We start from the raw sequence: 71613 nt of genomic DNA on the forward strand, positions 1-71613 counted from the left end.
AACAAAGGTGGTTCTGTTGCAAAAAAGCAGGATTTGGAGATGACCTGCAGGGGGGCTGCATCGTGCCATTTTTTTGCAGGATCCCTATGCAGCAGTGTGCACAGGTGTCAGGGCCAGGGCAGAGCCAGAGCCGCGGGATAATTAGTTTTGGATCCACTTGGCACTCCTTCCCATGAAGTAGAAGTGAGGGGCACATCAGTCAAAAGGGCTGCTGCTGCCCTATAGCTGCCATAGTGGGTATAGAGCATAAGAACATAAGAATAGCTATACTGAGTCAGACCAAAGGTGCATCTAGCCCAGTCTCCTGTCTTTCAACAGGGGCCAGTGCCAGATGCCTCCAGAGGAAGGAGCAGAACAGGGCAAGTGACCCTGGCAGGATCACAGCAGGAAGAATCCCCCCACAGAAATCCCTAGTGTGCAGTTTTGGGGCTTGGCATTTGACTCTTCAAAACTAAAAATTCAGAAGCCACATTTGAAGTGATGGAATCAATTCCTTGGGAGGTCTTGAACCGTGACACCCCCTGGGCTCAGAAACAGCCATAGAAATCCATGCTGTCGCTATGCTAGTGCTGCACCTGAAGGATGACTTGTGCTGTTGGGGAAGCACTTCATTGCCACAGAGGATGATGGCTGATGTAAACCCAACTGTCACTCTTGAGCAACTCAGGGCAGTAGCTGGGAGCTGGGGCCTGGTGGTCACACACTTCCCTGTGACAATGACTCTGCAAGCAGAGGCCACAGTGTTGAAATGCCCTCTGTGTGCAAGACAAATGGTGCCAGATAAGCAGCATGACTGCCTCCTCCCAGAAGCCCACAGCACACCCGCCAAGAGAAGCAAACATCAATATCATGGCTATGCTGTGGTGGCTGCTTCCCAGCCTGTGCAACTGAAGGATAGATAAACGGACAATTTTCTCCCTAACGGGATTCTTGGTATCACAGGGCCCTCTGTTGTCTCTGGTGATGTTGAAGCTTGAGCATCACCAGCAGTGCCTAGCTTTTACTCTGGGCGTATCACCGTCCTGCAAAGCGCTTTCTTTTTCCTTCTAAAAATGCATGGAATGAATTTTGTGCTGAATCAATTGAAGGGCTAACAGGTCTGGCCAGAGCCAATTAAAGTGGAGGCCAGTGCTGTGCAAGTTCCCTTGTCAAAGCTCTGCTGATGCACCTCCATCCTGACCTTGCTGTCTTAGTCTGGGGCTCAACCAATGCACCTGTATGGTGACTGGTAGCACCCCGATTTTCCAGTCATGGGCTTCTCCTCAGCAGAGGGTTGTTAAATATCAAATTCTGCCATGATGGGCAAGACTTGGGAACTAACTGATTTTCATTTATCATGATTAATGCCAGGATTTGAACCTAGGTTCACACAAATGAAAGGCTAATTCCTTACCTATTTGACCTCACTGAAAGCATCATCTTAACTGAGATGTGAGCCCAAGACCTACACTATAATGACAATATAACTGTAGCACTATTTTAACTGAAACAATAGATCTTTCCTATATATGATTTAATTATCATTTTATGTGCTCCACCCGTGCCTAGGACATTGCAATTCACTTCCTGCAGACATTTGTGCCAGTAAAACTCAATTGCCTGAATGTTCATGGAAAGCAAATGCAAAAAGGGGCACAAACACATACAGTGTAACTCATTTAACAAGCCAGACCAAGATATACCAAACACGCTGGGCTTGATTCCCAGAGCTCTAAAACCAGCTCTACTGCTGAACACACCTCCTGAGACAATGGTGGGAATGTGACCATTGTGTTTCACAGGCCATCTACACAGAAGGGAGTGAGTGTGGGCCAGGCCTAAACCTTTTGCTTGCTGCACTCAGTATTAATCAGCGAGCCTTCATACTCAGAATGTGAATTTGATAACATCTTCAGGGACTCACAGTGGAGAAACTTGGTTCATATATGGTTATTCAAGCTACTACGCACAGAAAGGCATCTTTAGTGTGTTAAAAAAAAAAGGCACAGATTGGCATCAGATGCACAATAAACTTCTGCCTTACTAATTAGTAGGAAATCAGCACAATCCTGTTTTAGAAGCATTCCTCTCATTAAAAATATATTTTAACATATTCTGATGTGTCGCCCTCCGTTTGAAGAATGGGTTCCAATCTGAAGCTGTTTTTATAGTCTCCTGGGGCCAAATTCTGCTCTGGGTTACACTGGTGTAAATCCAAAGTAACTCCACTGACATAATTTAGAATAAAACACACCTCTATAGCCCCTTATAATAAGGGCTAGCTTTGCTTGTCTTACAAACATGGAGCAGTGCCCTACTCCTTACATAGCCACATACTGGGACTACCCAAAGAGTAGAGGTTCTGTTCTGTACGTGAATAAGGGTGGCAGAATATAACCATATAATATTGCAGTGATGAGGGCCATGCCAGTGCTAGACAGACAGATAGCTAGATAGATATGGCTTAGTACAAAAATGGAGCATAAGCTTGTTTTCAGAACTTCTAGTGAAAGTAACAGACCTGAGCACACGAACAGAGAATCACTCTCTGCTGTAACAAGGCTGACAGGTTTGGGGAAATAGAAAGAAGATCCATTGCTTCCCCCAGGTTAAAGTAGATCTGAATGAACCAGTTCAGATGAAATAAGACAGACCCACCCTGATCCAAAACTTGCCTGTTGGCTGGTGCTATTTTTCTGTCCCTTTCATAAACCCCAATGTACAGGAAAATTATTACTAATAATAATTGGACTGTATATTTTACAGGATGTTATGGGTCACTCAAGAGCTCTTTTAGACTGAACTTGGAACTCCCTATGAGGGCGGTGACAGTTAGTGGGGTTTTCTTATCTGACACAGTCCATCTGAAAAACAGCTTCAGCCTCTCAGTTTCTTTCGTATTGGTTTTTTTTTTTTCAAAGACAGAAGTTTAAAATAAATGTGACAAACACATAATCGCCCATGAGCAGCAACATCCTCCATTTATTATACCCCAACCACCAACACTTGCCGCTGAAAATAGGGCAGGAAAGCTATGAAAACCCTAACACACTATTTAAAACAAAATTATGCGGCACTAGTGATGGGTTTCTTTTCTGGGTGGTATACGCAAAAGGGAGCAACAACAAGGTGCTCATGAGAGATTCAAACTCCAGCGACCCCAGTTTAGTGAGCTGCATACGTGTCAACCAGTAAGAGTGAATTTTGAAAGTGCTTCTTGCAGAAAGTCCTAGAAACCGTTTCATGCCCCCAGGGTGTGCTTGATCAATCAGACTTGTGGTGAAGATGCAGTGCTTTTAATCTAGTGTCTCATTGGTTGAATGGGCTGTCACTCAATGACTTGCTGCTGAGGTTAGAAACTGGAGTTATGTAGCATTTCGCAGAAGAGTCTCTCCATTATGTATGATTCACTTAACTTCTTATAAATACTCAGCTGCTATTTTTCTGCAGCATCTTTGGGGTTTCAAGTGCCTCTGTTGTGCCATTAATCAACAGCCTGCTGTAGGGTTCATGGTCCATTGACTCTGTTCCCCATTCTGGGAGTCCAGCACTGCCAGTGGCTCTACATTCAAGTGCACAGACTGATTGTGCCCAGCTCCTGCTCAGAGACACAAGGGAAAGGATTCCTTGCACCATCTCTGCCTCTTGTGCAGCCCCCACAGGGCCAGGCACTTATTGCTCTCAGTAAGGGGCCAGGCACATATTGCTCTCAGTAAGGGGCATACAGCAGCTGTAATACTGTGGTAACTACCAATGTTCTAATGGATACTGCTGTACAAAACACCAGGGGTCATGGTTCAGAGATGTGCTCCTCTTGGGTGTGTCTCCACCTGAGAACCTGCTGCTACCCTCCACAGAGCTCCAACCACTCCAGACTGTCCCTGTGCTGAAGTCAGCAAGCAGTAGAACAAAGAAGCAGCAGCTACTTTGTGAGAAGCTCCAGTAGTAACTGACTTTTGTGAGCTTTTAATCAGAAGCCTGTCCAGGATGCAGGGGAAAAAAACCAGGGATTGGGGGAGATGCCACAAGTCGGAAGGAAAGAGCAAGATGATTAAAATATTATAATTATAGCAGTTTGTCAACCATGGACCAAGAAGGATTCTTCAGCTGAGAGGAGAAACCTGAGAGAAAGCACTGGGGTATTACAGTGCAATGGGTGAATTGCAAATCCTGGGACTTTCATCCTGTGTTAGCATGGTTTAAAAAAAGGCAGCGTCTGTGCCACAGCCAGGTTACAGAACTGTGCTGGAACTGCAGTAAGGGCCCGATCCAAAGCGCACAGAAGTCAAGGAAAAGCCCATTCACTCTCACTAGCTGTTTGGATCAGGTCCTAAACTGGCAGCACATAGCTTTAATTTTGCTCACAAACTTGAAGAGTTTTGCCTTTCAAAGCATCTCTTAGAGCTTTATATGCAATGAGCTTCACTGAGCCCTAGTGCAATGCCATTGCCTTTACACTGAAGCTGGATCTAGCCCAGTGGACCAAATTCTACCTCCATTTGTCCAATCCCACTGACATCAGGGAGGTGGCGTGGGAGGGGGGTCAATGAGAACAAACTATGGCCACATGGATGTCATGAGTTAGATCATCTCTAAATGAAAGCAAACCAGTCCCTGGCCCTGGCTTGGGAGAAGACACATAGGAGACATGCCTGCACTTTCTGTGAACAAGCTTGTGCACTAAAAGTAATTTAACTGTGGCAATGCGAGTGGCTGCCCCAGCGGGTGCCTAGGGTCTCGGATGGGATTGTACTCGGGGCAGCTAGCCCTTCCCATGGCTCAGGCTGCCCCAGCTCCACTTCTATTTTAGCATGCTAGCTCTCTCAGAAGGTCGCCTTCAGCTGGAAATTTCACCTTCCAATTCGGTTGCAGACATATCCTTAGTAAAGACCTTTAATATACCCTAGGGAAAGCCGCAGAGCTGTATGCTGCAAACATGTTCTGGAAAGGCTGGCTTGATTAGGAAATGCCGAGTGAAATTTCAAAGCTATTGCATGCATTGGGGTAATATGGTGACACCTGACTAGCTGAAAGGGAAATCAGCTTCACCGTGAAATCCCCATCCTCTTTTGGTAAAGCTGGCCTAATGGCTCAGAGGCAGCGGGGTGTGTTTTAGAGCAGGGTGTCTGGTCTTGAGAGAGTTTTGAGACTCAGACCCATTGCTAATGAACTGTGGCCGCCACAGGTATGTCTATACTGCAATAAAACACGCGTGGCTGGCTCGGGTCAGCTGACACACAGAGCTCAGGCTATACGGGGCTATAAAAATCCAGTGTAAATCTTCAGGCTCAGGTTGTGGGACCCTGCACAGGGAGAGGGTCCCAGAACCCAGACTCCAGCCTGAGCCCGGCCATCTACACTGCAATTTTATAGTTCTCCAACCCAAGTCCCGTGAGCCCCAATCAGCTGAGTTGGGCCAACCCACAGGTGTTTAATTGCAGTGTAGACGTTCCCTATGGAGCTGTTTGCTAGCTGAGGACACTTGGAGCACTATCGTACTCCAGCCATGCCTACAGTAGTGGCCACAGCAAGTGTGTGGTGTAGGAATGACTCTGCCTGCTCTGGGGGGAATTCTCAGAGGGCAGATCTGGGTGCTTTCCAGCCCCTTCGTGCCACCAGCTTAGTGAAAACTGGCTGAATTACCATGTAGAGCCTGGCCCCTTATGTTTCACATGCTAGTCATTTAATTCTTTTTATCCATATTAACCACTATCTTTATTTAGGATGGGTAAGGTCAGACTTGCAGGCTGTGACACCAAGGGAGCATGAAATATACTAGACATGTCAGTATAATGTTTCAAATCTAATAAAAAGATTGGTGAATAGTTTTCTGCATAAAAGGTAAAATATTCCAAAGCTTAAGTGAGTATGTCATTTTCAAAATCGACTTAGGCAAAAAGTTCTCTAACAACTGCAGGCTGAAGGATGAAATCTATTTTGGCCAACATTTTCAAGTCTATATGGCTAAACCCGTATTTAGGCACTAAAATATGTGCCCTGATTCTGAAAATTTCCAATTTCCATGGGAAGTTAGGAGCCTAAATCCCTTTGAGAATCTGGGCCTGAGTATCCAAAACTCCCGTCAAAGACCATGGGAGCTGTAGATGCTTCATGCTTTTTGACATCAGCTTGCTTTTACTTGGGTGTCTGCTGATGGATTTCACAGCCTAACTTTAGGCATCCAGGTTTGAAAATGTTCACAGCTTCATTTTAGAGGTAAAAACCAGAAGAGACCATTATGATCACCTAGTCTGCATAACAGCCATAGAGCATCGGCCTTCATCTTTATACGGTCCAGGGTGTTTGCTGTGTGTGCAAGTTCAAACTCTGCTCTGAACGTTACTTGCTATAACTCCATTTCACACCTTTACTTATAGCAGTTTAATTTGGGGAGCAATGCATGGACATGAAGTTGTGGGTTCTTGATGAAAATGTTTTAGCATATTTACATCTCTGAGATCTTTTATGAAGCTCTGGGTTGATTTTTCTGTTTGTTCAATGGCCTGATTCTGCTCTCATCCTCACAGCTATAAACCAGCACTGACTCCACTAAAGTGTTGGAGTCACACAGGTGTAAAAGTTGTGTGAATCAGATCAGATTCAGGACCATCATGTTTTATCTACAACATTGCAACTTGCGACACAAACAGCATAGGAAACTGGTGAGCACCTATCAGATCTGCCATTGCATTCACTTGAAAAGAGAAGCATGATGAAACTGCACCAGATTGAAAAACTAATTCTAAACAGTTTTCTAAGAGGTGGACCTGGACTGTGGATTAGGCAGCTGAGTTTTGGGATGGATTTCTAGCATCTTCAAAGTCTGGGGTGTTAAGATTTGGAGTTCTGCCTCTGGCTGTCCCTTGGTTTTTCATCCCCGTACTGGTTGTTGTCACAATAAGCGCATGGTTTATTGTACGGACCAAACTCTGTTATTCTGCACTGCTCTTTGTGTTGCATGCCCAGAAAGGGATAAAAATAAAATACGTCCTCTCTCACCTATGAAAAGTCAATAATTTGACCTGAAAGTTAAAGGAATTTACAGAAGTTTCCACTGATTTCAAGGGCTTCTTGGTGTTTGCATGGTCAAGAGGGGGAGGGGGGGGTAGGAAAAAAATATTCAGAACAAATTGTACAAACATTATCTCCCTGATTCCACTCCCTCCAATTTTTTTTTAAAGAAAAAACCACCCAAATCTTTCCATTCCTCTTTATTAGTATATATTTTAAAATGCTAGCGATGAAAGAGGAACTCAGCATGCTAGTCGTATCCCTCATTCTCTTATACGCCCTCAGACACAAGGGTCAGGGCTTGTTCTTAGCTGAGGACCTGGACCCAGATCCTGCAAGCATGAGTGACTTTACACACATGAGTAATCCCATTGAGTTCAAAGTGTGCATGGTTGCCTATGTGCATGTGTTTGCAGGATCAGAGTCTTGGATAACAGTTACAATACAGTGAAACCGGTGGCTGCCTCCCACTGTGTGTTGATAAAGCAACTGAAAGCTGCTGGCTTCGTTTAGGTCCCAGCAGGCAAACACTGCAGAACTCTCCATGTGGTTTGGCTACAGATAGCAATGGGAAACTGGCAAATGGGAAGGGAAGGCAGCTTTTGAGTGGCAACAAAGAGAGAACCGATCCCATGAGAGTGATCAAAAGGCCTTCTGTATACCAAGCCTGGTAACTGATGAGATACAAGCCAGGAGCTAACCAAACATGCAGTGACATTTTTCAAATGAGCACTGACTCAATAGATAGATGCTGCACACAATGCTGTCTGCACTAAGAGTTTTCAAAAAAAATTCCTGGTGTTAGTAACACAGGTTCAGCTTCCGTGATTCTAGCTATGTTGGGAACCTTAGTGTGGCATGCTTTCTGGCAGCTGTGTTCAACATTGCATTGATTAGATTTAATCCCACCAGGGTCTGATGAGAACGACAGCTGGAGCTGACAAACTGGCTCCACTAGGGCTCCCAGTGTTGCTAACACCCAAGGAACTGGCCTGGTGTTCATCATGATGAGAAGGGTTTGTGAAAGTTCTCCAGTGCAGAAAAGGCTAATGTTAAACAAACCATTGACGTTTTCTGTGCTGGTGTGTCTAGAATGCTTAGATCCCATGAAGATGGGCCTTAGAAATTTGATGGGTGAATAGGCAGATGGGCAGACAGACAAACAAAGAGAACAAGCAGTGCAGTCTGCACTATATGCAGTGACTATTAGAAACAAATGTTACTTTTCCATAACTATCCTGTGGAAATCAATGGAGATCTGACAGGTTGTATATTTCAGTCACAAGAGAGATGGTCCAAACTAGAATCTGAAATCCAAAGCCACATGATTCGTTTAGGGACAAGATTCAGTTCTTTGTCTCCAAATCAGTCCAATCTCTTTTGGTTCTGGCTTGGGACCTTCTTTTGGGAGGAGGAGGAGGAAAAGGGGTGTCCATAAGTGGCCAAAGATGTAAAAAATCTCTCAGGAACAGCTGATCTCGTGAGATAATCTCTCTCTTGGGCTGAACTACAGATCTCTGACAGTCTCCTTCATCTACTTCCCTTCCATAGTGTGTTCCCCAGAGCGCCACTCATCTTCCACACCCTGAATGCACATTGCCAGCTTCGTGATGGTGTAGCCAGCAGCAGTGTCAGGATTAAATAAGTGGGCTTCTGGGAAACCCAAACCAATCTGGCTATTTAAACAATTGAAGTGAATTTCCCTTTTTAAAAGCAAGAGGCTGCTGGGCTAACTCCTCAGGGTCCTTTGTAAGCTAGCAGTGAACAGGCTCCCCCCAAGGTGTGGTGAGCTCAAAGACAAGAAATGTGGCCTGGTTACCCGTTCTGCTGAGGCCTGGGGGCCTGTTCTAATCTGCATGGTATTCTCAGTCTGCAAGTGCATCTGGACAGTTTGCACAGACCCCCTCCAGCTTTGCTTTAGCAGCAGTTTGTGAGCTTTGCACCCTGTGAGAGGGACAAAGCCAGGAGCTGCTGCTGCTGCTGCATTTCACAACTCTGACATGTTGTCACTCCCATCCAGACATTTCCTGTTATCTAACCTCAGCCTTATCTTCCCCATTTTCAGCTTCCTCTTGAAGGACGAGAGGCCCCTTCAAAAACGAGCTGCCTTCCTGGGCCGAGCCCTACTGCTCTGCTTCTGCTCTGCTCCCTGGGTTCCCCCAGCAGGCCTGACCCAGCGCCGCACCACATCACTTCTTGCCCTGCGAGAACACAGGTACAGGCATAATTTGCACCCGCCGGCACTTCTGCTCGGCTTTACTCTCTTGTATGCTGTTCAAATGGATGGCAGAGGGGAGAAGGGATGGATTTTCAAGAGGGACATGGGTCTCACTCCTCCAAAGGTCCTGCTACCTCGACTTTGAGGTGGGCACAGCTTGGGAGAACAGGCATTCATTTTGAGAAGGCCACAACAAACCACCTCTGGCCATTCTCCTCTCTAAAGTTTCTTTTGGGGGTCTCTTTTAGGAGACTTTGGGGTGTGGTCCCAGTGCACAACCCAAATTTCTTTCAGCTCTCTGCCTGGGCAGCCCTTCCTAATACCTTCCCCCCCCCTTTCCTTTCCTTTCCTTTCCTTTCTTGGTTTCTGTCCCCTATGTTTACAATCTGATCTAGATAATTTCTTAGCTCAGCTCCCAATAACCAGAATCATATCCAATATTCAGGCCTTCTCTGGGGCAGGTATTTTTTATGAGGCAGTTGATGAGGTCTCTCCCTCCAGGAGAAAAACCATGCTGCTGGTCAGTATATGTTAAGTACATGGGTAAGGGGTCGGCTTCTTCATTAGTCTTTTCTCCTCATGCATTCTGCCAGGGAAGAAAATGCAGCTGATTTTGCCTGGGAGCTCTCTGCACTTGGAACCATAATTAATTGTTGATTATGATGATTTATTAATGACTATGTGTACAGCTCCTACGGCATGCCTGGTGCTTTACAAAGAAATAAACAACATGTTGTTGGCTTTGGGGAGATTTCAAGCCAAATGAGATGTAGAAGAGCCAGGGCAATAACTAGCAATGAATCGGGGGAGGGGATCTGGGAAGAAGGAGGTTCACGCCAGTGGAGATTAAGCAAAGTGAGTGCGCATGCCCCACTTTTCTCAAGTTCTGTGTATGTCAGTTTTAGCTATTAGAGTTTCCCCTCCCTTTTTCTTTTCTCCTTTCTTAGAAGTTATTAAAGCAAACGGTCTGAGAGAGCAGAGTCCAACCGGCGCGCAAAAGAGGCAGGGTAGAGGCCGGTGCTCGAAGGTGAGTTTCAAAGCGGGATTTTCAGGAGGATTCAGAGACATGCTATGCTAACAGTAATTAGTATTGTATCAAGCACTTCTATATTGCTTTGCCTAGAAGCATAAATGATCATGTGTAAATTGCCACACTTTTGATTTGCCGTCTCTCAAGCCATTTCCACAGCTATAAGCGCTCCCCTGATTTGTCAGACCCTGAGGTTATCCATGTATTGATCAGCTATCAAAAGGTCCCCCTTTGCTTATAGCTTCATCCTTTCTGTGTGCTTTCATGTCAGTCACAATGAGAGGGGGCCCCGCTGTATAGTCTGGATCCAGCTTTTGAAGATTCCCAAGTTCAGGGGGTCTCTGTACCTGGATTATTGGTTCAGATCCATCCCTGAATCTTAGTTTAATGCTATGCATTGTACACTGGCTCATAGTCCAATTACCAAATAAATATTATACAGGGTTTTTTATTTTTATAATTCTGCAGGGTGAGAGAAGAACACTTTGATACTGGGTACTTCATAAAAATCATTAACCTCTGGGCCAGATGTTGAGACCCTTACTCAGGCTGAATAACACACTACTCCATGAATTGTCCCATTGAAGTCGATGAGACCACCTGTGGAGTTAGGTGCTCCTCAGGTTGAGAAGGGATATCAGAATTTGGCTCTATTACTTTATATAAAACAGCAACGTAGGTGTGAACGGTGCATTATTCTCATCTATTACATGGCACCCCATATGTGCACAGTGCTGTACAGGGACGGGACACATCCCCACTGCAAAGAGCTTGCAATCTAAGATAAGGTGCAGACAACAGGAGAAGATGTTAACGCCGGGAGGGAGAGAAGGAAATGAAAGGCTTGTGATCGTATAGCTGCTTGGGAGACAAATCCATGTACCTCAGAGGGGTTTAATTATTGTTTATGGGACTCTGGTTTATAAGCCTCTTTGGAGAAGTGGGGGTTTGAGAAGAAGGTGGAGGAAGGGATCCAGATGGGATTGCAGGTGTAGAGAACCATGTGACAGAAGGAGCAAAGGCAGGCGTGGGGAAAGTACAGAGAAGGGACATTTAGACATTGGACCGAGTGAGGATGAGTGGCAGTTCTGGCAGGGAATAAGACAATGTCCATGTCTCCGTCTGTCTAATCTATACAGCTGACATAAGGAAGGACAAATCACCCTGACCAGGGGTGGTTCACTGGGATGACACAACCTGGGGAGAAGGTGCTTGGGAGAACATTTCACTGTTTTTATACATTTCCCAGCAGGGAGTATGGGGTTGTGATCACTTGAGCCCAGGCTCAAAATCAAGAGAGCAGTTTGAGCCCAGTTCCCTGGGGGATTAGAGGGCACATGGGAGGCTGCTCGCCAGCCCTGGTGATAAACTGACCCAGGCAACCCTGACCTTCGGGGTGCTGGTGCTCTGGTTCTGGAGCCATGTGTCACAGCATGAGCCCATCTCTAACTGAAACACTTAGGACTCCCTTGCACCTGGCCCCTGTCCAGGAGGAATTGGTGCGAGGAGCCTCTACTCCCTCATGCACCATTGTGCAGAGGCTGGGCCTGATCCAAAGTCCCCTGACATGAAAGGGAATATTTCCATTGAGTTGAATGGACTTTGGCTTGGGCCTTTTTCTCTGCACACAAGAACTGCTTTCGTTTAGCGCTGTTGGCAGTGCTGGTTCCTCAGAGAGGGTGAGAGTGAGACAAGACCATAACCTTTTCCTCCCCCCCCCCGACACTCCCGCACCAGCCCACAGAGGTGGCCCCCATGTTGCTGCAGTGTGTGCCCGGTTCCAGGTGGCTGCCTCAGTTGTGCTCCCGGAGCCAGTACTCTGCTACAGCTCCACACTGTCCCCTACCACCCGGGGCGGGTTAAAGCCACTACGCAGCCCGTGGCAAGTTAACAGGAGAGTTCCGATTAATTCTAGCGCTGGGTGAGATGATTTTATCTGCAGCAGGGCCCCATGTGCAACCAAAAACCTCACTGTGCTGTGAAAAGGCCAGGAGCCAGCGCACAACGAAAGCTGTCGCGTGGCTTTTGGCAAAGCCCTGCCCTGCTGTTGCTCAGTTTTTCCAAGGAATCGAGGGTTTTATTTCCTGTTGAAAGAACTCTCTTCTACTTGGGTTCAGCACCCGTGGAAGGCAGCTCATAGCATGACCAGCCCTGAGAGTCTCATTAGCAAGTAGAGCATTTGCTGTCCTGCATGATCTAAGCGAGCAGCAATGCCACTTGTCAGCCAGAGAGCAGGAGTTATTGATGTACTGGGCAGGATACTCAGGCTGTTGCTCTGTCTGAAACTTATTAGCTGTCTAATCCAAATCCACGGATGTGCTATGGCAAAATGGACTTGGATACAGCCTGGCATGACTGCTTCACTGTAAACTCTTTCATCTCTAGCTCTGATTTCTTCTGGAGCATGCCTGGTGCTTGTAATGGAATAACTTGAATCATACCCTGCGCGCTTTATTCAGGTGAACTTCCCATTGGCATCAAGCATAATGACGGGTACAGATCTTTAGTAGAATAGAATAGGGATTCAATAGGAGTTTCGATTAAGTGAGAGCCTCAGGATTTGGCCAGTGATATTAGGGTTTTAAGTTTCCAGCTAGAGCAGGGGGAACACTGATGAAGCCTGTTTCTGACCTCACTCCAGTTTCAAACCAGTGTAAGTCTGTTGATTTCAATGGAGTTACTCCTGATTTACACTTGTGTAGGTGAGAGGAGACTCAAGTCTACAGGTCACAGCTGGCAGGGGGTTCTGCAAATGCAGGCCCTTTCATTGGTTTTAGGTCAAATGCATCCTGCTTTGTTATTTTCCTTCCATCACTGATTGCACAACGAATAGGAAGAGAGCCCTGTAAAACTCCCATGAGAGAACACAGCATGTGGCTGATATGCTCACAGCAGGATTTTTAAAGCATTGGCCTTTTGTAGCATTCACAAGGGACTGCATGAAGAATGCTTGTGCTTCTGTTTTTCTGCATACGTAATAGTGATTAACACCAAGCTTTTCCTTGGAGATACCCATTCCCCAACTTGAAACCAGAATTCTTGTCAATACTGGAGTCCATCCAATCAAGATACTATCAATACAGGGAGTGAGTTCCTCTCCTATGTACCGAAAGAATTATCTTCACGCTGTGACACCCCTCTTATCTGTTGCTGACAGCGGCCTTTTAAGCAGCTTTGTTTTTCCCCTGTGAAAGCCACAAAGGGGAGAGGATTCTAAGATAGAATAGCAGAAGCAGTGGTGCTCATTTATTAAAACAGCCTTCTTGAAATTCAGGGCCAAATCCTCATCTGGCATAAATCAGGATAACTGCACTGAAGTCAATAGGGCTATGCTGATTTACACTTTTGATGCAACCTCAACATGAAACTTTACTGGAAAGAGACTTCTTAAAGCAAACTTTAGATGTTTGGACCACTTCAAAGTTGTTTAATGTAGAGTTCATTCTTCTTTCCCCATTTGTACAGAGAGAATGGTGGCAAGGATTGCACAATGTCTAATTAGTAATAATACATAATTTGCATGTAAAGCTGGATCTCCAGATATCACCACTTCCCTGTGAGCAAGGTAACTATTGTTACCCTGATTTTATAGGTGAATAAAATCAAGAAGAACGAGTGACATGCCTAAATATACCCAATGACAGATCTAGGAAGAAGGGCCAAGAACCTGTGGCCTGGTCCCCTGCTATAATCACTCGGATACATCAGCTTTGCAAGATTTAATCTGTGGCCCTGGCTGCATTGCAGTGCTGTGACTAAGTCATTTTAAAATCAGTATAGTGCAACACGGCACTAGATGTAGGCCATTTACGGCTGGTCTACACTTACCTCCGAGATTCGGCAGCAGTCAACCGGAGTTACACGAGCTACGCAAAACACTTGCGTAACTCCTGTCGACTTCTTTGCTTCTCTTCTACGCGCCATCTTCCCTGCACTGTGCTGACGGGAACTGTGTTCCTGTCGACGCAGCGCTACGCCACTTGAGAAGGTGGTCTTAATACATTGATTTCTGGATCGACTGAGCGGGTCTTCACTGACCGCTAAGTCGATCCAGAGAAATTGATCTGACGGCAGCGACTTTGCTGCCGTCAGTGAAGCCGTGACCTTAGATTAGTTAAAATGGTGCCTACACGAGTTTAGCTTAATGCCATAATTTACTGGATTGATTTTAAATTGGTTCAGTTACACGGGCGCAAGTTTACTAATATTGACAAAACCCTGTGTCAGCAATGTAGCCCTTTCAGTTATTTAGGGTGAAATACTCCCTTATGCAGAAGGCAAGCACAAGGACTATACATCACTCAAGTCCCATTTAAACCCTAATTTGAGTGTTTAAGTGGAATTTCAGAGTTGCATAGATCTTATGCTTAATCTGCACGGGGGGGAGGATCTCATCCTTGAAGTGGAAGCTTTTCTTTGCTGTTGGCTCTTACTTGCTCAGAGAAGAATTAGAGATAGCAAACATCAAACCCAAAGCCAAAACTCCGGTTCAATATTGACTAAATTTTTTTTATTTTACCTATAGAAAAAGACCCACCCCTTTGGAGGGAGTGTGTGTGTGTGTGTGTAATAACAGACTGGATACTAAACTCATCATCATATCATCAAATCCCAGAAATTAAAAATTGGAATTTAGACCTATTAGATCACCCACTCTATTTCATTGACCAAGTAACTCAGCTTTATCCTGCTTTCATCTCCTTTAAAGGTTTTCAGTTGAGTTTCTCATTGTGGTATCAAAAATAGCCTGCTTACTTTCTCAGAAACTCAGTGCCACTGGTCATGTGAAACGAAAAGAAGGGGACTCTGACAGCAGCTAAATGTATCATTTTTAAAAATAGGCTGTGCCTAGGCCTATACCACAGAGCATGTGAACAGCACTGAAATGGTGTGACACAGAATACGTTTTTTCCAGGGGTTGTGATAGATTTTCCTATAGATTTCCACTGGATCATAGTTTCAAGAAGCAACCCATATGCTGAGCTGCAATCTTCCCTCAAGCACATACATGAATCTGTCAGCAAAATTTAGCAAAGCTTGGTGCTATGACGTTTTAAAAAGCAAACTATTGATTAGATTGTTTCTAAAACGATTGAGGCAAGGAAACAGCATCTGCATGTTTGTGTGCAGAGGAATGGGGAGGACAAAGGGGAAAGGATTTTGGTGGGGAAGTACATTAGAATATGAGGGGTGGGTTGTGCTGGCATAGATGGGTAGAAAGCGATGTTTGTTCATGGGGCAGGGAGCGGGACCTTCATCACAGAGCAGGAGGTAAAGGGAACAAAAGGGTTAATTTTGACAATGAAAGAGAAAGTTCCTATAGTTCTTGAAGAAATTCATTGTTTCTTTCTGAGATCCCTTGGCTGTGCAGCAATATAAAATTAGAATGCTTATAACATTACCGCCAAACTGTGCAGTCCAGCATAGGAAAATGGAGTGCATGGAATCACTACTGGAGTGATATTTTTGTAAGGCAAGAAGGTTGCTGAACTGCCAAAGTATTTTAGCTGGTTTATTCTGTTGGGGTTTTTTACAACAGTGAACACATTTGACATTGAATTTCGAGCCTGCTTTAGGATCTCATCCTGCTAATATTGGAGTCAATGGCAAACCTCCCTTGATTTCAAAGGGAGCAGAATCATACCTTTCATCTCCCATAGGTCTCAAGGTCCCATTTTCAAATTCAGGTGGCCAGTTCCAAATCTGGGTGCTCAGTGATCTCGGCCATTAAACATCTAGGGTGAAATCCTGGTTCCATTGATGTTAATGGGAATTTTGCCATTGACTTCAGTGAGGCTAGGATTTCATCCCTAACACCTGTTTTAGACACATAGGCCCAGATCCACAAAGGTATTTAGGCTCCTAACTTCCATTATGAACCAGGGCCATAGAGTCCAATTCAGCAACATACTTAAGAATGTGAACCATTGACTACAATAGGATGACCTACATGCTTAAAGTTGGGCAGGTACTTAACCTTGCTGATTTGGGGTCACAGGTAACTGGGTAATCATGGAATGTAAAATTACAGTAGGGGTTCTAATTAAGGAGCCTAAATTGGAAAACCTTGGCCTGTTTATCTAAACTTATAATGACAGAAATGAAAAATACAAATGCTCTATTAGAGCATCTTGCCTGTGACCTCATCCAGTGCAGAAATGCTCCCTAGGGTATATCCTCCAGGCCTTTTTTAAAAGGCCCTTGTGTATGCAGAAAGACATCAGCCTTCCTGACGATACATCCAAACTCCACGTCTGAGTGTGCAGATGGCCCTTGTGTAAATATTTCAAGCCCTGTAGACTAGCAGGGCAAATCTCTTGGTATCGATCACAGCTTGTCATATCCAGCTTCAGTTCACAGATCTATATATCTGATGTTAACTCAGCAGGAGTCAACACCTGCTTATTTGGTTCCTCTCCCCACCAATTAAAGAGAGGGATTTTCCTAACCTGTAGTTGACAGAAACTCAACCTTTCTTTTTTTTCCCATCTAGGATGTCACGTCACTGATGGTTTCACAGGTGGTACGCCTAAGTCCCGCAGTGCTGCACTCCGTGTATTTGACAAGCTGAGTTTGACACTCAGTGTGGTAGAGTGTCAGTTTGTCAAATACCCCAAGTGAGGCATTTGCTTAGCAACACAGAATCAGCGCCAGAGAAGATCGATTTTATTTCGTCTGACTTGGACTGGAGTGTTTTGTTTAATATTTTTCCTCCACTGAAAATACAAAGAGCTAGCTAATAACTGCATACTGTGCTTTGCCTCTTTCCTTAGTGCCCCAAATTCAGAAGCATCTGTTTGAACACTCATTTTTAATGGTGTGTTTCCACAGAAATAGGGCCAAATTCTTTGCTGGCACAATTCCACTGAGTTACACAAGCAGAAAAATTATTTCTTCAGTCTGTAGCCAAAGACAATGCTAGTATCTGAAGTGATGATGGCAACTAGTAGGTGATAAGTTAAGTTGCATGACAGTAGTTTAGTATATTCATCTAAGCTAAAGATTAAGGCAGCTGTGATCCCACTGATAACAGCATTGCCAAGAACAGAGGATTTCTTCATCAGACATGTTGAAATATTTTTGTATAATCATAGAAGATGGAGAGGAAATAGCCTTATAGGGCCATTATTTCATTTCCCTTCTTCTCCACCAGTCAATATAAGATTATTCCCAAGAGTGAATTTTCCTGTAGTTTGTTTAGTCCAATTTTAAATGACTCAAGTGATGGAGCTTTCATCACTTTTCTTGAAAGTCCTGGTAAAGTAAATCTCATGTTTAGGAGAAATCTCCTTCTCTTCTGCCAATTACTCGCAGTAAGATCTCCTAGCAATGTTGCCTATTGTATTTGCTATACCTCTGATATTGTATTGAAGAAGCAATATTAAGACAGTTCAGATGATGAAGATCTACACACTGGCCTACATTTTCAAATGTGACATGATTTGGGGTGAGACATCATAAAGAGGTCTGATTTTCAGATGTTGGGGTGCTCATCATATTTAAAAAACCAGGTTCCTTTAGGTTTCTCAAGCTGGATAACTGAGCCAGAACCCAAAATCAGTAGTCACTTCTGAAAAATTCAGGCCACTGTTACTTTGCCAGCGTAAAGGATTTATTAGAAGACAACCCCTCTCACTGTTACTGAAGTAGTATCAGCAGCCAAATGTGCAATTCAGTGTATATATTACACATACATATATATATACATATATATATATATATATATATATAATTTCATCCTAAACTTTCCTTTTTAATTTAGATTACAACCACTTCTTGTAAAATGTTTTGGAGATGCTGGGCTTTGTATGAAGAATGCTATCTACAAATAAATGGTTTTGACTTTCTAAGTGAATAGCGTGATTCTGATCATATACAGAATAAATCTTCAATGTGCACCTGTGAGCAAACATGGTCGTAGTCATTCTGACCCTCCTGTGTTCTCTTTCCAGTCCCTAAAGTTGATTCATAGACATTACTCTCATCTTAATAATTATTTTAGTTGTGCATTCAGTTTGAAAGGAGCACAAGGCCCATTGTTCAAATTGTCTGACTTCCCCCCTCCGATAATCCATAGTGTAATTGAGAATTAATTTATCCCTAAACCCTGTCTGTCTCTGGTACACAAAGTCATTGGCTCAGATCCTCAGCTTCTGTAAATGGGCCTGGCTCCAGCCACATCAATGGAGCTTTGGACACCACCTGAAGACACATCCCAGTGTCCATTTTAAATCCCTCACATCCTCTTTTCCATTAGTTTACCTCAGTCTTTATTCTTACTAGTCTTTGTCCATCTCTTCTTCTGAAGTTTTTTAGGAGCTGATCCCTCAGTTTCTTCCAGCACCTGGGAGGAAGCAAGGTTAATCTCTCCATCTTTGACCAACTCTGAAGGAAGAGAATTAACCCTTCATTTTGGTGGGACAAATCCTGCTGGCTCTGGGCATCTTTCCGTTCAATTCCCAACAAGATCTGTGGCTTCTCACACCTGTGAAAATCAGGATCTGGATGGACATGTAAAAGCCAAGGCAACCCAAATTAGTGAACCCCTCTGAAAATACTGGCCTAAACATCTGCATCACAACCCCACTTGCCCTCCCAGTTTTCTGACAGACCCATGGATGTAGCCTGCCCTGAACCCCACTCTTGGCATGGATATCAAGTCCATGGGGTTCCCCACATGCAAGAAAAGGTGGAATTTGGCTCATGACACTTTAACAGCCACTGCCAAGTATTTGCTTCTTATACAGAGTGTAGTTTCATAGAGGAAGCTGTGGTTTTTCTCTGTTTTGGCTCAGATTCTGGAGCTGGCTGGATTAGTCAGATCATCAGGTGAGTGACCAGTGCAAAGAAAGGAGAAGTTCCCTTATTAGCTGGAGACACAATCCCCCCCCCCTCCCAACACTTCCGATTTTCAAGGGAAAATGTCCTGTTCCGGATGGCTTCTCCCTCCAGGAAATCACATGCCCACTGCATAGCGGGAAGCAATGGTGCAGGGTCAAAAAGGAAGCTGCTTGCTGCTTTTGGGGGCCAAAACATAGCTAAGGGACTGGGGCTGCCTGAACTTGTGGCATTCACAGACAATCAGAGCACAGGTTCACTCCAGCCATGCCTGCTCTGGGTCTGTCTCAGACCTGCTTCAATGTCTTCCTCTGCCCTGCTCATGCCCCATTCTCTGCACCATGGCTTCTGCAGGGGCAGCACAGAACTGATGCTCTTCACTCAGGGGAATTAAAATTGTGGGCTGCATGGCCCCTCTGCAGCCTCCATGCACCTGCTGGTGCAAAGTAGCCTCCGTGCAGGGGTTACTTTTCTCCAGGTGCCTCTTGGGACCATTCCCTTCTATTTATTTCCCATGGTGCACAAACCCTCTACGTCACTTGTTGATACAAAGTTTCTCTGCTTCTCCAGTAGTTACCGAGGAGGCACGGTCAGACCCTGCGAGCCATTAAACAATAAGGCTATGTTTACACTGGCAGTGGCAAATTCGTCGCCACCACCAGATCGATCTTTCATGATTGATTGAGCGGTCAGTGAGACCCGCTCAATCGATGAGGGAGTCGACTGAATAAGTCCACCCCCTCAACTAGCGTAACGCTGAGCTGATGAGAACGCTGTTCCCGTCGGCTCAACGCAATGTGAACAGCACGCAGAAGCAGTCGACGGAGGTTACGCAAACTACTCTGCATGGTTTGCGTAACTCCTGTTGACTGCCGCTGAATTTCCGGGTAAGTGTGAACAAGCCGTAAGAGGTTGATTTCTCAGGGAGTGGCCAGAAATACTTCCTGGCACATCAAGCAGAGATCGTCCCCCTCAACTGCAATACTGTTTAAATGGAATCAGAGCCTTACACTTGCTCCAACCCTCCTAAAGGATGTGCAGACTGTCCTACTGGAACAGAACTATGAGCCATTTAGTCCATTACACTATCTCTAATAGTGGTCAGAAACTTTAGAGGAGGTCTTAGCACCCACAGATCCATCCCCTCATCCTACAATACTATTCCAGAGTAAGTGGCAGAAAAGATATTTCTTCCTGTCTCTTCCTGTTGATCAATTAATTCCCTGATTCATGAGGACTGACAGTCCCAGCAATGTTGCACTGGCTGTCATCACAGCAGAGGCTATTGTTAGCTATAAAAGCATCTAAGGCATTTGTTTAACATGACAGTAGCACACAAGTAATGTCAAGTCATAGGCCAGGATGGGAGGCAGGCAGGAAGGGGGTGGAGTCTGAGGCACCTTTTTGCTCACAGGCAGATTGCTGGTAAGCAGCTCAGCATGTGTAAACTCAAGTAAACAAGCAGCAGGGAAGAAGCAAAGTGGACATAGAAACCAAACAGTTGTCAACGGCATAATGCAGGAAGCCACACATCAGTTCAATGGCTGTGACAGGGAGCTAAGAAGAGGGCTTTGCATACCCTTCCAAGAAGGAATGTGCCTCCCATTTGTTTTTGCCAGGGATCCTTAAACTCACTGGGGTAGATTAAAGGAGCAGCTGCAGATAAGGCAGGCCATTTATACACTACACACTAAAGCAACGGTGCTAACGTTCATGACTTTTTCTTTGAACCCCATTTCTTAGAACCCCGGCTCTTGGAATCAAGAGATTCTGCTTTCATTAACAAAAGCAAGTTTTAGCCCTTACCCTTATGGTTGTGGAGAAAAGCTTGTAAACATGATGTGAGTGCACCCTGACTGCTCAGAAACTAGAAGGTAGCGAAAAACCCAAAATGACTTTTTTTTTTTTTAAATCCTTTTTTTTTAAGCCAACCATGAATTTTGAATGCTTCAGGTTGGCAGTACCGGCTACTGCTAGACTATGTGAGATGCTGGCCAAGTGGCTCAAACATCTCTCCAGTCTCAAGGATCCAGCAGGTTTATTTAAAACAATAAACCTATCAGGAAGGGCTAGAACAAACAAGCCCTAGCCTCTCAGTGCAGGGAAGGTGGTGGTGGGGGCGGGAGTGTTCTTGCTTCTCCATAAGAAACAAGCACAGGAGCTTTGCTTTAGGCTAATAACTTAAGGCCCTTTCTCCAGAGCTTACTAAACCTGTTCCTTTTTCACAAGCCTATCATAAATAGCCCCCCTAATTACCTCCTTGACAAGGCTCAGGATCTACTCTCTACCCCTGTGGTTTCAGCACCTGACAGAACCTCACAAGAGAGTGGAGAGAAAGCTCTGTTTGAACTTTTGCTTCAGAGGACTTCATTACCCACTCTAGCAGAGCTCAGAGCTGAGCTTCCTCATCTTTTACTATCACAGGCTAGTAACTGACTCTACTCCTTTCTCCAAACCTCCTTTTACTCAAGCTATCCAGCCAAACAAGTTCTCAGTAGCCCCCTGCATCATCTTTTATAGCCACTCCCTCCCTCCCCAAACCCATCTGAAGTTGATTGCAGCCCCACCCTACTGCAGCTTTTAACTCCTTCACTGCTTGAGTAGGTGAGGCATGACTCTTTATTAACCCTTTAAAAACTGCCCATTGCCTAGGTACATACCCCAAAAATGACAGTTAAGCCAGCCAACTTGTGCAGTCCAGATCCACAAGCCAACCAGAAGCGGAAGATCCCCAGTAAGCTCAGGGGGGATTCAGACCTGCGGTTCTGGTTTGGCCAGCTGCAGGGGTGGGTCTGGTTCACAAACGATCTGAATTCTCCATACGTTTGTGACAAAAGTGGGGGTGGGCAGGTTGGTTTTGGTGTTCTGGTTCTGTTGCACTGGGAGCTAATTGTTTTCAAGGTCATGTCTATGGTCAGGCTGAGGAATTTATGGGGAAAAGTTTCTGCCAGTCACGCAGTGGGGCAAGGCAGCAGCCCAAGATGGAAAGGGATTGCTCTGGGACAGAGGAAGCTTTGCTAGGTAATGATGCAACACACCAGTGCCATCCATAGCTTGTCTCCTTTCTGTATCCCCAAGTGTCCTCTCAGCCAATTGGCCAACGCATGAAAGCAAGCAGACCAATGGGGCCAGTTTATTGTGGGAAGCAGTAAGGTGTCACTAAGGATGACCCAGAGGAGCTGGAAGCAGATGTAGTAAATAGGTGAGCCTCTTGGGGATACAGTGTTACCAACTCTCAGGAGTCTTATGATATTTGGTGTCTTTCTTAAAGCTCCAGCTTTTGGAGTCAAGTGATTGCATGAGAACCTCAGCTTCCATTTTTTAAAAATAGAGTACATTTCTAGTCCTCAAGGTCACAGAGAATCCTTGAAAACATGAACCCTAGAAGTTCAAAAGGTAGAAGACACATAAAAGTAACCCAAAATATATTATTTTTTAAAATCTCATGTTTATAAGACAATCTGATATTTGGGACCTGGCTCATGATTGTTCAATGCTTGAGGCTGGTAATACTGGGATAGGGCAAATCAAACATAAGGAAGGAGCAGCTTTGGCGAATCACCATCCACTTACTTCCTCAGGCATGGTTTGGTTACAGCATCTGAGGTTCAAGGCATAGGGCAATTGGATCCAAGAACATTTTCAGATGGCTCTTTTCACTCACAGAGTCTTTGGGGTGCAGAGAGTTCTCAGGACTGAATGTGGAACACATTGTACACTGACTGAAGGTGAAAGAAGTCACTCAGATTAAAGTGGAGTCTTTATTCTAGCCATAAGGTGTGTTTGAGCTGCTGATCCAAAGGAGAAAGTTTCAGACACTTTGACCTGAAGACTCCATATCCCACTCAGACACTTTGACCGGCGTTTGGTAACAGTCTCTTGTGATTACTTGACATAGTTAGGCTTTGAATAACAAAAGCAACGTAAACAGGCCTTTTCCACTGGCAATAGTGGCACCTGCCCCTTCTGTCCCCCATAGCAATACCCACTGAGAGTCTGACTGAGAAACAGGACTGTGTGACTGCCCCCAATTAAACAGCTACTTTTGGGCTTCATGCAGGCACCTGCTGAGCCCAACAATACGTCGAGCTCAGGCAATGTCATTATAAACTTCCCCCTACAGGGCCCCCTACCTTCTTTAGGGATAAATCGGTGGTGTTCTATCACTCCTTGGTCTCTCTGCTGATACTATCAATTCAGTTATTTACCGTACTCATTTATAAGGCACTGATCACCCTAGTATCTGGGCGCCATTCATATAATTTAGTTAAGTTGATGCAACGCTTCCCAGTGTATTTTTCCTCCAGTCCCCACTTCACTTCATATGTGTTGGTGGATTTTGTGATGTTCCACCCTCCTGTCCACTAGGAACTGGACCCAGACAATCTCATTATTTCACAGTGGCTGTGGAAATGCTGTCAGACGGTGACAGCTTTTGGCCACTGCCACCCAGGGCTGGATTTGAACTAGAACCCTGGAAGTGAAAAGCTCTCTACTCTCACTGCCAATTCCTTGCATCAGCCTTTAACATCATTTTTATTAGGGTGATGAAGGAGTCGATTGCTCAAGTTTCATGGTGAAGGAAGCTGTGTTGTTAAATAGTGACTCCTAGTGGCCTGACTGGTGGCATGTAAGACATACCCAAGGAAAGGTTACTTCAGGGAGAAATAAGATAAAGCTTCGTCCCAGAACCAGCTTCCCCCACTTTTCTTCCCTTTCTCTCCTCTCACACCCTGAGATTTCAAGACCTACCCAGGTTCTATCTACCTGACTGGTGTAAATCAGGATCATGGAGACCAGCACCCAGGTAGGAGTCAAATCAGGCATTACTACAGTAAAAGAGATGACCTCCATTGACCTGTAAAATATCCTCTATTTGTCTTACGGAAGGAACCCCATTTAGAATAGATGAGGAATAACTGACATGGAGAGGAGGTGGAGGATGTTACTGGAGATAAACCTTGGGCTTATCAGATAGTTGAAAATTTTCCATCAAAGTTTTTCTCAGGGGAAGATGTCTTTTTGGCCATAACAAAAGTATTTGCATTATTTTTTCATTCAGGTTGGTTGTTTGTTTTTTGTTTTCCAATGAAAAAATTGGAAATAAAATGTTTTTTCTTTTTTAAAAATGTTTTGTTTTGAGGGTAAATAATGTTTCTCTCTCACTTTTTTACTTCTTTTTCCCATTGGAAAGCTGGGTGGGAGGGCAGGGAATGAGAAAAAAGTAAAAAAAAAATGAGAACAAAAATTCCATTTTATTTTACTTTTTCCTCAGCTTTTTCCTGTGGTCTCCGTTCATTAACTTTCCCCCTTTTTTATTGATTGAAAAAGTAATCCTCACTTTTGTGCTGCAGCTGATCCTGCAGTTGTTTCTACAATGGCAGACAAGCTGCAGGCTAGTGAAAACTTGTTGAGACGGTACCACAGACTGTGAAAACACAACCTACCTTTATTTTGTGTTGTGCGCGCTGTATGCCAAATCACTTTGCAGAGTTACATCAGACAAGAGAGCAAAGGGAATAAATTGCAGGAAGCAGAATGTGAGTGTATTGGATGATGAAAGGCCAAAGTGGTCAAAATCAAGACTCAATACACTCCTTGAGACCCACTTTGCATTTACCATAGGAGAATATGAAAATACTCAGCATTTATCAAGCACTTGCTATGTTCAAGGCACTTTACAAACTTTAAAGCCTCACAACATTCTTGTGAGATAGGTTAGTATTAATATCTCCATTACACATATGAATAATTGAAGAAGACAGATTGAGACACATGCCAAAGGCCACACAGTGAGCCAGTGTCAGAGCCTGTATCAAAGTTCAGGAGATTCTGGTTCCCAAACCTTTGCTCATATCACTAGACCAAGCCTCTCTTTACCCTTAAGCTCTGACTCAGGATGACAAAGTTCTGCATCATTCCTATTATATTGTGTTCCTATTCCCCCCACACTAAAGTCAAGCTGTAGCATTTCCTCTAACATCAACTCTGATTTTCCAAGAGAAGAAAGGCAGGAAAGAAAGATGCTATTCCTTCTTCAAGCAAACAATTAGCTCTAATAGGACACACCCTGAACACCATACCCTCATGGTCCCTTTACCACCCCCGTCTCCATTCCAAATCTCTGGGAGAAGACTGGTGGGCAAATAAGATGTAAAAGCGGTGATTTAATTGTAGTGGAGGAAGTCAGAGAAATTTTCTCCTTTAACAAAGTTCCCTAGCCCTAAACATTCAGTAACTTTTTAGCCAGGGAATGTGTACTAATTGCTCTAGATCTTTTTATAGTTTTCATTATCATTTGCTAGGTATGTTGCAATCCACTATTTACCTTGAGCTGCAGCTTCAAGACTTTTGTGTAGCCCCTTTATCCCTGACCCCTGTCCTCCAGGATGCTCACAAATTAATCACTGCATAAACCAATCAGATAACTGCTTTGCTTAGGGTTTCTGCAATGAAGGCCAGAGCTCAATTTGCTGAAGGAGCAGAAGGTGACACAGTTCCCCTTGAACAAATAAAGTAATGCATTTAGAATATTTATCATAGGAGAAGGCATATGGGAAGAAGGGTTTCCCTCATTGAAGGGTCACTGTTCAAGCTCTGCAGCCCTATCTTCTGCGCTCCTGCTTGCATGGAATTGCTGATTCCCTATTCAACATCCCCCAGTTCATATTCAGATTCCATTGCATTCACAAGTGTCTCGTATTCAACGTTTTTCCCTATGATTATTGTCTCATAGTCATTCTCTTTCATAGGTTCTGTCACGTAGTTGTTTTCGACCATGGGTTTTGCCTCCTGATGGTTGCACTGGCCATTGACTGCTGAACAGGTCTGTCTTCTCGTGTCATTCATGGAGTTACAACTGAAACAAAAGTTCAACATTAATGGGAGGAAGGAGCTCAGGGAGACTCAACATCATCACCCTGGGCCAGATTCTGATCTCTTTGATGCCACAGCAGGATAAATCCAGAGTGGGTCCACTAACTTCAATGGAGTGACTCTGGATTTACAGTGTGGTAATTGAGATCAGGCTCTGGTTCTCTGCTTTTAAATGGCAGAGGAATATTAGCTGTGGAATAACAAGACTCCTGATACTAATCCAGGGACATTTTGGGAGGCTGTGAAAGTTGTCTTTAAGAAACAAGCAACAATGATGAGAGAGTAACACACAAAAAAGATGCAACCACAAACAATCAGCAGCGTATTTGGCCCCAAAGTTAGCTGGTATTACTATAGTGACCTCAATGGGGCTACATCGGTGGGGAATTTGGCCATTGGAGAATAAAGGATAGACAAATACTGGGCAAATTGCAACTCATGGGCCAAATGCAGCTGATAAAATTCTCCAAAGTGGCCTTTGGCTGGCCACATCTTTTCAATGAAGATGAATTTTCATCTTTTCATGAAGAGAAGTAACAGCATGCAGTGAACAATATTGATCAGAGTCAGATCTCAATTTAACATACTGTTGTACAAACCTCACTGGCAGAATAGCACCTGGACAAATTTCATTGGCAGAATACTAACATAACATACCAACATAACCAACTGTAACATATACTGTTATGATCACCTTCATTGGCATCTGGATAAGTAGCTCCCACATTACATGTTGTTTTATCATCAGGGCCCTTAAGATTTGCAGCTTATTTTGTGTGTGTGTGTTAGTGGACACAAAGATTCAAATTTAGGATTAAGATGGTACCAGAAGAAATATCTATGAGTAATGTAATAAGGTTCAGCAAAGGACAGTTTTGGATGAACATCAGGAAATGGTTCTCAACAGGGAGATCCATTCAGTTTGAATACCATCCCAAGGGAAGAGCTGGAAATTCCTGTTCTTTAGATTCTGGACAAAACACTGGGGATTCACTAGTGAGAACAATCTTGCACTGGTCTCTTTGGTGAAGAAACAGAGGATCCAATAGGTCTTTTTCCAACTCTAATTTAGGTATTCACAAACAACATTTCTATCGTTATCCTATATGTGAATATTTTATCCCTCATGCTGTCAATTACATATACCATTAAGATATTCAAACCCCATCTCCTCTATAACCAAAAAGGACATTCATTCTTCACATGGAAAATAGTTTTAAGAATTGCAACCCCAGAAGTTCTCTCAGCATGACAGATGAAGTGAAGAATCTTACTCACTATGTTACTTCATATGGAGAATCTGAAAAAAAAAGAATCAAAGACAAATGTGAATATTTTGCATTTTTATTACTCCACAGGGCAAATCAGTTTTATTTTAAAAATGTGATCACTGGAAGAAGATGTAATAGTGATATATGACACTTACATAGCACTGTATAAAATTTTCATAGCACTACACAGATATTAAGGAATCCACTCAAGCACTCTGTTAGGCAAGTAAGTATTGTTATTCCCATTTTACTGATGGGAAAATGGAGGCACAAAGTGGCTAAGTGACCTGCTGAAAGTCACAGCTGAGCTGGGATTAGAAACCAGGAGTTTTCACCTCCCAGCCTTGTGTTCAGTCCATTACATCTCACTATCCCTCCCTGGAATATATTTCTGCACACCAGTGATATGTTATCTATAACTATCTGGCTTTGAAATTCCTATTTCTGAAATGAACATGGAAAAGGTCTTGCTATTGGGACTGGATGTATTGTGCCTGCCCAGCTCAAGAGCAGACACTAACGTGAATTTACTGGTTATCTGGTGCTCAAGTTCTCTGTGTCCTGCACATGACCTCTGGTCCCTTGTATGTAGGTAATGGCTCTACTAAGTGAGGCAAGAGGGACCAGTTTCCCCTCCTTCACTAGAAGGATCCAGGCTGAGCTGGTCTCAACTAGGAGTCACCTACTCTTTCCACACAGTCAGTAGGAGATGTGCTGAGATGGTGTCAACTGGAAGCTGCTTTTAGAGAATGGAACCATGCTGATTTCCTAACAACCGGCACACACCTGCAAGAAACGCATTCACAGCCCTGCACTGGATAAGCAGAGTAGCATCAATTCAGTGCTCATAGGAAATCTAGAAAGGCAGGCACTGTTGTTTGACCCCAGTAGACCAACCCCATAGTGTTGAGTGCGGGGGGGGGGTGGGGGTGGGAATATGTGGTAAAGTCAGGCCAGATGGCTACAAAAGGGTATATGATTTGTAATCCAGGGAGTGGATAAAGACCCCTCCCCCAGCCCAAGGAGAGGAGTCACTGAGCCCAGGATACAACTGAGTATGGGGGACAACTAATGAAAAAAAACCAGGAAGGGGCATGGGGGTCACAAGGTCAAACAGAGGGAACCAGAATGGAACACTGAGCAGAAAACTCCGGACAGCGCCCACTGGTCCCGGAAGGTGTCAAGGGAGCCAGCGGACGCTGCCCAGAGGAACTCTGCCCGGATGTGTGAGTGGACAGAGGAACGGAAGTAGGCCCCACGGTTGCAGAGTGCCCCCCCTGCCAACCTCCTCTCCCTGGTCTTGCAGATGGCCATTTTGGCCAGGGTTAGGAGGAGGTTGACGAGGGGGTCCCACAATTTTGTGGGGCCACGGATGGGGTGTGCGTACAAAAACAAGTGCGGGGAGAAGTGCAGCCAGAACTTCAGCAGGAGGTTCTGGAGGAGCCGGAACAGGGGCTGCAGCCTGGCGCACTCGAGATAAATGTGCGCCAGGGTCTCCCTCACGCCGCAAAAGGGGCAGGTGTCGGGACGAAGGGTGAACCGCGCCAAGAGCACGCCCGTGCTCACGGCTCCATGAAGGAGCCGCCAACTGATGTCCCCAGTGGGCCGTGGGGTCAAGTTGGAGTTGACTATGCAGGCACTGAGATTATGATTACCCTGTCCATTCCTTTCCTTGATAGAACATGCCTGCCCCCTTGTGTTGAAATATGAGAAGTGACTCATTTTCCTTTGTATTGCATCTGTATTCTTATTTGGGTCCAGCTCATTCCTTCCAGTCTATATGCCGGACAGATGGGGGAAAGCTGCTTAGAATATTATTTCTTCTTACTGAATTTCCATGCATATAATCTAGGCCAGTGAGTAGCTGGTGGGAGTGCAGTGTGACTATTGGCCTGCTGGGAAGACCCTATCTATTTGGAGTGAGTGAGTTACATCTAATCCTTGGGAGAAAAATCACATGCATCCAAGAGAATAATATTCTCCATCCCATGCTCCACCTGCACACATATCACTCCCATGACCTCAGACCAAATTTCTGTCAAACGCTTTGAGCAAACATTTAATGGTTTTTAAAGCAGATCTAAAAACTGCCTCAGGTATCTGTTGACAGAATATTGCCCCCACCTGCCCCACCCTGCCCAGAAATCCTCAGAAGCAGCCCTGAGCTTCCCCAGCATACCCCACTCACCCTCCTTGGTCTTTCTTCTGCACAAGACAACAGCGATGACAACAAACACCACAGCCACACAGAGCACAACAATCAGGATGATGAGATAGAGGGGCAGGCTGGTCCCCCGGTAGCCTAGATTAAAACAGCACAAGCCGAGGTTTCAAGCAAGGAAGCAATTCTGCTGTGTAATTAATAACAACAACAGCCACAGCCATGATGATGGACATTTCCTTTGGGAGCTGAATGTACTGACTGAGACCTGGGTAACTATATGGTTTATGTTCGTGTCCCTTCCTCATACTCAGTCAGCCAGCTGGGTCAGAGTTGCTCAGAGAAGAGGTAATGGTTCAGTCAAATCTGCTGCCTCATGGCTGGAGTTCCTGTGCATGCATCTTGCTGTCATATAGGGACCCATTGTGGTTCATGGTCAGCATCTCTACCCAGAGATCTAAAGGAATCCCTCCTGACTAAGAAGCAGAGCTGTGCAAAATGTTCACGTCCAAACATCAAACCATATGAGAGTCAATTTGTTTGGGGCCTCATTAAAACTCTAGTTTCAGCCCACTTCATCAAAAGATCCATCAAGGTTCACAGACATTTTGAGACACCCTGGCTTTTTGCTTCAAAATTATGTGAAATCTACTGTTTCACTGAAAAACTAGGTAAATCATGACAGTTGCAGCTGAATTTAACTTTGAGATCTTCAGTATTTGAATCCCAAAACTCGAAGCAAACATCAGGATTCAGACAAACCCACGTGGACTGGAAGTTGGGAAGGAGGTGCTATTTAATGGACCATCTACGCACACAGAGAAGCAGAGTGTGAAATTCTGGATTTTTTTCTGCCTACAGTTAATTTCCCACCAACAAAATCCACTGCCAGGTGTCAGCATAGAACCTGCAGCTCGATTCCTTGACCTCTCTGTCAGCTGCTCAGAGGGTGTCCCCTTACCCTTAGTTACTTCATGCTTTTCTGGACCTTGCACATCACTCCCCGTTGCTAGTGGTATTGTGTTCAGATCTGCAAATCAAGCAAGGTTCAGGTGATCATAATGGTTTCTGAATCATTCAACATCAGAAAAAAATTTGATTCTGGTCAGTGAAGCAGCTGCAGGACTGGAGGACATTTCCCCATTTGCCTAATAAGGCAGCGAAACGAACCCGTTAGAGCTAGTGCTGCCCATTTACCTGCCAGGGCAATGGGCCCTTCTGAACTGGAAGGAACGACTGTGATACCTTTGAACTTCTGCAGAGTGGTTATTTGGCCTGTTTTTACAGCATACTGAGCCCCCCAAAACCATTGGTGTGATAGGAGCAGGATTAATGCCTCTGATGACCTTATGCCATATCACATGAAGCTAAGGAAATCCATAACTCCCCTGGGCATGTCCTCCCAAGTGTTAGAATGGCTGCCCTCCCATGAAGGCTGTAACCCAGTAGCCCAGAAGCATGAGGACACATTTCCCAGGGAGCAGGGGAGAGAGGACCTGGAAGTCACCTAAGGCAACAGAGATCATTTCCAGCAAGTCACATGCCTCAGCATCTGACAGACCATCTGCGAAAAACTAGCTGCAAATGAGTGGACGTGTCACAGTCAGCTCACCCTCTCCTATACATCCTCTACATCATTCACACACAGCCACAATGAAAATACCATTTCATGTCCAGTCTCCAAACTGCTTCCAATTCAGCACTGAGCAGGCCTCACCTCTTTCAGAGACAGCCTTGGCCGTGGTGTGCACCATACCCTCAGAGCTGGGAACTGTGGTGGCTGGTTTTGTGAGGTCTATAAGAGAAATGACCATGCATCAGATTCTGCTACTCCTTCAATTTACAAATTGGATAAATGCAAAATCTTTAGGGGGAAGTTGGAAGCCTCCCATAACACACTTTATTGTGCAGTGCTATCCCACAGGAGGGTGCATTGCATTTCTCTGACCCCAGCCAGTGAGCTGAGTGATCCTACAGCATGAGGATTGACAGCCATTGCTGGTTTACCATAGTGAGTGTCACAATAAATATCTAATCCTTTTTTAAACTCTCTCAGCCATTTGCCTCATTATCATCCTGCAGCTGGGAGCGTCTCAGAGACAGCCAAGCTCTAGTTTTGGGCACTTACCCCTCACAGTCAGCTGCACTGCATCACTCTGCCGTACGACTTGTGAGAGTGCTCTGTTTTCTGCTTCACAGAAGTATTTCCCTGTGTCAGACGTTTGCAGAGAATCAAACATGAGTACAGCGTGATTGCTCACACGCGTTGCGTTTCCTCCCGGCTCTCCCTTGAACCATCGGTAGATGATGGGTGGGGACCCACTGGCTGAGCAGGTCAGGCTTGTCCTAGCCCCTTTTGGCACAGTGAATCCCAGATTGCCTGGTCTGATGATGGGCTTGGTCACTGCAACTGAAAGGCAGAGAGAAAGGGATTTGGTTCAGCAAAGAGCTCTATAACATTCATCACCACCATACAATTTCAACAGGGTTCCATGCCCCCTATTTTGGTTTCTGTCCTGACCCCCAGTCTCACATTTGGTCCAGTATGTTTTTGGCGCAGTCATCCATTTGGAAAAAAAGTATATTATTTTTAATGGGGAACCTTAGGGCTGTTTGTGTGTGTGTGTTTTAACATGTTAAGGTGAGAAGAAACTAGAGTGGTTTTTTTACACATTCTTAGAGAAAAATTATTTTATAGGCATTTTAGATAGTTTACGAAATAAAGCAGGTGATCACAAAGTGATAAAGAAAGGAAAAACATCAGGAAACGAGAGAGTTTTAAAACTGCAAACAGTCCCTTAAATATGTTAACAGGTCTTTTTTAGAGAAAAGAACAGCTGTTACCTCACTTTGAATTAGACTGTTCAAGCCTCAGAGTATTTGCAAACTTTCCCTTTCGTGCCAGCCCTCGTCAAATACCCTTTCACTTTAACCATGTGTCAGAGGGGTTCCCAGTACCCACCAAGGTGAGTGTCTACAAGGCCTAGAAGCCAAAGCACCTTTGGGCCTTGCCTCTGAGTCGCAGTACACCTGGCATGCTACTAACACCTGACTCCAATCCTGGTGTACCACTGTACTGAGCAGCGACAACAATCAGAGTTTTCCTGGGGATGCTCTGGAGTGGGAGACTGTAGCAGGGGACTGCACCATCCGAGGCATGAATTCCATCCTCTGGCTTCTTTCCCCCTCATTGGGGTGAGGCTAGTGCCAGTGCAGGGAGGAAGAGGCATGGAGCTTGAGAATCCATGGGAAATACTGGCCCCAACCCTGTGGATGTGGAGAGTCTGTGTGGAATGGAACCCCATCCCTACCAGCTTTGCAGCCAGCTCCGGTAATTGATTGACAAATGCTACATAAATGCAAGGTTTTATTACTGGACTTACCTTTAACAACCTTAACTGTAGTGGTTCTCTCCTTTGTTAGCAGGCTGTTGTTTTGGGTTCTCCAGGTGACTTTGCAAGTGTAGTGTCCACTGTCTGGGATTTCAAGATTCTCAATTTCAAGAGACACATCCCCGGGCTTGTATTTTGGGACGCTGAGCCTTTCTCTGTACCGTGACAACATGATGTGATCGCCAGAGCTATCCCTTCGAAATATGGTGCCCGAGCTTTGATCTCGGTCCAGGGTCCAAACGACTGTTTGCTGCACAAAGTCTCGGGAAGGCCCGTAGACACACGGCAAGGTGATGGAACTCTTCCATGTCCCTTCAAGGTCATGGGTGCCACTCAGTTCCAGAATGGCTGCAGGAATCAGGAAATGGGAGTGGAAATAAAAGAGAGAAGAATATTAGCAACACCAAACAATGCTGGATGTATCCCCAGACTGAGCCCATGAAGCCACAGACAATCACTCTCAACAGTGACCTTATATGCTATTTGTAATTGCCGTCTGAATCCAGGTCTGTCAGTCATAGCACTGCACCCAGGAGCCCAAACAATTCTTCCAGCTCCCTAGTTATTTTTGTTGCTCTTCCCTGAACTCTCTCCCATTTTCAATACCTTTCTGCTAAGGAGACGTAACAGAGCTGAATGTTCCTTTTCCCCGGGATACCTTTGAATATGTAGCCACAAAGTACAATGGTTTGGGTTTTTTTGGATCTCTGAGCTCCAAGGAGTTCCTTAGTTTTCTGCTTGGACATGGAATAAAATGTGGTGCCCTGATACTCTACCCTGCAGGTTCATTTCACATTGATTGTCCAGATGCCCCAATTTTAGAGGAACAATCCCGATATTCGGGGCTTTTTCTTATATAGGCTCCTATTACCCCTGCCCACCCTCTGTCCTGATTTTTCACACTTGCTCTCTGGTCACCCTACTTTCACAGCATGACTAGCCACTGCTCCTCCCACCCCTTCACACATGACGAAAACAGAGATGGAAAGTCTCCCAACTCTTACATTTTCCATTAGAGTATTTCCATTTGTTTCTCAAATATTGTCCAGAGTCTTGTAATAATTTTCTCCAAATGTTGATAAGAATTTCACAATAGCTATGAATGTATTTTGCATTCTCTCAGCATTGGCCTTTTAAAATTCTAATGTCCAGTGCTTAGTCTAAGGCATTAAAGGCATAGACGCCATCTGGGTTGTGCAAACAAACAACACACCAGATTCTCAGCTGGTGTAAATCTGCGTAGCCCTATTGAGATGAATGACTCCACTGAGATCAATGGAGCTGTACCGATTTACAAGTTCAACAGCTAAGGATTTGCCCTTTTAATACAGGCAACAGAGGACTGTGAATACTCATGTCTAGGAATCAGTTATGGAGAATTATTGGGAAAACTAGGACAATGAGCAGAAGCAAGATTAAAAGGGAGAGTGTTGGTTATAATCTAAACCGGGGCAATGGTGACTGAGAGCTATTATCAAGCTCTTGGAACTAAACAGTTCTTTGGCCTGCATTATGTGAAAGTTGTTGGTGGGTCTCTGCCAACTCCTCATCCTAGGTGACCGCATCCCCAGCATTGCCAGCAAGGGGCAAGAAGTGCTGACTGGCATGGCAGTCTGACCAGAGAGGCCTAGGTTGAACAGATCCCAGATCGTGGAGTCCCCTCTCACTCCTACAGGTCACTGATGTCCCAGACCAACTGACATCACAGCGAGCATTCACGGAGTTTGGGCTGTGGGACCTGGGTCCTCTCACAGCTAGAACAAGATCAGACATGGGGATATTATTAGCGATAATGGGGCCTGCGACAGGTGCAAAGACTGGCATGGATTCTTTGGGAACTATGTCTACCTCAGCCATGATGACAGCCCTGGCATGAGACTCAGCAAAGATTTGCTTTGAACAAAGCAATAATGAGACCTGGAATTGAGAGGAGAAATACAGATCTGGTCATACAAAGGCCAGATCACTGACACTGATTTTCAGCAATTTTATGAAAAGTCTCCAAAACAGAACACAACAAAGCAAACAAACAACAACAAAACAGCAAAGAAAATACTCTAAACTTTGTCCACAGAAAATGACAAGAAGCAAACAAACCACTGCAGCTATCTGGATACAAACAGAGAACTTGAAAACAGGAAGTGGTGAGCACAACAGCTCTAAATGGAACCTTTTCCAGCTGGGAAGAGCTAATCTGAAGAGACAGTTTTGGGAGTTGTTCTTTTATTTATGCTCTGAGCTGGACCAGGGGGAAATATATACCAGGAGAATTTTGAAACTTCCAGATATTTTTAAAGCCCAAATTGTCTTAGAAATGAAGAATGAAGCAGCTATGCTCGAAGGGAGCTGGCTGGCAAAAACAAATATGATTTAAGGAAGACTGAAGGAAAATAATCATGTTGGAATGGAAGAGCTGAAATATAACATACATGCTGAATGGAACTGCCCAGCATCATTCATGCTCAGTAGCAGCTGGCAGTGTAATTGCCTCAGCTTGTACGAGTTGAACAGGGTCAGACTTGGAAGACCTCCAAGGAAAGTAAATAGTCTATATTAGGGATTTACAGAACAGTAACCTGGTCTTTGGCTCTTGGTAAAGAGGGACATATTTTTATGAAAAAACTTGCATTGTCCTACCTACCTAGCTGTATTTTAAGGAACCTATGTGCCTTTCCCCACACCCACTCCTTTTTTGGTAAAGTTAACTTGAAACTTAAAACTTTACATCATATTTTCTGGTGTGTTTATTATTGTTGCTGTGTGCTGTTAAACAGCTGCCATGGTTCAGCCCAGAGTTTGCTGCATTTTGCAGCGTGATGTGATTACTATATCCCAAAGGACAATTAGATGTAATGGGATAAACAGAGCAAAAGAAAACTGAGCCTGAAACATTTCCTAACAGGAAATATTTTCTACAAGTGAAAGCTGTTTATTGTGTTATAGCTTTCCAAGGGAAATGATAGGCATTCCCATTGTTGGAGGGATTTAAAACTGGATTGGACAAAAACCTGGAGAATGTATTTTAGAGAACATTCCTCCACTGGTCAGAGGGATGGGCTACATAACCTTCTAGAATGTTCAAACATTTTCATTTTCTCGACCATTCCATAAGAGAGTTGGACAATCTCTTGGAGACCCTCTCCCCATCTCATTTGCCAATTCCCCTACCTTCTAAGCGGCATAATAGGGCTCCCTAGACTAATGCTTTGAAATCTCTGGTCTCATGCTCTAGGTCTGTGAACAGAGACAATGGGTCCCAAGGTCCTTGAACTTTGGGGAGGTCCAGATCTGCATCTGGTCTTCTTGGTTCAAGGCCGTCTTATAAGATGAATCCCAACCAGAGCATTGGATCAGAACTATGAGGAGGTTTGCATTTGGAGCCACATTTATCATCTCATCTCCAAGTTCCGTGATTCTAGGTTCACTCTTCCAGTTTATCAGATGGCAATTCAAATTTCTGCCTCAAATTGTCTGAGAACTGTTGCACCTCATTAGCAAATGGCTTCAGAATTTTTCTCAAAGTCTAGCTTTTACTTTTCACTCTTATGCATTCCCTTTTCTGAAAGCCTCCTCTTACTTTTAACTCAGTTTAAAACAGAACTCCAATAAAGCAACTTAAATGGGAATTCATATACATCTAAACTTCTTCTGCTTTTGCATCACAAACCAGGTCTGGTGCCTTTCCAATCGTCCTTTCCTAAAACATGGAGGGAACTCTGGACTTCCAAACACACCTTTCAAAGCAGTCTGAACATTTTCCCCTTATCCTTTTTCCAAGGTCTTCCTAATTCAGTGCAGATTTACTGGTAAAATGCAAGCACATTTTGTTTGAAACTGCAGCACTATATAAAATGACGGCTCAGAATCTGATCTCGTTTACATTAGAGTATCAGAGTTATGGAGAATAGAATCTGGGTGGAGGGGCGCTGTCTGTACAGCTGTAGCTAGCACTGTAACTACGACTCCCACCAGCACAATTCTGAAAAGTTGTTAAGTTCCAAAAGAAGGAACATATTCCAGCCATACAATGAACTTTTCAGAAACTAAAATGCCAGGGAAGAAACTCTCCCTGTATCCTGAACAGTCTTATTTTGTTCTAATTCTGGGTACATTAGAGCTGATAAATTGCTTAATAATGGACTGTTTGTTACATTCTGAAAAATATCTCCCTGTTGTATTGATGCAAAATTACTGAACTGTAAATATATAAGCTGCAAAACTAAGGTTCTGGTTTTCACATCTATTTTATTTTTTATTCTTCCATCAACAACATACCTATACAAACAATCAACTAACACATACAGGCATGTCTGCACTTGCAGAGTAACTTTCTCTGAATATGAAAAGCATTTTCATTTACTCACCACTGCAGACAGCGAAGGAATTCACAAGTGCCACTAACCACAGTAACTTTTCCATTCTTCACAGAACTGCAGCGACTTCTGTCTTACGCTGAACTGAGTAAGACAGACCTACTCTGCCAGGATCAGAAGCCAAGTCAGCAACACTTCCTTTTCTTCACTCATTATGTAATTTGGGATCTAGAATTGCTGTTCTTTTCTTTTCCAAAAAATATAAGCATGCCTGACTGGCAGCTGAAGGTGTTGATGTGACTGTTCTACAGATAGGAGAGATCCTAATGAAGGATGGAGTTAAGAAGAAGCTCCTAATAATATTTCCTTTTCCATTTCATATTTACCTCGAGTCTATCTACCTCGCTTACCATTTACTTGATATTTTTCAAGTAACTACTTCCTTTGAGTCTCTTTATAACTTGCCATTTCTTTTCTGCCTTCTTCCCTGTCATGCTTTCCATTCTTTTCCCAGTGGTCATCTTTATATATAATTACACACACAAAAACTATGTTAAAAGAACATTTTTGAGGTTGAAAAGTCAAGCACTCCAAAGTTAGGAACTGCCTGGATTAACCTTGCGCAAACTGGCTTGTACATATGCATTCTGATACAGTCTTGAACTACATGAGCATGCACTATTTTTCGGTCGGACACCTCCCCCCTGCTTTATTCAGTGCACAGGATGGATGGTGCTCACTGAACATTTTATTTTATCCTCACTGTTCAATGTGTGGGCCTCATGCCTTGTTTACTGCACACTATTCAAACCCTGCTCTAAAGGCAGAATTATTAATTTTCTCATGGGCTTTTCTATGACACTTAACACAATTATTTCTGAGTGCTTGACAAATACCCCTGTGATGGGGACCTCTGGAACAGAGAGATTAAGGTAAAAAGAATCCACTAATTGTGAGTGCCCAATATGAGATACCTATGACTAGATTTTTCATTACACAGCATGTTCTATGTTCAAAGCCCAGTTTCCATTGACTTCACTTACAGCTGTGAGTGCTCAGCACTTCTGCAAACAGGATTCAAGTTAGGCACTCAGAAAGTCAGGAACACACAATTAGTGACCACCTGTGAAAAGTTTGCTTAAGTGCCTTTCCTAGCATCACTCAGGAGCTCTGTGGCTGAGGCAGGGACAGAATCCTGTTCTCCAGGGCAACATTTAATTATCTTAACCATGACATCCTTCTTTCTCTTCATGCAATCCTCTGCTTTATTCACTACACACTTTCCAGCTTTCATCTTGCAATCATCTGCCGCTTCAGCTAACGGAGGAGCTGACAGCAGTAGTAGATTGTCATCCTTCATATGCACCAAAACTAAAAGAGGATGAGGCACATACTTTGCCAGTGGGTATCACAACTGAGGAATGATGAGATTGAGAAATCTTGGAGTCCATTCCAGACACGGGAGAGGATGTGCTCCAGGGGCACAGATTTTCTTGTCCATTCTCCTCAAGCTTGATCTCTTCTGCCTCCATCCCCTCCAACCTGCCTCCATCCCTCTCCTAGTCCTGTCTCTTCCCCACCCCTGACTCCCTGTCCCAGTCTCCCAACCCAACCAGTCAACCACCCACCCCCCACATCTCTCAGTCCCACCCCCAATTCTCAGTCCCAGTTCCTTCCTCCTCCTCCAGTGCCAGTCTCACCAGATTCCTTGTTCTAACCTACCTATTCCCATCCCCCTGTAGGTTGGCTCTTACTCTCTTTGCATTTGAATCAGACAGCTTCCTCCTCCAAGCTGCCTGCACACCAACAGGAAGGTTATCGAGAGCATAGGAGAGACAGGTTTCCTACTCTCAATTCCAGTACTTAGACACATCCTGACCCACCCTAGCTGGTAGCTACCATTACAGGAAAAGTTTGGCTTTATGCCTATGGCTCTGGGCTGGAGTATGCTCAGTTGCTCTGTAGGGCTAGTGCATGTGCAGTCTGGTCACAGGTGGAAGCTACGTGGGGATAGAGCATGCCTAGGCCAGTCAACACTGGGAGCTAAGAGAGAATTGAGCATGCTCAGTGAGGGCTGACTCTGCTAAAATAAAACAAGTCTCCACTGAGCATGTGCAAACTACAGTTTTTCTAAGGTTTATATCTTGGCCAGATTTGGGCAGAGATTTACCCTGCCCAATTTCAAGTCTCTGTGCTAGAGCTGTTCAAAGAAGAGGTGGCCAGAATTTTTTAATATGGGTAAAACAATGCATTTTTCTTTCCTTGTTCTCTGAAATGGTCGACCTGCTTTGGCTGAAATTTTCCCAAAATATTCAGCCTGTTGCAGACACCCAGCATAGAAAATTTGAGTCCAAACAGCAAATGTCTAAGGAGCTGAAAACAAGTTTTATAATGGGAAGTGAGCTAGTACCTTAAAAACTGGTGGTGTAATGGTTTATAAAGGAAGCATTTATTGAAATGTTGACCTTATTCTACTGCCCAGAAATGTTTTCCTGTTCATAGAAAGCAGTGTTACAGAACAGCTAAAAAACAAAATACAATAAGTGTATTCTTTCCTTTGTAACTATAGGTAATTCTAAATAGAAATAAGTCTGAATAACAGCAGGAAAATACATGTGTTGCAGGCTGAAAATCTTCTTTTGGAACTTTTTTTTAAAATGGAAAGTGACATTTCTACTTAAGGGGAATTTTCGCACAAAAAGGTTGATTTTCATTAAGATTTTGGTAGGTTTCATTGAAGTACTGAAAACCCACCCTCATTCCCAATTTCTTTAGTTTTCACCAACCAGAAACATTGTTTTTTGGTTGATGAAAACCAAATAGATTCCACAAAAAAATTAATTTGAATTTTTCCTTAGGAAAAAAACAATTTCCCAGCCACTTTTAGTCTATGCACAGATCATCAAATAGGATACTCTAGAGTCCTTCTTACCAAGCATAGAAGATTACTATATTACTTATGGGCATAAGAAACACAAGCACGTTTTCCCATGCTATACTAATGCTAACTTAGAGCAGTCTTACAACAGCATTTTATGATTTTTGCAAGTTTTATTGTTTGCCTTTGGTTCTTTGAGTCTCAATTTGTTTTTATCTATGATGTACCATCCTTTAGATGCAATGTTCCTGGAGCCATTTATTGTCCATGAAGAAGGAGGGTTTTTTTTTTCATGAATTAATAAGAATCTGAATACAATGTGGGGTGGAGTCAAGGATGAGGAGAAGGAGATGCATACGTTGATTTCAGTGCTGCTGTATTCCTGAGGCCAGACAAGTGGGTGAATAAAGTGGTCAAGTTCTAATCAGCCTTAGCAAACCTGTTTACAGAGAGAAATCTTTGGCTGAAAAGGAAGAGACAGGTGATGGGAGATCCCACCACTCTCAAAATGTGTGACAGTCCCACACACCCTGGGGACTATCTCTGCTGACAATTCAGAAGGGGAGGAAGCATCATGTGGGGGTTTTCATTCATGGAAGGATAGACAGAATCCAGCCTAGGGTGGCTAAAATTTTCCTTAAGGTCCTTTTTATATGGCAAGTTAAGTGTTGATACTTGCGTGTGGGGAGGCACCTTGGTAAATGTCTCATTTCCCTTGTTCCTCTGTGGGACAACTGACCACACGAGTTCTGCTTTTCCAAACCAGCCTTGCTTTATCAAGAGGGAAGCAAGAGTTTTAATTAGGGACTGGCTGAGGCAGCACATTTCACTCTAATGCAGCATGCTGGCAGCTATCTGAGAGCATTGTGAGCCAGCCTCATTACCTAGCTCTGAGCACCTGCTGAAGTGGATTTACCTGAACTGCCATTGAACTCCAGCAGGTGCCCCATCAGCCATTGCATGGGGTACGATAGTCACAGTACCTTTGTGGAAGCACCATGGGAGCCAGCTCCTATTCTGGAGAGCACTGTTTGAGCAGGCACAAAGCATTCTGGGATGCAGAGGTGGAAGCAGGGTATGGATGACTGAAATGTGGGCTCATGCTCTTAAAAAGGATGAAAAATGCTGATGAAGAGGAAATTGGATTCACGTTTCTAGCTTTCTGTTCTGGAGCTTGCTCAGACTTGGGTGTGTTCCCCCAAAGTGTCGTAAGTACATCATGGGTTATGGTTCACGGAAGATCTGTCATTTCATTTCCTCTTCTATTGTGACATGACTGTGTTGAAAAGAGAAGTAGAAGACCTTTGGCTCCACGGTATTGCAGCTGGGGAAGAAAAGGGACTTCTACTCTTAATGAGGCAAGTGTGGGTTTTAGTGACCCACTCCCTACAGAACAGGGGAAGTGTAGAAAACTGTGCTCTGCTATTTACTAACAATACACAAGTGATCGCCTATAGAAAGCTGAAATTCACCAGCTTCCCAACCAGATGCCAGTGCTGTGAATGCAGTTATAGATGTGTGGATGGATGCCTGGGGGAACGGGCTTATTCAGAAGCATCACATTTGGACCATTGCATTTGGTTTAATTTGATGATATGTGGAGTTCAGTTTACTTGACCTTTCGTGCACTATGACCAAGAGAGAGAGGAGCTGGGTGCATAGTGTGGTATGGTGTAAGCAAGCTGGGGCGAGGTTCCAGACCAAAAGCCCTGGAGATTGCAATCCTCGGTGTATCCACAGAAAATAAATATTGTAGACAAATGCACTGCAGCATTCACTCACCGCATGCCCATACCAAAGTGCCTATAGCTTGACTTAGAGGGACAACTGCATGATCCATTCCCTTCTTAACCTCTGTGCTAAGGCCACCTAATTTTGGGCTAATTAGAATTTGAACTGTAGTAGTGGTTTTTAGTCACATGGACAATGGCCTGCTACAAACTGGACTACCTGAAACAGATAGATCAGATGTAGAGTTATTACTGTGTGTTCTATCAGTCTTCATCCTCAAAAGAAACCTGCACAATACTTGAGATGAGCCTGGGAACTTAAAGTCATAACTTTGCTAGACACAAAAAATCATGGACTGAATAGAGACACTGGATTTATCGTTTATGACAACAATCTGTAACCCACTAACAATCCTCCCCAGCTGCTTCCCTCGCCTTTTCCTCCCTGTGAGTAGAACGGTGCTAATGGGCCACTGCACCTTGAATGGTTCCTTGAAATATGTGTTAACTACTTACAATAAACACTCTGTTTCACCTTGTAGTTAGCTGTGACATGAGTAAGTTTCCCAGACCTGAAGAAGTGCTCTATGTAAGCTCAGAAGCTTGTCGCTCTCACCAAAAAAAAAGTTGGTCCAATAAAAGATATTACCTCACCCACCTTGTCCCTCTCATATCCTGGGACCAACACAGATACAACATCATGCATACAACAGCTGGATTTCAGTCATTTCCAACACAATGGGAACCAAAATGCTGTTATCTGGGGGAAGCTTGCACTGCCACTCACTCTGAGGGATTGTGTCTGCCTCTTAACAGGCTTTCATTCTACAGGGTGTCAGACCAGGACTCAGATGAGGAGGTGAGTCTATTGTTGCTTTGGAGGCGTCTGCCCACTGATCCCAGTTATCAAATAGGCTAGCTTCTTTCTACTTTTTTTTTTTGGAGCAGTGGGTGTTGTTCCAGATTCTTTGCTCAGTGTCCCCCCGGTTCCCTTTTATTGTACCTTTGCTCTTCTTCATTTTCATGTATCCCCCATTTTTAATTCATCTCTGTCTCTTTCTGACCCTTCCCCATTCCTGAAGGGGAGCCCATTGCTGCTGCTGTGAAGGAAATACTTCACAGGGGGGTCAACTAGACAGGCTCCTTTTACTTTTATAACAATAGTAGTAGGTCTCCGTCTTGCCCCAAAGTGACTCCAGAACCTGGGACACTGACTGGAATTGCAAACACAGGAAGATGCAACTATTTCCTCTAGTTTTTCAATACTTTAGCATTATCACATGACAATACATTCTCCAGTCGTGATTTTCAGCTGCCCTCTGGAAAACCCTGCAATCTGATTGTGTTTTGTAATGTCACTCTGAGGTGTTATTTTGTCCCTTTACGTGAGCACCATGCAAATAATTCACCATTAATAGTTTCATAGAGTTTTAAGGCCAGAAGGGACAATTAGATAATCTAATCTGATCTCCTGTATATTACCGTGTGACATACTGGGGCACATTCCAGACCAGTGAGTAGCTGTGTCACCCTGCCCTCTAACCTGGCATGTCCTTTACAATGCTGTGCTGCTGTAGCCTCCAACCTGGACTGCTCAGAAACAGCCTCCAGCATGTAAATCACTCCCAGCTACGTCTGCGTGTGCTGCAGCCAGCCAGCCGCACCCTGGCTCTTACCAGCCTGGGTTATTCTGCAGGGTGACCCCAATATACCCCCAGGCCTGGATTTTCCCCCAGAAATGTATGTCCTGTACTGCTCAGCCCTCTCCTCAACCATGCAAATATTTTAAGTCAGTTATTCCTTTAAGGGAATAATATGACAGTTTATAAGTTTAAATAGTTAACCAGACACTTCAGCTTAAACACACTGGATTGGATAAAACAATGAAACAAGTTTATTAACTAAGAAATAAATTAAAGCAAGTACAAGTAATGAGGCATAAAGTCAAAAATACTTACAAAAAAATAAAGATAAAGCTGGTGCCTAACTTAAACTATATAGATTTGAAGCAAAGGTTTCTCACCAGTTGCTTTCAGCTGTCTTACTGTCCCCTCCCACAGAGTTCAATGGCTGTTTCCTTTGTCTCTTCAGGTGCAGAGAATGATATGGACAGGGAGCGAAAGAGGGAGGTGTCTTGGGATGTTTGTCCTTTCTTTTTTGTAATCCTGTCTCCCCTTTGAAAAGCATTTCCAGGATTGGCCTCTTAGCAAATAATGGTCCATCAGTCGTGTTTACACCTGACTGGGGTATCAGCTTGCCCTCTGTCTCTGAGGAACTGGTTTGGCCACTCCCCAGTCTTATCTGGGAAACATACTTTTAGTCAGCTTATGTTTATAACTTCACACAATGCTGTTCCAAAATGCGTTTTGCCATGCTATTATTGATCAGCACAGTATGAGTGATGATAAAGGTAAATGATACCTTACAAAGGTATGACTTGTGCCACGCTGTCTAGAGTGGCTCACAACCGTGAGTGCCTCTCTCAGGGCAAACAGTCAGAAAACAAGGGCAGATACCCCAAACTGGTGGTGTATTCTGTAATTAGATGTCACCAAGCCAGTAACAAATGTGAACTCCTGGATCACTATACCAGTCTTACCACGGAGTCACAGACGATCCCCTTAGACTCTCCAGCCTATCTTGCCATTCAGATAAAAGGTCACTTAAACCTAAAATTACAGCATATCAGGTTTCTCCCAGTCCCAAAAGACCAGTCACTTACCCCAGCTCAATCAGTACTACAGATCTTATACCAAAGACAATGGTGACAGCCAATTCTATAGAAGACTAACTATAGGACCTGGTTTATTAGCTAAGAAAAAATAAAATTATTGAAAGGTCAAAGCAGGTAAAATATATGTACAGGTGAGTCACAGTCTATAATTCCAAATGGTAGCAGAGATGTTGTAATCTGCCAGTTTCCCAAAAGTCTCTCAGGGCTATCCAGAAAAACTCTGGGGATTTCTGTCTTCTCGTTCAGTTATTCTGCTCTGTTAGAATCCAAACAATCCAGAGAGAAAGGATCTTTCTTCGAATCCCTATTTATATCTTCTTCTCTCGGAAGACAAATTGACAGACTTTTCCCAATGTGGCTTTTCCTTTGATGATGATGGATGAGGAATGCATTTAGCCTTTTGACCTCTGACTACCATGCATTATGGCCACTTGCTTTGAAATTAACATTTTCTGTTAAAATCATTAAATCCTTCATTAGCCTTTCACAAGAATTCTTTGATGGGTTAGTTACAGGGATGTTTGTAAATGTATTTTACATTTAGTTATTTAGTTACAGGGATGTAAATGTTTGCTAATGCAGTATGATAGGAACAGATAAGTGAAAACAAGACAAAGAATATCCCATTAGTTCTCATGAAGTTTAAAAACTCAATACACTCTTATACATCTAACCATTATTTTGATCTACACAAGTGAATTGACCGGAGTACAGTCTAGCATGACCTGGTCAGCCAGCGTCATACCTTTGTACAAATATTAATACAATAATAGTGTGTAGGGTGTGAACACAGGGGCATATTCTGTCACACCTCCCCCTTACAAAGTTGCATTAAACTTAGCCATTGGCTAACCTGGAGGCAGCTGGTTAGCGTCCTCTTTCTTGGATAAAGCATCTGCCACCATGTTTTCTTTTTCTTTTATTTACACAATGCCCATGTTAAATTCTTGTAACCCAGTGTCTGTTGCATCTGTACACAGTTCAAACACTTTGTCAAAATCTGGACTGGTTAGAGTAGGCTTTTTAGACAAGTTTTTTTAAACCTTATCAAAACCTGCTTAACATGTCTTTGTTCATACACCTTTATTAGGCTTTGATTTTTTACATAGCCCTGTGATTGCAGATACATCATCACAGAACCAACACACAAACCGTCTGTAATAGTTTACCAGACCTATGAAAGATTGGATCCGTTTTTTGGTTTGGGGTACAAGGCAATTTACAATGGCTTCAACTTTCAAGGGATCAGGAGATGTTTGACCTCCCCCTATCCAGTGTCTGAAATAAGGCATTCTGGCCGTGCCAGTTTTACACTTGGAGGCTTCTATAGTTAGGCCTGTCTCTTTGAGGTTTGACAGCACATTGTGTGAGATTTTTTTGTGCTCAGCCTAAGTGTGGCTAAACACTCCAATGTCAAACATACACCCTTGCAAAGCTCTGCAAACTATTTAACCCTTGGCTGACCAGCCTCTGAAAGGTGGCTGCTGCCTTAATTAACCCAAATGGTAACATTGTGAATTCATAGTGTCCCATATCAGTGACGAAAACAGACCTTTTCTGTACATCCTTTTCTAAAGGAATCTGCCAGTAACCTCAAGTTAAAATCAAAAGAGCTGAGGTATTTAGCTTTGCTTAAAATGTGCAGCATATCATTAGTTCTAGGCATGAGAGACACATCTGGTACTGTGACAGCACTGAGCTTTCTATACTCAACTCAAAACCTTACAGTTTTGTCTTTCTTACAGGCCAAGACCACAGGTGATGCCCAAGAGCTGTCTGACCCTTTAATTACTCCCAGGTCTACCATTCTTTATATTTCTATATGAATTTGTTCTTCCATCTTGCCAGTGGCCTTGTAGGGTCTGTTGGAAGGTGGTTGTGGTCCTTCTGCCATGATTTTATGAGCCAGCAAGTGTGTCTTCCCTGGCTTGTAAGAAAGCACTGTGTTCTTGCAGCACAAAGAACGCCTCTGCTCTTTGAACTGGTGTTAAGGCACTGCAGATATCAGTTTGGCATTCAGCCATCAAATCAATGAAGTGGTGTGCCTCATTTTCCCCTTCTGCACAGCAGATGATGTTTACCATGGCTTCCCTGGTGTGACAGGCTTTAAGTCTGTACCTGTGTATTAGCTGTGGTACAGTATTCCCATGAGACTTAACATGATATGTATCATCATTTACCTCTCTTACCTCAGGAGGTCCTTCCCAAGAATTTTGCATATTTCCCACAGGTCTTAATACCATTGCCAGATCTCTTATTTCAAAAGAGCTTTTGCGTGGTATGATAAACATACTTGTCTTTTTGTTGGACTGTCTTTGACGTTAGTCTGAGCAACACCCATCCTGTTTTAACTCTTTTCTGAACTTTTGTACATATTCCGTTATTGGCTCTCCCTCTGCCTAAGCGTTAGTCAGAGCTACTGCTTCAGGATATCTAGTGGCAAAATCCACAGGGGTATATCCTGTCACACACGGGCCATTAATTTTCACTTCAAGATTTTAGTAGCATTTCAGTCCTCAGAAAACTAAGCTGCATGCCACAGGCTGAGAACAGGAGAGACCAAGGTGCCACCAATGCCTGAGGCTACTGCAATGGCAGTGAATTGATTAGATGAGACATTCCCAGATGACACCAGCAGGCAAACCGTGCCTAAGGAAGACTAATAAACCCCATCATTCCTGCAATCTGATCTGGGAGAAAAATCCTTCCTGACTCCAAATGTGGAGGTCAATACAATCTGAGTGCGTGAGCAAGACCCACCAGCCAGGTACCTAGAAAGAGGACTCAGCACCATCTCAGTGCATCAATCCACCCTGTAGGGTGTTCTGTCTCCTGCTATAGCCAATTTCTGATCTTTCAGAAGAAGGTGGAAACAAACCAATCCCCAGTCATCTAGCCAACCGAGCATTGGGGAAAATTTCCTTCCTGACACCTATCAGTGACTGGCTGAAGCCTTGAAGTATTAGATTTGATGATAGACATTATTTTAATGAATAGCTATAAATGTTTTGAGTATGTAGAGGGCAATGCAAGCGATCCCATTCTCCACATGGCCCATGAAGGCAGAGGATGAACAGGAGGATTCAGATTCACAGATACACAGATTCCCAGGCCACAAAGGACAACCATGACCTCCCAGTCTGACACTCCACCCCCTCCTTCCCAACCACACAGAGGCCATAACATTTCTCCCAGAAGCTGGATTAAGGAAATCTTTTTAGAAAACACCGTCTCTCATTTTAAAGACCCCAAGCAATGGTAAGTCCTGCACCTCGCCTGGTAAGTGTTGGAATTCCCTCCAAGATGTTTTTCCACTAGACTTCTCAAGAACTCAGTTGGATTCCAGACTGTGTTACTCAGCTCTGTATATTTGGCATACAACTATCCTGAGTTGATCAGATTCAGACACAGAAGGGCAGAGGCAGGGTATATCACAGCTCCAAAGTTACAGTGAAACTCTTTCCCTTTATATACATTTATACATCTTATTGCATTTATTATACATTGCATCACACATTTTTGGATTGGATTGATTACTTTGCAGGACCCAGTCCCTGTGCAGCATGCTTTGTCCACCTCTTGCTCACACTCATTCTACTCTTTACCACATCTTTATGTTCCTAACTTATCTTGTCCATTGTTATTTTGTTTGTAGTAAATGGTTTCCTGGCTGTTTTCCCTCTTAGCTTAGTTGGCTCAGACAGTCTTTTAGCCTACTGTCCTATTTACTTATCTGTGTTGCACAAAATGTTCTGTTTTCAACCTAATGATTCCTCCCTAATTCTTTCAAGAAATGAGAGGTCTCTCCACATGTTTGTTCCTCATGGCCTCAGTTTTACTAAACTGTTTTGATGTTTAATTATCCTCAAAACTAGGAAATTGTGTCTTATTTTAAGGTTGAATTTATCTAACTTCATCTTCCAGACATTGGATCTTGTTATACCTTTGAAACATGATCCTCCCCTCCATCCCAAATCAAATGGAACTTCCATGTGTAAGTGCCTACACACAGCATTCAAGTCACCTCTCAACCTTCTCTTCAACAACCTGAATAGTTTTAACTCCTTAAGTCTCATATCAAAGGCTTATTTTCTAGCCCGTGGATCATTTTTGTGGTTCTCCTTTGAACTCTGTAATGACCCCATAATCCTTTTCTGAATCACTTATCACTGAGTGTCTCTCATTGTGTAGGTTTAACCTGCATTCTTGGAGCACAGCTGCATTACTAGCATTTACCTGGATTAAAACACATTTTGTTGGATTGTAACATTTAAGCAAGTGATTCAGATCACTCAAACAGGAACCCAGCCTCATTATTCACTACCACACCAATCTTTGTCTCCTCTGCAAAAGTTACCAGAAAAGATTTTACATCATAAACCAAGTCATGAATACAAATATTAAATAGCTTTAAATGAAGAACCAATTCCCAGGGGATAACAACATTCCCACTCATTGATATCTCCCCATAACAGCTACACTTTAAGATCTGTCAGTGACCCAGATTTTCATCCATCTCATGTGTGACCTCAATTCCATGTAACATATGTTTCTTCATCTTGTGGTACTATGCCAAAAGCTCAGGAAAAATCCAAATATACTATAATCAACACAGTTGCCTTTATCAGCCAGACCTGTAATCCTGTCAATAAAAGATAAGTTTTGTTTGACAAGACCTACTTTGCATGAACCCACGCTGACTAGCATTAATTATATATTTATATTTTTAACCTTCCTTATTGCTTTAAAATCAGATAGACAATGTTTTGCATCTGCTGGAAGTTGATAGGACTCACTTCATTTTTGCAATCTCCACAATAAGATCCTTTTTCTCTTATCAGATGCACTATTTCTTGTCAGTGCACTAGATCCCAACCCCATATTGGTCCTATCACACCAGTTGAGTCTGGTGCAACAGGTTTTTGATGCTCTGCTGTGTTTCATCAGTTGGGACAGATCTGACATCCTCTTTTTCCTGGATCATGACTGACCACTTTCAAAATATTAAGTGTCAGGATATCCCTATGTGAAAGATGACTCTCAGCACTTGGGTTATACCTGAACATCGAGCATATACATGATAATACTCTACAGGGGAAGTTAGCCCTCTTTGCTATTAGATGGCTTGATCGCTCTGCTTGAGGGAGTGCATTTACACACTTCTACATGCAAAATAATGAAAGGCATGACAAGTGCTGATTTTACAGCTTTGAATTTAATTACTTCATCGCAGGTTCCTCCTTTGCTACCCAATCTCCCCACATCCGGAGCATGCTGAAGCCAACAAGCCTGTGCTTTTCCAAGACCAACAAAAACACTGTCAGCATGTTCTGTTTCCATTTTAAAACCTAGGTTTCGTAGCGCTAGCTTTTAAAGCACATTCTCAAGAAAAGAAATTAAACTTGGAGAAAAGAAAGTGAAAAACCCTGAGCTAAAATGTGATGGTGAACAACGCTTGACCCTGCTGCTGCAGCCAGATACATTCATGCTTCAAAACAGATCAGTAGCAAGAAGTGCAGCTATTGAAATCAAACCTGTGCCGACTGGAAATGACACAAGAACCACCACATTTCCTGACCTGTGTGATTGGTTTGAAATTGTTACCAGAACAGCTGGGTCTGCACTCTATTGCTGCTTCCAGCAAAATCCAAGCATAGCAAAAAGATATGAGAAAAATTAAAAACCAAACTGAATCAAAAGAAAATCCCCAAGCTTTTTCAAAACTAAAAAATTGGTCCCATTCAGCTACTCCTAAAAAAATCAGCCTGGGGCACTGCATATCCAACAAATAGCAATTAAAGAGATACACATGAGAAAGCTCTCGCAAGTAAAGGACAGTTACAAAAGTATTGGAATAATTAACACTTTGAAGGTATACACCTTCTAGGGACAACAGTCACCTCACTTAAGGCTTTGACAACAGAACAGAAGGAGCTACAAGCTAGATTCAGAGTATGTCTGCACTGCAGAGTGAAGTCAATTTACTTTAAATTGACTTTCGCCCGCCGAATTGTAGAAGTCGCAGGAGTGTGATCACACCACACTCCTTGCGTCGGGCTCTTGCATCCCGACTTGCCGTGCTTGGGTAGACGTTCAAAGCAGTGCACTGTGGGTAGCTATCCCACAGTGCAACTAGTCGCAGATACTTTTGGGAAGCTTGTCACCCTCCCACAATGCAACGTGTTTCCTCCCCCTCCCTTCTTGTCCCAAACAAACTGCAAATGCTTTTTCACGCCATTTTTCTATGCCACGCGCACGCCATTCCTGGAGAGGCCTGGAGCCCGCTACAAGCCATAGAGTGAAACAATTCCCAATTGCTGCAGGCTGTCATGCATCATCTTCAGTCCGTGGCAAGCCGATTCTGGTCCCGGGAAACAAGCACAGACTGGTGAGATCTCATCATTATGAAGGTGTGGGATGATGAGAAGTGGCTGTAGAACTTTTGTATGCAAAAGGTCACTTTCTTTGAACTTTGCGCGGAGCTGTCCCCAGCCCTGAAGCTCATGAATACTCGCTTGAGACCAGCTCCGACAGTGGAGAAGCGAGTGGCCATTGCTCTGTGGAAGCTGGCAACTGACCACCTTGCCACAGAGTACATAAACCAGAAGGGATACTTCTCATTAGTGTTGCAGGCCCTTGTGGATCACAAGGGACATTTCACCAACAGCAATGTGGGGTGGTCAGGAAAGGTGCATGACGTGCGCATCTTTAGGAACTCTGGTCAGTTCAATAAGATGCAGACGGGCCCTTTCTTCCCTGACGAAAAAATAAATATTGGGGATTTTGAAAAGCCAGTAGTGATCCTGGGGGATCCTGCCTACCTCTTGCTCCCTTGGCTAATGAAGCCCTACGCCAGGCACCTGGACAGCGAGAAGGAGCGTTTCAATAACAGGCTCAGCAAGTGCAGAATGTGCATTTGGGCATTTAAAGGCCAGATGGAGATGTCTACTCACTAGGCTTAACATCAGTGAAGAAAACATCCCATCAGTTATATCTGCATGCTGTGTGCTCCATAATTTGTGTGAAACAAAGGAAGAAAAATTCCCCCAGGGTTGGGCCATGGAGATGGATAGGCTGGCTGCAAATTTTGAGCAGCCAGATTCCAGTGCTGTGTTCAGAGTCAACTGTGGAGTGCTTCACCTACGGGAAGCATTGAAAATCCAGGTTTGTAATGAACCGCAGTAGTGTATGTATCTACTGTGCCTTTCTCTTTCCCATCCCCCACCCTTGCACCAGCAGCCCCCTCCCCTTCTTTCCCCACCCAAGCTATGAATGAATAAAGACAGATGTTTTTTAAAGCTGCAAAGTTTTATTTGTGACCTGTTTCAATGGGGGGAAAGGAGAATAAGTTAACATTGTAAAGTGTCACTGTGCAAGCAACTGTGGCTGCGTGCAGACCTTAAAGGGGCTGTCGCATCCTTCTGCTCACCTTCACCGGTGTGGAGTGCAGCACGTACTGCACCCTGCTCAGTCTCCTCCTAGACCGCTTGGGGGTGGGGGCTGATAACAAAGCGATAGGCAGTGGGGCATTTTGGACGGGCTATAGAGGGCGTCTGTCCTGCCACTGCTCTTCTTGGAGCTGTACCAGATGCCTCAGCATGTCGAACTAATCCCTCATCGTACGTAACATCTCCTGTTGCGTATCACACTCCTGCTCCTGTGCAGATCTTCTGTGTTCCATGTCCATGTCTAGTTTTTCAGACAAGATCATCCTCCAGGCTCTGAGCTCTGTGTCAGCAGCTACAGAGGCGTTCATTAGTTCGCTAAACATATCATCCCATGGTTTTTTTTTCTGCTTCCTAATCTGGGAAAAAGTCTTTCAGCAGGAGTTCTGCAGGGCAGGCTGAGGACCGAAGTGTCAACTGTAAGAAAAGTAAAGCAGAAAGTTGTCATTGTTAGCTGACCCAAAGTAGTAAAATAAATGTTACAATGTAAAAAGAACTCCCCTTCATGTTCACAAGGCTAAGTCAGACCCGCATTCCAATCTGTAAGTAGCGGACGGGTCAGAGTGGTGTTCCAGATATGGTAAGCAAGGGGCCCTTGCATCCATTATGGAGAGGTTTAATTAGCACTAAAATCCACAATCCACACTTGAACAAGGAGAGGGATCACCGGGCTCCCCTGTAACATCCCAAGGACCGGTTTGGGAGGAGATGGGCAAAACAGATTAGAGGATGCTGCAGGTGAAGTCTAGCAGCAGTAAACATAGGGCAACCAGTGTCCCAACCCATAATGCCCATAGCAACAATACCAGTACTAGAAATTGTCTTGGGGAGGCGACCAGGGACACCGGCCACAGCAGAGAAATAACTCGGAGTGACTGTATTGGTCAGATATTTTAAACTTGTGCCATCTTCCCTAGGTGACCATGTGTGAGAGTCTCCTGAGGGTAACTCAGGAGGAAAGAGAAGATTTGCTGCAAGTATCGGGGTACAGGCCTGGACCTTATGCTGCTATGCTGTGTTCCGTGATGATGCCTGCTCCTTTAATAGCAGACTGGTGGGGTAAAGTATCCTACCGTGGTGGAAGAAATAAGGCTGCCCTCCCCAGAAACCTTCTGCAAAGGTTTACAGATTACCTACATGAAAGTTCCCTTAAGATATCCACAGAGGATTCTCGGCGCATACCTCTGCACATAAATAGTCTGTTCCGGGAGTAACCCTCCACTGAAATTTGGCAACACCCAGGAAGCCCATCTCCTCAAAAACACAAACTCCTTTTAAGAAGCTGGACTGGGGACATAACCGCAAAAATTAGATTTACCAAACACACTCACCAGATGCGCCTTCCCTGGCATCTCGATCAGTCCCTCTATCCTGTATGTGGCAGAGCTGCTCTGGGGTAATGAACAGGTCCTGGCTCTCAGGGAGAATGAATACCCCCCTCTCCTGCACCCTGCTCTCCTCCTCCTCCACAAAGTCCTCTTCATTCATTCTGGACTCGGATCCTGCAGAGGTATCGACGCCGCGTGGTGGCACAGTGGTGGGGTCACTGCTGAGAATTGCATGCAGCTCCACATAAAAGTAGCATGTTTTGCGGGAGGAGCCAGAACAGCTGTTAGCTTCCCTAGTTTTCTGATAAGCCTGCCTCAGCTCATTGATCTTAATGAGGCACTGCTGCGCGTCCCCGTTGAGCCCCTTCTCCAACATGCCACGTGATATCTTCTCATAGATATCTAAATTTCTTTTGCTGGCTTGGAGCTGAGACAGCTGAGACCAGTGAGATCCAAGACCTCTGGTTGACTCCATGCTGGAGCGTGTTTGGGCCTTGCAGTCGCCATAAGTGGTTCAGTGGTCTCCAGCTGTCCAAATCGGAAATGGTCATTCAAAATTTCCCAGGGCTTGAGGGGAGGAGCTATTTCCTGTTTATGTGGGCATGTTACAGCAGAGCGCAAATGTCCAGAGCGGTCACAACAGAGCATTATGGATACCTCCTGGAGGCCAATGGAATTGATTTACATTGCGCTCTGCCTACACTGATGCAAATGTGACCCATGGAATTCGACTTCAGCGCTACACCACTTTTGGAGATGGTTTTATTAGGTCGACTTTTACTCTGATTTAGCTCAGCAGAACTTACATGCCAGTGGAGACGCATACTTTAGGGGGGGTCAACGTAAGTGGCATTACGTTGACCTCCATTGCCAGCATAGATCAGGCCTCAGACAGGTTGGCACTACAACTGGCAAATTACTGTATATGAAAATGATGCATCTGGTGTCAAGTCAGTCATCATGGGACTAAATATGAAACTGTTCAGTTTAGGCCTAGCAAGAAAGCACCTTGGGTTCTTAATTAGGCAAGCAGTTTCATGGTTCAGGACATTCAGAGAGTTGGGAATGCAAGTTAACTACAAACAATACAAAATGAAGTGATTTCAAAGTAGTTCCACTGGAAAGAACGGTAATTACATAATACAGAATTGGTTCTTTGCCTGTCTCTGGCTAGCCCCAGCTGCTTTGCATCAGCACTGCAGTTGCAGGATATTGTGGGTTTAAAGACTCTGGGACATATCCTGCCCTAGCTCAAGCAGGTTACATGTTTAATATCAATGAGATAGCACTAGGTTTTACCAAGAGCTAAATGTGGCTCTCTATAGCAGACCACAGACAATGGCCAGCGTTTAGTGCTCAGGGGAAATATTTTTTGAATGAAACGCCACCATTGTTTTTTAATCGCCAACGTGAGAACTGGTTTAAAGATACTGAATACATTATGTTTACAGGAGAAAATAGAGTCTTGTAATTATAATCTTTAGGAAGGGATCTGGGAATAGATAACATCAGCTAAGGACAAAGTACTGCCCAAACACATGCAAATTCCGTACTAAGCAGGAGGGCCTGACTATAGATGAGGGTAGAATCAGGCCCAACATATGAGTGCGATTGTGTGAAGAGGGAGGACAGCATGGGTGGAAGAGAACCAGACACAGGAATTGTTTTTTCAGTTAATGCAACTGACCATGTGGTTCTTTCATCTTTGTCCCAAGCAAGCCAAGGCTGAGCTCAATCTTTTTAACTACAGGGGTGGCGGGGGGAAGGAGAGCAGAGGGGACGTATGTAGGCACTGAAGAAACTGTGCTCTTTGCTCAGGTGAAAGCAATGGGAGATGTCCAGCAACTGCCGTCTGGACTTCTCAAATCCCCACCTACTGAGGACAAGTGACCTGTGTATATGGTGTGTGCACACTACACCAAGGCAGTTGCCATGCTTTTACTCCCCAAAAATCCAACCTCACATCCTAGCTCGTGAGGAGTGGGCAACGACAAAAATAGGGGATTGCTTGGCAGGGCAAAGTATGGTGGGGCCTGTTCCCCTTAGCCGTTATGGTAGCCATGAGGGCCTACACCGAACCCTGAAACAATCAGCGAACGAGGCTCGGGTGAAGATTGGGCAATCGTGGAGTCTTCGTCACCTGTGGCAGATGAACCCTTCAGGTCAATGGCAGTGGTGGCCGTATAGCTGAAGGTGAAGTACTAATAATTAGGAAAACTGCTTCAGTCACTGCACTGCTGACCCCCCTGCCCCAAGGTGGCAAAGTATTTAGCGAGACAATCCAATATGGCATGTACAAGCCATAGGAAATGGTCACAATGGACCTTTGCTGTCTAGGCAAACTGATGATGATGATGATGTGCATGAGAAATTGGATTTGTACAGGGTGGAAAGTTTTTTATTAATACAACACTTAAGAGTGGTGGCAAGGTATGGTTGTTAGCATATTATTCCCTGTTAAAAATACTGCTTTGCATAGGAAAATAATGTTGCCCATATTAAAGCCTAAGGGCAAAGCAAGAAATAGAAAAAAGTGACATAGGCAGATGCCAACACTCCTCACCATAGAGTTTTAAATAAGTATCTTTCATCTTTTTCCAAATTTTAAAAATGTAACTCTAACAGGAGACAAAAGGAAGGGACTGTCTGAAAGAGTAGATCCCATGTTGCAATATGAGACACCATATTATTGGATGGCTAAATAGCAGCCAAACTTTACTACAGAATATGTACAGATTTCCTTTCGCAAAAGAGGTATGCTATAAAAACTATCACAGGTTAAAGCGCAAGATACAGTTGCAGAGGTGGTTCCTCTCCGCTTGTTCCTCCTCCTCTTCAATGCTGTGCAATTCTTATTTTAGCCTTGCTTTCAGCTTTTTTCCTGAACTGTCCTCACATAATTAAAGGACCTTCCATTGTCTAAGCTAAATGTTAGGCCTGGGGGCCTGTTGCTTTCACAAAGGTCGCATACTCATTGATTTTCATTGGGCCCAATGTCTCATATTCATTCTCTTTCACAGACTGTGATGTGTAGTCGTTTTCAGCTCTAGGTTTTGCTTCCTCATATGTGCACTCATCATTGATTCCTGAACAAGCCTCTCCTCTTGTGAGGTTCAGGGACTTATGACTGAAACAAAAGTCTAATATTAATCGGAGGAAGTAGCCAGGGGAGACCTAACATCTCCCAACTTCAAGATCCTGGGCCAGATTCTAATCAGCTTTACACCAGTGTAAGCCTAGACCATTCCACTGACTTTAGTGGAATGACTCTGGATTTACAGCAGGGTAGCTGAGATCAAGCTTTGGTCCTCTGGTTTTAAATGACAGTGCAATAACAGCTGTGGAATAACAAGACTCCTAATACTAACCCAGGGACATTATAGGAGGCTGCAAAAGTTGTATTAAAAGGACAAGGACAAAATTATAAGATACAGACACACTCAAAAAGAGGCAACTACCAATAATCTTTGGGGACAAACTTTGGGGACAAATTCTCTGCTGACACTACAATACTGACCTCAATAGGCCTATGCCAGCTAAGGATTTGGCCTTTGGAAAATAAAGGATAGCATAAATAGCTGAAAAATTGCAACATATGGACAAAATGCAGCTGAAAAAATTCTCCAAGGTGGCCACATCTTTACAATGAAGGTACAACCAATGAAGAGAAATCCTAGTATGCAATGAATGATATTAGAGTTAGGCCTTACTTTAACATTTTGCTCTACAAAATGGACAGAATAGCACCTAGACAAATTTCATTGGCAGAATACCACACTGCAACATACATTAGAACATAGGAAAATAAGAACTGCCATACTAGGTCATAATGGTCCATCTAGCCCAATATCCTGTCTTCCGACAGTGGCCAATGCCTGGTGCTTCAGAGGGAATGAACAGAACAGATAATCATCAAGTGACCCATCCTGTTGCCCATTCCCAGCTTCTGGCAAACAGCAATCTTATGATCACTTTCATTGGGCATGTAGTTCCCACATTATATATTGTTTTATTGTCAGGCCCTTTCAATTTGCAGCTTGTCTTGTGTATGTGTGTAAGTGAATGGAGGAGGAGGACCAGGGATTTAAATTTAGGATTAGAATGGTGCAGGAAGAAATATCTAGGAGTAATGGAATGAATTCAGCAAAGGACAGTTTTGGATGAACATCAGGAAATGGTTCTCAGCAGGGAGATCCATTCAAGTGGAAGACTGTCCCAAAGGAAGTGCTGGAAATTCCTGTTCTTTAGATTCTGGACAAAACATTGGGAATTCACTAGTGAGAATAATTTTGCACTGTTCTCTTTGGTGAAGGAACAGAAGATCCAATAGGTCTTTTCCAACTCTAATTTCTGTGATTCTAAGGTATCATTTAAGAACAACATTTCTATCACTGTCCCTTGTGAATATCTAAACCCTTATGCTGTCAATCACATATACTGTTAAGATATTCAAACCCCTCCTTCTCGTATAATCAGAGGACCTTCATTCTTCACTTGGCAAATAGTTTCCCTGCCACAGAAAGCAATATTATAACCCCAGAAGTTCTCTCAGCGTGACCGATTAAGAATCTTACCACGTTACTTCATTCGGGTGATCTGCAAAAAGACAAATGTGAATATTTCATAGTTTTACTCCCCCTAATGTAAATCAATTTTTAATTTTAAAAATCTTATTGAAAGATGTAATAATAATTAATTGTCACTTACATAGCACAGTACATTTTCATAGCACTGTACAATCATTATCTAGTGCCCTGTTAGGTACGTATTGTTGTTTCTGTTTTACCCAGGGTAAAACTAAGGTACAGAGTAGTTAAGAGACTTGCCAAAACTAAGGAAACCAGGAGCCTCCCACTTTCCAGCCTTTTGTTCAGTCCATTACATCTCACTGCCCCTCCCTGGATGATGCTTCTACATAAGAACGGCCATACAGAGTCAGACCAATGGTCCATTTTAGCCCAATATCCTGTCTTCCAACCGTGGCCAATGCCAAGTGCTTCAGAGGGAAGGACCAGAAGAGGCAATCGAGTGATCCATCACCTGTCATCCACTCACAGCTTCTGGCTGTCAGAAGCTAGGGGCACCCAGAGTATAGGGTGGCATCCCTGACATGTTGGCTAATAGCCATTGATGGACCTGTCCTCCATGAACTTATCTAGTTCTTTTTTTTTGAGCCCTGTGACAAAGGCATCTGTCACTGAAGTGCTCCCCTGCAGCAATGAACACTATAAATCTCTTCCTACTGGGATTGGATGTATTGGGCCTGCCCAGCTAGCAAGCAGATACTAAAGTGGACTCGACCAGAACCAAAAATTAAAGTTGCAAAATTAGTGTTAAGTTTACAAGTGACTCAATTACATTTATCTGTGAATGTAATGAAATCCAAACCAGTAACATATAGATACTTGGTGCTTTGGGGGGAGCGGGAAAAAAAGTCAGTTTTACAAAACTGAAAACAATCACAAGCTAAATTAGCTGGGTGGAAGCATTTAAACAGAAAGATGTGAATGATAATTGGGAACTATTTAAGGATGCCCAATAAGCCACAATTGTACCATTGAAAAAGAAGGCTACCCTGGTTTAAAAAAAAGAGGGTGGGGGGAGCTAATAGTATGCATAAAATAAGCAGCTAAGAATTGTAGAAAATTGATTAAGGAAGCAAAAGAACTCTATGACCACCAGAGTTAAGAACAATAAACAGTTTTAAAAATATATTAGGAACAAAAAGGAATGCACTCACCCTCCTTGGTCTTTCTCCTGCACAAGATAACAGCGATGACAACAAACACCACAGCCACGCAGAGCACAACTATCACGATGATGAGATAGAGGGGCAGGCTGGTCCCCTGGTAGCCTAGATTAAAACAGCACAAGCCAAGGTTTCAAGTAAGGAAACAATTCTGCTCCGCTGGGTTCCTCAACGTACTGAGCCCTCCCAAACCATGGGAGTTATGGAGGCAGGAATTTTGTTCCTGGTGGTTTCCTGCCATACCACATGGAGCTAAGGAAAGCCACAACTCCTCTAGGCATGTCCTCCCAAGTATTAGAACAGCTGCCATCTCATGGAGCCTGTAACCAGGTAGCCCCACAGCATGAGGTCATGTCTCAAAGGAGGGTAGAGGATAGGTGAGTAGCAGCTGGAACCACGTAGGACAGCAGAGGTCATTTCCAGCAAGCCACCTGCCCCTTCAGCCTGAGGACTAACTGCTAAAAATGGCAGCAAATGGACATGTCACATTCAGCCCACCCTCTCCATCATTCACACACAACCACCGCTTCACTTCCAGTCTCCAAACTGCTTCTGATTCAGCACTGAGCCGGCCTCACCTCTTTTGAAGACAGGCTCGGCCGTGGTGTGCACCGCGGTCTCCGAGCTGGGTACCATGGCTGCTGGTTTTGTGAGGTCCATGAAAGGAGCGAAAAACACGTCAGACGCTTCTACCCATCAATTGCTAATTTACAAATTGGATAAATGCAAAATCTTTAGGGGGAAGCTGTAAAGCTTCCGTGATAATAATACATAGGTCTTATAGACTGTTTTTCATCAGTAGATCCCAAAAGGCATTGCAAAGGGAATGCCTGTTATCTCCAGGAGTAAACTGAAGCCTAGGGAGGGTATTTGTCCAAGGTCAGCAAGCTGGCAAGTGGCAGAGCTGGAGGATAGAGAACATTTTTCTGACCTTAGTCGGTGATCAGCTGTGCCCTAAACTATGAAGGCTCGGAGTGAGAACCCTTGTTTGTTTTGTACGCTAGTGAGGGTCACCACAAATGTTGTTCATATTCAATCTAAATGTCTAAACGGCTCAACCCCCCTAAGCCATTTACCTCATTATCATCCTGCAGCTGGGAGCGTCTCAGAGACAACCAAGCTCTAGTTTTGGGCACTTACCCCTCACAGTCAGCTGCACTGCATCACTCTGCCGTACGACTTGTGAGATTGCTCTATTTTCCGCTTCACAGAAGTATTTCCCCGTGTCAGACGTTTGCAGAGAATCAAACATGAGTACAGCGTGACTGCTCACACGCGTTGCGTTTCCTCCCGGCTCTCCCTTGAACCATCGGTAGATGATGGGTGGGGACCCACTGGCTGAGCAGGTCAGGCTTGTCCTAGCCCCTTTTGGTACAGTGAATCCCAGATTGCCTGGTCTGATGATGGGCTTGGTCACTGCAACTGAAAGGCAGAGGGAAAGAGATGTGGGTCTGAATTGTCCCAAGGTTGCAGGGTATTTGATCTGGGAGTTTGGTTACTACAGTGAAAGGTGCAGGACTCAGACTCCCCTGATTTCCATGGCTGCTCACCCTTCTCCAGAATGAATTCATTCATTACCTGCTCATGTTACCCGCTTCTATACGGCGTTTCTGAGCTCCATTCATGGTTTCCGTGGGACTGCTTTGTGCCAGCGATGTTAACACAATACCCCCAACACAGCAGGCTTTCACGGTTAGATGCAAAGCCGTCTTTCTGCCCCTCCACATGCCTTCCACACCCATGCACAGAGCGCTGGGATATGGGTGGGGGGATGTTCTGAAGTAGAGAGTGTATAGCTGGGGCAATCCTGTATCCCAACTATTCCATAGCTACTGCAAGGCCCACAGAGGTGTTGTTCAGCAGTGGGGTACCTTCAGGCTGTCCTAAATAGCACTAGTGGCCAAGCTAGGTACAAGCTACACTCCCACATCAATGCTACAGGCATGAATTCCATCCTTCGGCTTATTTCCCCCTCATTAGGGCCAGCGGGAGGGGCTAGCGCCAGTGCAGGGAAGCAGCAGCATGGAGCTCGAAAAAATCCATGGGCAATGCTGGCCTCAACCCTATGGATGTGGGGAGTCCGCAGGGAGTGGGAGTCCCTCTGGATTGCCCCCTGGAAACCAATCCCCACCAGATCTGCAGCCCGTAGAGTCAAGTGCTTTATGAGTGAGAAATGCCAAGTAAATGCAAATTTTATTACTGAATTTACCTTTAACGACATTAACTGTCATGGTCCTCTCCCTTGTTAGCAGGCTTTTGTTATGGGCTCGCCAGGTGACTTTGCAAGTGTATTGCCCTCTGTCTGGGATTTCAAGCTTTTCAATTTGGAGAGAGACATCCCCATGCCTGTATTTTGGGATGTTGACCCTACCTCTGTACTGCGACAACGGGATGTGATCACCAGACCTATCCCTTTGAAAGACAGTGGCCAGGCTTTGATCTCGGTCCAAGGTCCAAATGACTGTTGTCTGCATAAAGTCCTGGGAAGGCCGGTAGACACATGGCAAGGTGATGGAACTCTTCCATGTCCCTTCAATGTCATGGGTGCCACTCAGTTCTAGAATGGCTGCAGACAGGGAGGAGATGAGGGGTAGCAATAAAAGAACAAAGGGGAAAACATCAGCAAGACTCAACAGTCCACTAAGCCGCAAGCAGAGACAGTTATTCTTCACAAACACTACTGCGCTATTTCCCTATTCACACCTCATGGATAGAGCACTGGCTTAGGATGTGGGAGACCTGGCTTCAGTTCCCTGCTCCCCCATGGACTTCCAGTGTGACCTTGGACAAGTCACTTCTTCTTTTTGTGCTTCAGTTCCCCACTGGAAAATGCAGCTAACACTTCCCTATCTCACAGGGACGTGGTGAGGACAAATACATGAAAAGAGTGTAAAGTGCTTTGCGCTCTGCTCATGAAAAGGAATTTTTACCACCTCTCAGATCCCCTCATATCTTAATGTGCCTGCCTATAAAGTTTTTCTCTTCCTTCTTTCAAGTGTCCCAAACAGCAGAAAGAGGCTGCAGGAAAAAGAGAAGTTTAGAGGCTGATGCACACAAGGCATATTGTCATATTTAGTTCCAATGCAAGTCATTTGCTCGCTTGTAACATCACTGATGTGAAATTTCATAATATATGCTAGTGGTGCTTAGCCAGGTTACAAAATCATGCAATGTTTACTTTCAGTTGAATATAGAATTCTTCTTTACCTCTTGTCCTACTTTGCTACGTATTGTTGCTTTGTGCTGTTAAACAAATGCCGTTTTTCAGCCCAGAGCTTGCTGCATTTTGCAGAATTATGCAATTACTATAGCCCAAAGGAGACACAACTAGCTGTAATAGGTTAAACAGAGCAAAAGAAAACTGAGGCTGAAACATTTCCTAACAGGAAATGCTTCCTACTACAGAGAACTATTGTGATGTATGCTTCCCAAGGGAAATGATGGGGGATCCCATCACTAGAAGGATTTAAAACTGGATTGAATGAAAACCCAGAGAATATATTTTAGAGAACATGCCTCCATTGGTCAGAGGGATGGGCGACATAACCTTCTAGAATGGTACAAATTTTCAAACCTTTTCATTTTCTAGACCACTCCGTAAAAGAGTTGGACAATCTCTTGGAGACCCTCTCCCCATCTCATCTCTCAATATCTTGCTTTCTTGGTGCATGAAAAGGCTCCCCGACCCAAAGCTTGAGAATCAGTGGTCTCATACTCTAGGTCTGTTAACCAGAACAATGAATCCCAAGCTCCTTGAACTTTGGGGAGGACCAGATCTGCATCTGGTCTTCTTGGTTCAACACCGTCTTTATAAGATGAATCCCAACCAGAGCACTGGATCGGAACTATGGGGAGGTTTGCATTTATCCTCTCATCTCCAAGTTCCGTGAATCTAGGTTCACTCTTCCAGTTTATCAGAGGGCAATTAAAATTTCTGCCTCAAATTGTCTGAGAACTGCTGCACCTCATTAGCAAATGGCTTCAGAATTTCTCCCAAAGTCCAGCTTTTACTTTTTTACCCGCATGCGTTCCCTTTTCTGAAAGCCTCCTGCAACTTTTAAGTCAGTTTAAAACAGAACTCCAAATAAGCAGCTGGAACGGGAGTTCATATACATCCAGGGGGCATGCACAAGGGGGGGCAAGCAGGGACACAGACACCCCCAGTAACTGTTGGGGGCATAGGACTCCTCTGATCCTGGGGCTGTGGTGACGAGGTGGTGGGGGGAGGGAAGAACAACCTCCTCAGGGCTCTGGAGCCATGATGGGGGGGGGGAGGGGGGGAGGGAGGGAGGGAGGGAGAGATAGGAGAGTGAGCTCCCGCCACTGCTGGGCAGAGAACGGAAAAGTGAGCTCCTCCCAAGCTGGGCCACAGAGTGTGCACCACCCCCTCCCCCAAGGGGTCAAAGTTAAATTTTTGCACATGCCCCTATATACATCTCAGCTTCTTTGACTTTTGCTTCAGAAAACAGGACTGGCACCTTTCCCCACAGCCTTTTCTCAAACACGGAAGGAATGCTGGGTTTTTCATTTACTCACCCCTGCAGAAGGTGAAGGAACTCACAAACACCACTACCCACACTAACTTTTCCATTCTTCACAGAACCGCAGTTACTTCTTTCTCCCTGGCCCCACTCTCCCAGCACCCGACGCCAAGTCAGCCATACTTCCTTTTTGTCACTCACCCTCTCCTCATCCGGCATACAGAATTGCTGCTGCTACTGCTCTCTTTTCCTTCCCTTTCCCCCCCCTCCTCCTCCCCCCCCAAAAAACTACAAGTACGTCTTACTAGTGGCTGAAGATGTTCTACAGATAACTTATCCTTCATTAGGATCTGGCCTAAGAAAAAGGAGGCAAAGTTTTTCTTTTTCCATTACATACTACCCCTTACTTTGGGTCCTTGGTTGCCATTCATTTCATTTTTCCAAGTAACTGCTTCCTTTGATTATCTTTTTAATTGGACATTTCTGCCGCCTTCTTTTTCATGGTTTTCCATTCTTCTCTGAAAGGCCATATTTTTATATTCTCTATCACACATGCACGCACCTGTTAAAAGAATATCAAGGTTGCAAAGACAAGCACTCAGTAGTTAGGAAGTGCCAGAATAAAAGAGTCTGTGCAGAATTAATTCAGGCCCCTGGTGCATCTGCATTAATATACGGTATTTAATTACATGATCACATTTTTTCCACAGAACCCCTGCTTCATTCAGTGCACAGAATGGCTGGTGGTCACTGAATGAAAAGCTGTTTGATTTTCTTTTCTCTTCATTGTTCAATGTGTGGCCTTTGGTTGGCCGAGGAGCTCCCTGGACTGTTAATATTGATTTTCAATAAGTTTTGGGGCACTGGGGAAGTTCCACAAGACCAGGAGAAAGCAAGTGTTGTGCTAATTTTAAAAAAGGGTAAACAAAATGACCTGGGTAATCATAGACCTCTCAGCCTGACAGTGAGACTGGGCAAGATAATGGAGCAACTCATACTGGACTTAATTAATAAAGAATGAAAGAAGGATAACATAATTAATACAGATCAACATGGAATTAAGGAAAATAGATCCTGTCAAACTAACTTGATATCTTTTTCCGATGAGATTACAAGTTTGGTTCTTAAAGGTATCAGTATTGGCTTAATATATTAAACATCTGCAAGACATTTGACTTGGTACCACGTGACATTTTGTTTAAAAAACCTAGAACGATATAAAATTAACATGGTACATACTAAAAGGGTTAAAAATTGGCTAACATAGGTCTCAAAATGTAATTGTAAACAGGGACTCATCATCAATGTGGTCTGTTTCCAGTGTGGTTTTGTTGGAATAGGTTCTTGGCCCTATGCTATTTAACATTTTAATCAATGACCTGTAAGAAAACAAAATCAACACTAAAAGTTTTCAGAGGACACAAAAATGGGGGAGTGGTAAGGTGAACAAGTAAGAGGATAGGTCACAACCATCAGGATTGCTTAGTAAACTGGGTGCAAGCAAACTATGGGTTTTAATACAGCTAAATGTAAATGTATACATCTAGGAATAAAGATGTAGGCCATGCTTACAGGATGGAGGGCTATATCGTGGGAAGAATTGACTCTGAAAAAGATTTGGAGGTTGTGGTGGTTGGTGGTGGTGGGGGGGGGGGGGGGGGGGAAAAAAAAAAGATGAACAAGAGCTCCCAGCATGACTCTATGCCAAAAAAAGGGCTAAAAAGTGGTCCTTGAGTGCATAAGCGGAAGAAGCTCAACTAGGACCAGAAAGGTTAATTTACCTTTATTTAGCACTGGAGTAAGTGTTGCTGGAATATTGTGTCCACTTGTAACGGAGTGCCCTCGAGCTGCACTGGACAGGGAAGAGTTAACCCCACACTCTGGGATGAGGAAGCCACACCCCCATTGCCCCTGCTGGGCATACTCCAAGTGGAACAGTGGTATAAAAGGAAGCAACTCAGTTCAGTCTGGATAGACAGCTGAAGAGGAAAGACACTTGCTGCCAGCCTGGGACCAGGGAAGCACCAAAGGCTTTGACAGCAACAACCAGAGATGCCAGATCCAAGCAGGGACTGACACCAGCGGATGTCTGGAAGAGCCCAGACTCGTGAGGAACCAGCTGCATCAATGAACCTGGGGAACCCGGAGATGCCCAGACCATGTCCACATGGCGATACAGTAGAATGTAGCCCAGGGGGAGTTCCCACTACAGAGCAGAGAGAAGTGAGCATGTTGCAGTTGGATCCCTGCTGAATCAGTGGCAGAATTAGCCACCACTGTTAGGCAGGGCTGTTTTAAGACCTTCGTAGGCCCCCCCCCGACCAAAATAACTAATTTGATTTTAAGCTATTAATAAATAGTTTTTTAAATAAAAAATTATATATAAATCTTTTTTTCGTAGGCCCTGAAAATTTCATAGGCCCTAGGCACTGTGCCTATTGTGCCTAATGGATAATACAGCCCTGCTGTTAGGGCCCTGGACTGGGATCTGATGCAACAGGGAGGGCCTGGACCCTCCTAACCCTGCCACCACCCACTCCTAGGGAGCAGCCTATTTTCCCAACAGCCATTAGGTCTTACAGCCCTGAGAATAAGGGCAACCCTATTGTTTCTGGCCATTAGGCCTCACCACCTTGAGAATGAGGGCTACTATATTGACCCTGACCATTAGGCGCTACCACCTTGGGAACAGGGGTGGCCCTATAGGCTCTGGCTCTTGGGGCCACATTGCCATGAGGCCAAGGGCAGCTAAATGGGACTCTACCATGGGCCGATAGCGCCAGTCAAAAGGGGGACAGGGTACCCTCACCCTGTGACACCACTTCTGGTGTCCACACGTCAAGAAGGTTTTTGATAAATTAGAAACGGTTCAGAGAAAAGCCACAAAAATGTTTAAAAAGTGTTTGGAAACGTGTCTTATGGTGATTGAACTCTGAGTCTATCTATTTAGCTTAACAAAGACAGTTAAGGGGTGACTTGATCAAGTACCTACATAGGAACAGTAGATTTGATAATGGCCTCTTCAATCTAGCAGACAAAAGGTGTAACAAGATCTAATGGCTGGAAATTGAAGCTAGACAGACTGGAAAGAAGATGCTTTTTTTTTTTTTTTGTTTAAACAGGAAGACTAATTATCCATGGGAACAATTTACTAAGGGTCATGGATTCTCCATCCCTGGGATTTAAAAAAAAAAAAAAAATCTAATCTTGATTTAAAATATATGCTCTAGTTCAAAGTGAATTATTTTGGAGGAATTCTATGGTCTGTATTATGCAGAAGACCAGACAACATGATCACATGGTTCCTACTGGCCTTAGAATCTATTAAGTTAGTAAGGAGGCACACCTGAGCAAGGATCTGCTGATTCCCCTGTAGAGAGCAGCTGGTAGCTACAGAGAAGGGGATGATCAGGGAGACCAGAATGGGCTGGTGGGATAGCATAGGCTCTGACAGAGAATCCTGCGACTTGGGAGTGAGGCTGCAGGCAAACAAAACTACACACAGAAAAAGCCTGGTAATGACTAGATACCAAGGTAAATGGAGGGACTTGAACTTCAATTTGAATGTTTATTCATTTAATAAACCAGAACCCAAGAAGGGTTGTCAATGGACAAAAAGGCTTGTGAGTTACTGAAGAAGCCCCTTGACAGGAGAAACTGAGGTAGGGACTGCTTGCAGGGATGCCCTGAGGCCATGAGGGGGCACATGGGAGGCAACCCCAGTTTTACAGCAAATAATCACACTAATTTTATCTACATGCTCCAGTCACAACTGACTTCTAAAACAGGCTAAAGAGCTTCCTTTTATACCACTGTTCCACTTGGAGCATGCCCAGCAAGGGCAAGGTGATGTGGCTTCCTCTTCCCATAGTGTGGGGTTAACTCTTCCCTGTCCAGTGCAGGGCGAGGACACTCCATTACAAGTGGACACAATATTGCAGCAACACTTACTCCGGTGCTAAATAAAGATAAATTAACCTTTCTGGTCCTAGTTGAGCTTCCTCCGCTTATGTGCTCAAAGATCACTTTTTAGCCCTTTTTTTGGCATAGAGTCATGCTGGGAGCTCTTGTTCATCTTTCCCCCCGGCCCCCACCACAACCCCCACATCTTTTTCAGAGTCAATTCTTCCCACGATATAGCCCTCCATCCTGTAAACATGGCCTACATCTTTGTTCCTAGATGTAATCAGTTTTAGTAACAGCCAAAATCTATACATGGAGCAACTGAGAGCACTACCCATCACACTAACAACTATAACAGTCTCCCTTATTTACCAAACAGTGACACAGTAAGTCAAAAATACATGGCCTTCGTTCCAGCTAGTGAAATAAAAACCTGACGTAAATCAGCTCGATTCTGGTCATGGTTTCAAGGCCCTGTGGGCTGCTTCACAGAACAGAAAAGTAATATAACAGCATCCCTCCTAAAAGTCAGTTTTCCTGGCTGAGAAACTCCACGACATTGACATCAGTTCATCATCATGAGTCAAATTCCAGTAACACATCTGGAGCTTTTAAAACAAATTGATGACACTATTAAAGGAATTATTCTCACAATGTAATCTCCTGTAGATAACAGCCTTGGATATAAGAACCTGTTTGATAGGGAAAGGTATCACAGGTCTGGATATCTGACATTTTGAGACGCGTCCTAGCATCTCTACCTTCAATCTGAACAGTTTCTAGAACTAGCACAAAATGTTCAGAAGGAAGGAAGAAAAGTTGGAGAAAATCTCATAATAGTTGGTTATGAGAGATACCTTCCCAATAGGGAACAATCTAATTAGATAGTTAGCTTATGTATAGGGCAATGTCTGGGAACCTATATAACTTCTTTGAGTGCTTGATGAGAGAAGACAGCATATGTGGAGGAAGGAACATAGCCTGAATGTTGCACTGTTGTGGCTTGCTCTCTTTTTACATGCTAAAACTGAACATGGTGTCTGCATTCAGAAACTGATATTGAAACACATACCAGATTCCTGTTCCTGAGCAGAGAGAGAGGAAAGAGAATGTGTTTAGTGGTTGGACATTCTTTAGATCACTAGGGGAAACTGCAACAAACCTGGATAAAAAGGAAAACAAAATAAGAGCAGCCTCACTACTAGCCATATGGGGCAAAGGCCGCCACATGCTCCAAAAGTTTCTGGATATGTCAGAGCCAGACCCATGTAAAATCCTAGAAGTATTCCAAAAGATATGAAAGATCTCTCCTCAACAAGTGTAATCAAGAATCTGGAGAAACAGATCAGTATATTGCAAAGCTGTGCAAAATGACTGACTCATACGATTATCAAGTCTTAAAGATAATTATCAATCAATTAGTAATAGGGCCAAAAGATGAAGGTGCTTGAAAGAGAATGCTCAGAGATCCTACACTAACTCTACCAAGAGCTATGGGCATGTGCAAAACTACTGAACAAGCTCATATCCAAATGCAGAGCATAAATGGAGTAGATAGAGATAATTTACCAAGTAGCCTAGGGAAAGAATAAAAATACAAGGAAAAACACACCAACATTTGTGCAAAAGCAAATGTACAAATACAAAGCAAAGGAGATTAAGAAAATGCAAAGGAAGACCTGGGAATGCTGTGGAAAAAAAACATGTTAATGGAAAATGCCCTGCATCTGAGGTTTTGACAAAATTATGAAATATAAGAAATTATGCCAAGGTTTGCAGAAAAGAAAAACAAAGAAAAAAGTTACCTATCAAGGAAACAAGCAGTGGCTCAGGGGATGAGATTTTGTATATGACATTAATACAGCACAAAACAGCAAATTTAAATGGTTTGTAAAGCTCAGATTAGCACCAGATGCAAAGATAAGGCAGTAGCACACACACAAGAAACTGAATGCCAAATAGATGGTGAGGCATTGGTGAAAATGTTAGGCTAAAAAGATTGGTATTATGCAAGAGAAGAAAGTGAAATTGCAACCCAGCAAAGCCAAATTAAAATTATGCAAGGTTTTAGCATAACTCCACTAGCACAATGTAAAGTTCAAGCAGAAAACCAAGCAAAAAGTGTATAAGCAGAAATTTCTGGTGGCACAAACACAGAAGCCACGGCTTTCTGCTAAAACAAGTGAAGGTTGAAACCTGAGGCAAACGATTCATACAACAGACACAAGCAGAAAAATATCTAGAGCAAGTAGTGAACCATGGCATAACTGCAGAAAAAAACTGCCAAAAGATTACTAAACTGGTTTTGAAGGACTGGGATGTCATGCAGGCATGTTACACCCCGAAACAAAACAATTCAGCCAGTATATACAGCACCTGCCTCCCACAGTACAGATTATATACAAATTAAAAATACGAGCAACAAAACAAATGTAAAAGGAAGGCAACATTGTTAAAGTCAGAAAGCTCCCTCCCCCCCATTTGGCTAAGCAGCATGGTAGCCATTGCAAGCCAGGCAAGTTGCATATTTGCACATATCCAAATATTTTAAACAAAGCACTAAGAGCAGCTCACTACAAAGTGGTTATAATTGAAGAAATGTTACTTGATATGGTAAAGCTCAAAATAGTTTCAGTACTTGCCAAAGACTGATACTGGTAAGTGCTACTGGATAATGAAAGCAGCTATCTCACCACATTTTGGACACGAGCAGGTAGATACAGATGGCTGAGAACGCTGTTTGGGATCCCGCCTAAGGTGAAAGACTATCAGTGCCACCAGCAAGATGTATTAACAGGACTTGCAGGGTTAAGCGTCACAGCCGATGACATTCTAGCATATGGATGCTGGGAAAACATGGCAGAAAACGATGGCCGAGTGGGACCTCAACCTTCTTTGTGTGCTGGAAAGAGCCAGGGAAGTAAATCTAAAACTGAATTAAAAACAAGTTGTAACTGAGATTGACTGCAGTATCATATAGGCGACACTGGCTGACCTCCCAAGAGCTCAAACCACAGAGGCAAATACTGGATAAAGTTTCAGTATGGTGACCCTTGAAATGAGGCAGCTACCACACACATCAAAGAACTGGTGACCAACTATCCCATCCTGGCATACTGTGATGTGAATGAAGAGGAATCTATGTATGTGACGCCAGTGAAACAGCTTGGGGCATGCCTTCTACAGAAGCTTTCACGTCAGGATCGCAATCTTGAATGAAAAAAAGGTACATTCAAAGTGAAAAAGAACATCTTGCCAGAGATTCAGAATGAAGTGTCCATTATTGGAACAGAACATTTCAATTTTTCTTTTCAAAACAATTTTTCATTTTGAAATGTTAATATTATTTAAATAAAAAACGAAAGGTTCGGATCTTCTCTCACCAGAAGGTTCTGATTAACCCAATTCCATTTCATAGAAAGTTTCAGTCCTCTTGCTCCTCAATTCAGATGTGGAACAAAAATAAACTTTCAAATCTCAGAAGTTTTTCATGGAACAGAAATTCCAGTTACTCAACGGCTCTAATACCAGCTGTGCTGGCCAGGTGGAGGGGCAGTTACAGTAACAAGACCGCAGGTATTTCGTCTCAGAAATCACTTTGTACAAAATTCAGTGGGTCAATCTTGTCACGCCTTATTAGGAAAAAACTGCATAAATAATATTGAAATAGAAGGAAATTCCCATGTAACTAGCTGTGACAGCATCTCGTTTCTACCCTTTTTTCTGTAGGGTCCCTCAATGTAGTACAGAGATCTTGACTGTTAAGAAAATCCAAAGAAAAAGAAGAGAAGGGACCTGGATGGTTAAGGGGACTGTAAACAGGGAGAGCTGCTTGGGAGTTGGGGGAGAGGGGGGTGTTAGAATGGTCTCATATAATCCAAATTGGGGTGTCACAGTCATTCCAAGTTCAATGGGAGCTGAAATACCATCATCTGGGGACATTTGCTGTGCCACTAACTATATGACATCACTTCTCCTATTAACAAGATTTCATTCTCCAGGGCTGCCACACTAGGCCGCACTGTTCCTTGAGGGGTGGCACCTTCTGCAGTGCTTTCTGCCCATCCATCCATTATCAGACTTAGCTCCTTTCCATACTTTTTCAGAGCATTGGGTGTTATATGGGGTTCTCTGCTCAGTGTCCCCCCCCCACTTCCGTTTTGTTGTACCTCTGGTCTCACTCCCCACCATCATTTGCCCCACAGACTCCATCTCCATGTCTTTGTGGCACCTTCCCATTGCTTAAGTGAAGGCCGTTGCTTTGTCTGTCTGTGAT

The 71613-nt window shown here is 43.9% G+C and overlaps 2 protein-coding genes across 4 annotated transcripts; both read right to left on the minus strand.

Annotated features, from left to right (window-relative positions):
* Nucleotides 1–24261: 24261 nt before the first annotated feature.
* Nucleotides 24262–37556, minus strand: LOC137153939 (V-set and immunoglobulin domain-containing protein 4-like). 2 transcript variants are annotated; one of them, XM_067549728.1, is made up of 8 exons: nucleotides 37141–37556; nucleotides 32768–33124; nucleotides 31513–31794; nucleotides 31102–31179; nucleotides 30346–30414; nucleotides 29412–29525; nucleotides 27231–27252; nucleotides 24262–25935 (listed from the first exon to the last, which is right to left on the minus strand). In XM_067549728.1, the coding sequence occupies exons 1-8, from the start codon at nucleotides 37193–37195 to the stop codon at nucleotides 25722–25724; spliced, it is 1191 nt and encodes a 396-aa protein (XP_067405829.1). In that variant the 5' UTR covers nucleotides 37196–37556; the 3' UTR covers nucleotides 24262–25721. The 2 variants fall into 2 exon arrangements, with proteins under 2 accessions (XP_067405829.1, XP_067405830.1); XM_067549729.1 differs by lacking the exon at nucleotides 29412–29525.
* Nucleotides 37557–55604: 18048 nt separating this feature from the next.
* On the minus strand, nucleotides 55605–63990 carry LOC137153940 (V-set and immunoglobulin domain-containing protein 4-like). Of its 2 annotated transcripts, none has more exons than XM_067549731.1 (6): nucleotides 63842–63990; nucleotides 61163–61519; nucleotides 60094–60375; nucleotides 58945–59058; nucleotides 57779–57800; nucleotides 55605–56331 (listed from the first exon to the last, which is right to left on the minus strand). In XM_067549731.1, exons 2-6 carry the CDS (start codon nucleotides 61425–61427, stop codon nucleotides 56136–56138), a joined length of 879 nt encoding a protein of 292 aa, XP_067405832.1. In that variant the 5' UTR covers nucleotides 61428–61519; nucleotides 63842–63990; the 3' UTR covers nucleotides 55605–56135. The 2 variants fall into 2 exon arrangements, with proteins under 2 accessions (XP_067405832.1, XP_067405831.1); XM_067549730.1 differs by lacking the exon at nucleotides 63842–63990 and adding an exon at nucleotides 63490–63591.
* Nucleotides 63991–71613: the final 7623 nt, after the last annotated feature.

Source organism: Emydura macquarii, unplaced genomic scaffold (genome assembly GCF_026122565.2).
Source record: "Emydura macquarii macquarii isolate MOO-44397 ecotype Brisbane River unplaced genomic scaffold, CSIRO-AGI_Emac_v2 contig_1253, whole genome shotgun sequence".
Lineage (NCBI taxonomy): Eukaryota > Metazoa > Chordata > Testudines > Chelidae > Emydura > Emydura macquarii.

Excerpts from the sequence above, each read along its gene's own strand:
- LOC137153939 (XM_067549728.1), bottom strand. The coding sequence starts at position 37,195 with ATGGAAAAGTTACTGTGGTTAGTGGCACTTGTGAATTCCTTCGCTGTC. Across the intron at positions 27,253-29,411 it reads CAGAAGAAAGACCAAGGAGG|ATTCTCCATATGAAGTAACA; the intron begins GTGAGTGGGGTA and ends TTTTTTTTTCAG. Across the intron at positions 25,936-27,230 it reads TCTCCATATGAAGTAACATA|TTGTAACTCCATGAATGACA; the intron begins GTGAGTAAGATT and ends CTTTTGTTTCAG.
- LOC137153940 (XM_067549730.1), bottom strand. The coding sequence starts at position 63,544 with ATGGAAAAGTTAGTGTGGGTAGTGGTGTTTGTGAGTTCCTTCACCTTC. Across the intron at positions 60,376-61,162 it reads GACAGTTAATGTCGTTAAAG|TTGCAGTGACCAAGCCCATC; the intron begins GTAAATTCAGTA and ends TCTGCCTTTCAG. Across the intron at positions 56,332-57,778 it reads CACCCGAATGAAGTAACGTG|TCATAAGTCCCTGAACCTCA; the intron begins GTAAGATTCTTA and ends CTTTTGTTTCAG.